Source organism: Nipponia nippon, unplaced genomic scaffold (assembly GCF_047370975.1).
Source record: "Nipponia nippon isolate SJK-2023a ecotype South Korea unplaced genomic scaffold, ASM4737097v1 scaffold_6, whole genome shotgun sequence".
NCBI classification, from domain to species: domain Eukaryota; kingdom Metazoa; phylum Chordata; class Aves; order Pelecaniformes; family Threskiornithidae; genus Nipponia; species Nipponia nippon.
The window spans coordinates 71,264,431-71,336,519 of NW_028262380.1; the positions used below are offsets into that span (position 1 = coordinate 71,264,431).

Below are 72,089 nucleotides of genomic sequence, written 5' to 3' on the forward strand. Positions count from 1 at the left end.
TAAGAAAAGTGGGATGAAGTTAAATACCATAAATCTGGATTGCATTTGTATTACAGGCAAGTATCATTCATTCTGCCGTGAGAGTGTCTAACTTAATTTGATTGGAAGAAATAAAACGTGATAAGTCTAAAATTCCAAACTTATAGCATAGGGTGCATGTCTAACATTAAGTCTCTTTCCAGGCACCCACTTTCTTGGAATTCCTTGCAATTGCTTTTCACACATCCTAAGAAAGGGCTTCCTAAGGGTAAAGAGTTGTCTGTCTGGTGTTTGCTGGGTGGCTGTGGAGTTATTTGAGGCTTTTAAAGACTAATGGTGGTGGATAAAATTATAATTCCTTCTGCCTACCCAAAACAAACCTATTTTTGCATTATTGTATGTCATCCTGTCACCCCACCCCATCTATTCAGTGTTTTCCAATAGTTATCCAGAAGTATTTAGCAGTCAGTCACAGGGGGACTAAAACTCTATGTCTGCTAGCAAGCTTAAAAACCAGAGAATTAGTTCTTTCCATTTGTTTGTAAAGGTGCCTAGGCCTTAGGATCACAGCTAGATCTGAATGAACAACCTCTGTGCACCCCTCCACAGTCCAGATGACTTCTAGCAGATCCAGTGTAGGTTAATTAATTGAACTGGAGACTAATTAATTGAACTGGAGAAAACACTGATAAGCATGTCAATTATAAGATGCTAAGGAACAAGATGATCTTTTCTAAAGAAAACTTTAACAAAAAGGCTCCAAAATTAACTTGAAAACCTCTATCCCCGCCCCCCCCCCCTCCCCCCGGAAAGAAGCTTTCATCAAAATTAAGGGTACAACAAAACATTTTTTCTTATTTTATAATTGAATTATGTATTTTACCTTAAAGAACTTTCATTCCTTATTATGAATATACATAAAATAAAGTGTTTCCATATAGAAACATAAAGATAGTAGAATCAAAGTTCTCAAAACATGGAAGTAGAACATTTTAGAAATTATATAGAAAATATATCTCGAAAAGAAACAGTTCATGTTATTTCTTGCTAGAAATTTCTTTCTCCCCTTCTCCATTTTACAATCATTCCAAATAACAGCTTACAATTAAGTGAAGGGTGTTGGAATGATATTTCACTTCATTACATCATACATTTACATGGAATGTGAAGTACAGAGTAGGGGATTGCTGAATGGCTTAATTTAAACATCGCAAATATTCCTGAAGTGTTGCATTTTGTATTGTGGGTAAAAACCAGAATGAGAAATATCTACTGCTAAGGCTTGATGAGGATTTTTAAAGGAGAGAGACATTTATAGCACTGTAAATATGTTGAAATAGTACTACAGAGTACAAAGTGTAATAATCCTGTTTACTAAAAAGGAACGCAGAATGTGTAGTAAAGAGACAGATGCCAGCAGTATAGGAATCATGGGCATTAAGAATAAACATGTCTTTTTCTGGTGCAAAACATTTTAGTTTCATTCTTCAGAACCTGTTACTATAAGTGTTCCATGAATACCAAAACACTATCTCCAGTCACTTTTGTTTCCCACTTTTCAATTTATATACCTCAGAGGAATTTATTTCCTTCTTAATGAGTCAATTGTAATCAATACTTGCAATGAACTATAGCCATGTTCTTCAACGTTGCTCTGCAGGGAGATCTACAGCACACAGAACAGTCTGTGGAGCACCCAAATTGTTTGCAATAGATTACTGAGCACTGTGAACTTTTTCCTGTGGCCTTAAGGTCAAACAGTTAAAATCACAAGCTTCAGTCTGAATAAGGATTAGAAAGTGACTTTTAGGCAACCACTTATTGCACAAACCCACTATCATAAGTGACATAATGGCAGTCATTTAAAGGTTGGAGAATTAACTGTAAACTTGTAATCCCCTCAGCTAGCAAGTTTCGAGCGTCTCTGTCCATTAGCAGGACTTCAGTGCAGCAGCAAAAAAACCTTCCACCACCAACTAAAACCAGAACTGTACTGATATTAAGGTCCTTCAATACTTCTTTAATACTCTTAGAACATGTTTTTAATTACTGTAAAATAAAGTAGTAATAAGATATACAAGTATCTGTGGAAAGCCTAGCATTTCTGGTGTATTTTCTATTGTTTATTTACCTGTTTTGTCAGAGTTCTATTGGAATGGAAATAATGAGACCTTTTCTTTACTTGCTAATGAGAATCATCTTTTCATATGAACTCAATCGCTTTCAGCATCCTTATCAACAATTACCTCTGCATAAGGGCATCTTTCCAATATGGCCTTTCCTTATTTGTCATCCTAATTAGACTTTTCTGTTCGGAAGGCTTCTGAGACATGAAAGAATGACATCGACATAGTTATCAGCCTATCTCTTTTTAAGTAGCTGCCTACCCACCAGGTAAATTCAGGATACCATACCTATTAGCTATCGCATGTGGAAGCACTAAGACTCCAGGTTTATTTCAGCAAATTGATACAGAAATAATTAGTATTGCACAATTAAATCTCATAATTAAGTTTTCCTAAGACTGTTTCTGGCAAGTGGAAAATATAGGCTAGTTCCTTGCTGATTGTTTCCAAAATTGTCAGAGAGAGTATACTCCAGAGAGTATACAGCATTTTAGAAGTAGGGTATCCCAAGCTTTTCCTGTATAAAAACCCTACTGTGAGTTAGCAAAGCAATCTCAAAATTTAAAGACATGTTTTGTTCAGGGAGAAGCATACAGGATGAAAATAGATGAGGACAGAAAACAGAACGAAAATCACATGCTGAGATTTTGTTTTCTCCAAACTAAGTTTGATGTTTGATGTCCAGGCCTGTGGAACTCAGGGGAGAATGGAAATGTCGGTGAATCCAGTCACTAGCTGAAGGCCTGGGTTGGTATTTCTTTTTGTGAAATAAGGAATCTAGAGGCTTTCAGTGACTTGTCTGGGATTGCCATCAAGCATTCTGTTTTTCTTCATTTCCTGTTCCATTGGAAAGAAACATTCAGGTTGATTTCCCTCTCTGAGACAAGACGCTTAAAAAGACTCTCAAGAATTTAGTAATATTTTATTCTTGACAGTGTTGGTTTTACTCCCCAAACCTCACAGATGAAATTCTTCTAACTGCTAGACATATTATTGTAGCAATAACTTAACATACCTGTTGCATAATCTGTAAAATGTCACAGACCTGTAAAATGCAAACAATGCTCCTGTTTTGAAAAAGAGTAAGAGTACAGTTGGCTTTTTGGAGAATGCCAAACATACTTATCTCCAAAAGATTTCCTTCTCCTTAAATATCTAGTATTCTTATCTTTCCAGTGTCCCATGGTGTACTACCTGTCTTTTCTTCCACACAGTTTCTAAAACTCAAAGCACCTCAGCAGCCAGAGTTGTCAATATCCATGGACTTTTTGTGTTTCTCTGGGTACCTTCAGTTGCCATGTGGTTCTGTTTCATTTTTGAAATTTCTTGATAACAGACATACAAATGTAAGCAAACATACAAGTAAAAAAATTCCAGTGAATCATATATTATTCATGTAGTTGTAATAAGCTTTCATTAGAAACAGATTTCTTATTTTCTTAGTCTTTTAATTATTAATGAGACTACTTACAGAAATAACTGGAAAAATTATCTAATATTGATTTGTTTCCATAGTCTACAGGATGTGAATCTGAACTCTGATGCTTTAGGAATCGAGATTTAGTTAGTAATTTTCCTAATTTTCTTCATAGCCAACATTAATATTGAAATAATCCATAACACTATTTTTTCATACTTGAACAACTGTAAATATTCTTGTATTGTAGTGTGCCAATGTCCTGTGAAGTCACATAGGAGATCCATACCAAGAGACATATGTATGTATGTCTCTAATCATACTCAGTATATAATATTTTCCACCATCATCAGATAATTAGAAGCAAACGTGGTCATTCAAAGTGTTTAGAGCGTATGTAATTTTGGCATGGAAACTTGGGGCATGTAGATGCTTATTAGCAGACCATCCTCCATTCTTCATTGTCTCCACAAATTATTTTATTCTTTCTCACAGACAAAAAGTATTTTGCATGTACCCCATTAAACTCCATGCTATCCTCTTCCTTTCCATGAAACGTGGACAAAATTTAAACCAGCTTGAAGCTGAGCCTAGCTCTTGATTGAATCCAAGACAATTTAACTTTACACAGTAATTCCACATTTTTCACTGCCAGAGTGTAGCTAGCTGTTAAGTCAAAAGGGGGATCAGAAATCATACTTTCCAGCTTACCTTTCCTAAGTTAAGCATCCTCAAGGAAGTTGTATATATTCCAAACTGTAAGTCCAGGAAGAGGTGTCTAGATTGTATATGAAACAGTTCTGCCTCCTCTGAAGATTAACAATTACACCAGGTTTCTAAGTGTTGGGAAGAGCTATTCACAGCTTTTGGTGAATTTATAGGTATTGAATAGAAATGGTAGGTAGTTCAAGATTAAGAACACACAGATCATGTTTAACTTGTCTTTCTGTCTGGGGAACAAGGTTTATTATAACAACCATTAAAAAAAAAAATCAAGTTATTCTGTAGTGTCTCGGGTTACTTTGATTAGCTCTGCTGACAATTTTTCAACAGCAAAATTACCCACTTCATAATATTTCCTATCTAAATTATAAAGTAACATACATAGAATATGAGGTACAATTTATGCTGTATGGAGGATGAAGCTATAAAAGTTTAATATTTAATCATAGTTTGATAAATCAAAGTAACATCATATGTTCATTATATATGTTTATACACGGTCATAAAATACTTTATACTTAATGTTGTCTGACTGCTCATAACTTACATGCAACTCTTAAATGACTAAGAAATGGGAAAGTATACTATGAAACTAATCAGCAGATAAAAAGTGCGGCTGCTGTAACGTTCTGTTCTGCTACCATAACAGTTCTACAAAGGTAACTTACCATCTTCTTAAGGAAAATGAGCCCACACAATGAGGCTTATATCTATGCATCATGTGCTTTTATCAGCACTTAGCTTGCCTGGGCACAACACTCCAACTGTGTTGGCAGAGCCATAAGCCAATTTAAGGTAGACCAAGATATTTCCAGTAAAACATTCAAAGCATATAGGGCTGTCACATGCTAAAGTTTTTTTTATCCATATTTTTATATGTTCATGTCAGCTATTCATCATAAGCCCAGCTGTACAAACATGAGTACTAGAAAATTTAAGGACAAGAAAGCAAATACTGCAGTAGTAGCAGACAATTTCAAAGTCCTCTTTTTATTTCATGTGGGTGACAGATAGATGAGATATTAACCATTGCTAGTGAAGGACAGAAGTTTTTCTGTGCATTACCTGGGTAAATTTTAAAAGGAAGCATACACACTGAGGATATATTTAAGTAAAGGTTTATGAGAATTATGAGTTGGAGCCAGTCTCAGGTGTGATAGAGTAGAAAGCAGATGTTGACTGATGCAACCGAAGCACATGGAAAAATAGTGATTCTCACAAAAAGAGCAATTTGACAATCACATATGTTTATCAATATATGTATGGTTTTGTTAAAAAAAAAAAAAATCTACAAAAAGTTACCTGTATAACTGTTCCAAATTTCCACCTCCAAATCTCATCACCAAAGATCCATTTTATTATCTGTTATTAATGATATTGTATTTAAGTCAATTCTTTTGTTCAAATTACTTTTAAAACTCTGGAAAGAGTGCTGAGAGATGTCTGTTTTCCACTGACACAGGTTGATATAAAAAAATTATCATTTGGGGGAAGATGCATATAATATCAGCATCCAGTACAGCTTGGAACATAGATAAATCTTAACTCATAGAATCATAAAATCGCCCAGGTTGGAAGGGACCTTGAAAGATCATCTGGTTGAACCTTTCATGGGAAAGGAAGTCTAGATGAGATTATCTAGCACCCTGTCCAGTCACATCTTGAAAACCTCCAGTGATGGGGACTCTATCATGTCCCTGGAGAGGTTGTTCCAGTAAATGACTGCTGTCACTGTAAAAAATTTCTTTCTTATATCAAGATGAAACCTCTCCCAGTGCAACTTGTACCTGTTGCCCCTTGTGTTCTCCATGTGGCTCTTTGTGAAGAGACAATCTCCATCCTCTCTGTAGCCGCCCTTTAAGTACTGGAATTGTGTGATGACGTCTCCCCTGAGACTTCTTTTCTCCAGGGAGAAAAGACCTCGCTCCTTCAGTCTTTTCTCGTAGGCCAGGTTCATAGGCCAGCATTTCTGTGGCTGATACATAGAAGCATATTTGACTAGTAAGAGAGAAGGAAGAACATTTGGTCAGCTGATATTAACAGTGTATCTTACACTCACAATGCTGCATAGCTTACTGCAAATGAAATAATTCCCATCATAGTTTTGCATGGCTCTTGTACCAAAAGGCCTGTCTTACTGCTCAATATGCAGAGGTAACTGGGATGAGCAGATGGGTCAGGTAGACATGAGCCTATTCGTGTTGTTCCCCAATATATTCTTCCTCTCATTTATGTGTTATTGTCTCCTACTGCCCCTACCTAATAGAGGGGGAAATTGTGCACAGCAGGAACTCAGAAACCCTGCACTTTGACAGTCAGTATTTCCTTTTTGTTTGGGAGCATAAGAGTAAAAGGCGAATTTCACTGATTTATGATTCATATGATAACGATAGATAGTTCCGGCTGAAAAGTGAACTATTTATTTGATAACAATGTGCCATCTAATAATAACTCAGCAGGGAAGTGAACTAAGCAGCATATTCATCAGCAAAGGGGATTCCCAACCAAGTGATTATCTGCTTTCCAAATTTTATATTGAAAGCAGCCTGCTGTGAATCACTGCAGTAGCTATCATTACTTGCAGTCTATGTAGACGGCAATCCCTATGCACTGTGAATATTTATTGTCATAATGAGAGACTGAGTCATCTGATAATCTCAGTTCTAGTCCTAGATATCCAGCATGAAAAAATAACCTGTAGAATCGTTATCTTTTCTCTCCCTTGCTGTTTTTTTTGTTGTTGTTGAGGTTTTGGTAGTTTTGTTTTTGTTTTTAATTCATAGAACTGATCTGAATTATTCAAAGGCAGCAATACAATCCATTTTATGTGGCTGAGCCAAGTCCCATTTGATCATGTTCTCTTCTATTTGTATTCTGTTTAAGTAGAACTCATGCCATGCAGCTAAATATGAACCGCATGACAGACAGTGCATCCTTGTAAAGTATTGCATGCTCTTGGGAAAGTGGAAATTCTTATTTCTCTGAAAAATATTTTTCTGTATTTTAATTTGGCAACAGACAACAAATTCAAAGCATGATTGTGTTACTGAACTTGATAAAATTATTATGGAATTATATCAGGCATAATCAATCTTCCCCATAAAGCTTGAACTGTAAACTATAGCCCTGATCCTGCAAAGGCCACCATCTAAGGGTGACATTTACACAGATCTCTCCAGCAGCATCACTGCTGATGAAATCTACAGAATTGCTGGAAGTCACAACTACAGACAATAAAACAAAATAAACTGCTTTAAAAACATGGAAGTATTCAAAACTGTAGAAAAAAAATGCAGATGTGAAGAATAATTCAAGGATAGCTAGGGTCACAAATGCTCAGCTTATAGCTGAAACACAGGACATACACAGGCCACCAAGAACACATGAGAAATGGTTATGAATCTCTGAAGTAAAATCTTTATCCCAGAAAAAAATGAACAAGATTTTCCCCTTTACTCATTTGTTTCCCCCAGCTTTTATTCTTGATAGATAGCAATTGAAGTGGACAGAAGTTAGTTACTTTCTGACGTGTACAGACATCCACAGAATGGCTGAACTAGAAGCTACACCAATTTGCTTTCTCCTTTTTTGACTTAATATTAAATGGTAGTTAATACATTTTTCAGTTACTGAATTAATCTGCAGATAATTTGGCTGTTTTTCCTCCCAAACAAGAGGGTCAGGTTGTTTCAAGATACTTCCATATGACTGATTTGGTTTACTGCAAAAACACATCCATGATTTAAAATAGTTAAAATCAATTGAAGTTGAAATAAAACTCTTTCCATGTAGCAGTAAGTTAATGTTAACTTCAGAAAAATACAGCTTCATTTCTTGAGACTATTTTCTTCTGAATTTCAAAATGTGACCGCATATATTTTCTGTTTACCGTAATACTTATCTATTAATACAGTAGGACAGGCAGGAGGATATGGTGATGATCTGTTTTTTAATAATGAAGTAGCTTGTCTCTCATTGTCATGAGAAAAGCCTTCCTTAGAACCAATACTGCGCGTGGCAGCGCTTCTTTGTGTGCTGCGTTACAGAATGGTAGGATTTGTCTGCGCTTACACTAGGCTTGGATTCGACAAAGTTATACGTTCAATTAACTTAAGTAAACTTGTCACTCAAAAGTTTGAAACTGATTGATTAAGTGAATAAATAATCTGTGTTGTTTTCATTAGTATCACATTTTCCTTGCATACTAAATTAGAAAAGATAAACTCAGGAGCACTCTAATGAATTGCTAGGAATATGCGGCAGTTATCTAATGGTACCTTTCTTTTGGAATGTAATTTATCTTCTTCAGTTTAATTGACTTGTTTAGTCAAATATCACACTGCCAAGCAGAGCTTTTGAAAAAGATATTTCAACAGTTTGCTAAACTATGAACTCATACATATCTAATGAGACTTCAAAGCAAAGTATAGTACATGCGTGTGGTGTAGTAGAAACTGTTCCAAACAGAAGAAACTGTTAGACAAGGGTAAAAGAGACTATTCTGTTTTGAAGTTTTCTTGTTAGTCAACAAGGTATATCCTTAGCAGGCTTTGAAAAGAAGACAAAACAAAAAAAGCTGAAAACAAAGTTAATTCCTTACCATCAGGAAAGTCAGACACCACCTTCTGGCCCCCAAATATTTTTTTAATAAAATAAGAATTCTTTTTTTTTTATTTTGTGAAAGTTAAAAGAGGAATGTATCCATTAATTATTGTTTTTTCATAAATATGGCAGTCTAATGAAGATTTTTGGCTGACATTAACAAATACTTTAATTGTTGTTTCTACATATAAAAAGATATGTCTTGATTATCAAGAAAGACTTCATGTTAATGAGACAGCTAATGATTATTTGTTATCAGAAGAGATAAAACACTTCAAAATGAAAAGCTGAAGGAATTATTATTTAGACTATACAATATTCATCAGGTTTTGTTTGTTTTGATTAACTCTATGAACTTTATTTCCTGAGTGCTTTTTAAAAAAAAAAGTTTATCTTTCATAAATATAGTGACAAAAAGCTTAAGTCTCAAGATGATAGAGTGCTTATTTTCAAGCAAAACTAAGAAATAGTTCATTTGACTTTCCTGGGATAGATATTACTAGACAAGTAGTTGACTGAGCAATGAAATTTTTAGAAGGTGGGCTTTGCTTTGTGCCTCATGGTTGGGTTACCCCATATCTAATAAGAGATGAACTCTGTTCAGTGAGGTATTCCTAATCTCTCCCTTCCATGTATAGTTTTAATAATATACTTGACCTCACACTGCAGACATACAGGAAAATGTGTGGGTAAGACGCTGCAAATTTTCCTTGGTGGAAGTACTAATCTGTTTCCACCTCTCAAGTTAAGAGGAAATTGTCCAACAGATTGAAAAGTTATTGGGCATAGAAAAGACAGAGCATTTGTATAAACCTTGTTTCCCTAAGAAACCAGATGTAAAGTCTCCATACAGATGTGATGGCTCTTATAAGGATTCAGTCAGATAAAATATTTGGTGAGGCAATATTACCATCTGCAACACAGGTTTACATCACTATCAGGACTTTGGTTCTTCACATACTTCCTACAGGCTTTTTGTTGCCCAGGTTAAAACGTTCTCCTGTATTCTACACCCAGATCTCAAGCTTTTGCATCACACTTCTCTTCACAGCAACAGGCACAAGATATTACTTGTAACATTTTTCTGTATTGATAAATCCCTTTCAGTTATAGAATAATCTTATGGCCTCTTGCTGTCCAATTTAGTTTTATATATTTACTTCTAATATTCAGATTCTCCAGTGATGATCTCCATGGATGCAGTTCTTCCCACAGATGTGGAAAAGATCCTGAAGATCTAGAGAAATAAGAAAGCTCTATGAATCTGAATTGTGATAATGTACGACTTGCTACATTTTCATGTGGAGAGCCTGGCCTTTTCCATTGCACATCCAACAACAAAATTTAGACAAGATAAGAAAGGTCTTTGATTAAAAGATTCCCTTGTTTTGACTCTTGAACTCCCTCCTAAGAAAAGGAGGCATTATAATGACAGTCGCCTTTGAATTGCCATGATATTTAATGCAATATATGTAAGGGCAGTGTGACTGAATTTTCAGTCTGAGATCCGTACAAATCCTACAAGTAGCTGTTCAGATAAATATGCATATTTTATCATTACTAATATCCATTTCATTTCCTAAGTGAGGGAAAAGTGAGTGTCAGTGTTGATTCTGATCTGAGCTTTCACTGAAGTCAAGTGTACTCGGACGGATTTACAATTCAGATGTGTAGCAGACAAAACCTCATCAAAAATAAAACACTTTTTCTAATCAGGGAAAAAACCCCATAATTTACTGTGTATGTTACATTATGCTGCTAAAAGCAAAGGTCTTGCAACAAAGTTGCAACAGTAAAAACAGGTTTTCTATTCTCTTCTCCTTGTGCTGATTAAAATGTTTGTCATACCTCCTAACCTAAGAAAGGAAGGAAAATGTAATGATGCAATTTGGTGGAAGTCAAATCAAGTGGAAATAGTGATGAAAAAATTGCCAGAATTCTTTTTTTATTCTTTTGCGCCTAATAGGCAAAACTCCGAGTGTCAAAAAAGCTGTATCTCTAGCAACCAGCAGTATTCATACTCTGGTCCTGATATCCTCCTGTAATTCTTTTTTATTTTATTATAAAATTAGGAATTGTTTTGAGTGAGGTTATGAAGAGCATTAAGGTAATCACCAGAACAGGATAGAACAGTTAGCTGGACAAATTTGTGTTTCCATTAATACCTCAGTAACAACCTTTGACTACTAAATACAACATAAATACTTGGCCCTATTGAAGTTAATGGAAGTTTTGCCATTAATCCCTTTGTGCTCCAAGGTCTCCCGGCACAGATCCTATTATAGATGTATCTGAAAAGTTATTTCATAGATATCTTGATGTAAAGTTTACTGTTACACAGGCAAATGGCATTGTGATAGCTGACCTGAATTTATTCTATAAAGTTCTGTTCTCCTTTGAAGTCTGTTAATGATTCATTTTCTGTCACTCCTGAATCTACCTTAATGTACTATTATGCATGGCTGATGTTTCAGATTATTACATCACTCTTTGCAAGACTTAAGCTTTATGTCGGCATCAAGTATTGTCTGGCACAATCCATTTAGCTACTGTATTTCGGTCCCTAAGCTTTTGATGAATCTGGAATCACGACTTAAATATTTACAATTTTCTGTTGAAGTGTGTTACAAGAAAGAGATTATGCATGCAGGAAGCGTATAGGGAGTTTGAAGATAACAAATGATACATCAAGCACAGCCTAATGTGGTTTTACTGGAGTAGAAACAGTGGTAATAAATCACCTGCCAATGTTGATAATAAAATACTGCATTGGCCTCCATCAGCCACAAGAGAAAGGTTAAATGTTATTTCTCACAATAACCATGTGGTCTTCATTCCTGACATCTTTGATACTAAATTCTGTCATTATTTTCTGTAGAAACTGTGATCTTTATAAAAAAATATTCCATTAAGAATAAAATCTGATGCTTGCTGACCTCCAATATCCCTGAAAAACCTTCATCCATTTTATGGTTATTGTACCATATAAATTGCCTTCCATTTTGGGGTAAATACAGCCTGCTCTGCAAAAGTCAGAAGGTAAAGCTTGGAATTCACCATGGCCAGCTTTGGTTGACCTCTGATGATTTGTTTCATAGCCACTAGAGTTGTTCTGTGTAGTTTAGTTAAGAACAGCATCATTAACCTTTATGATGTCATTTATTTATTTATTTTGTTGTTTATTTGTGAGATGACTTGTTAGATGGTGTTCTGCACTGAGGTGGGGGGGGGGGAGAGAGAGAGAGAGAGATGGTGCAAGGTTCTTTCTGGATCTCAATAGGAAAGGCCCCAAAACAAACGGCTTAATAAGATAACTGATTTGATATGACAGAATAAGAAGAGGAATATAGACAGTGAGTAAATCTTATGTCCCTTCAAATGCTGGGCACCCTGCGTTCGTGCAGCCTCAGACGGAGCCTGGATGGATTTTCCCGTGGCATGCTGTGCAGACCAGAGCAGATCCTGTTTGTGCAGAGAAGCTCCCCCATTTTGGTTCTTCAAGCTAATACATAATTTCCTTACAAGAAAACAACCCTATGCCTTAAGGATGTTCTCGTGAGAACTTATTGCTGTGCTTTTAGGTAAAGGCAAGGCCAGGCAGGTGGTGTACTGGCTGGTACCCATTGGGAGCTGCCCGCAGGCTCCTCTGGTACAAGGAGCTGGTTGACGTTATCCTGAGGCCAAAGGGTTTGTGCAACACAACACAGGTCTGCGCTTACTCAGGTTAACCACTATGTGGATCCCTGACTCCTAAACGTGCAATGGTCTCTCGGACAGGATCAATACAGATGGTTCCTACACAACTTCAATATTACAACAAAAATAATAATAATAATAATAATAATAAAAGACTAACATATTACACCCTCTCTCGGTTAAAAGCAAGCTTACTGTGGATGTTGCAGAAATAATCCTTAAATTAGCAGACATATGCTGAGTACTATGTAGCTGGTATGATATGCAGTAAAGCGTCAAGTCCATTTTAGAACAAGTGGCAGTTTTTGGGTATAACAGCCTTACAAGACCCGGGACAAATTACTTATCTGGTTCATATTCCCACTGTTTTTCCTTTCTATTTTGGCAGTCTATGATTTTATCAGTATAGAGCTTCTATTGACTGTTTTAAATGCTTCTGTTCTAATTATATATGTATTAGGTTTTCAGGATGTTTTCCATATATTCTCCCCTCCTGGTTCCAGGGACCATGGCAGGGACAAACCTGAAAACTTATTAAGAGCAGGATATATGCAAAAGAAGGTCATCAATCTGTGCTTTGCAGTAGCGTTGTCTCCCAGGTGTGTGTCTACTGGGCTTATTCAACCCACCTTCTCAAGGCACAACACACAAGTATTATCCAGCAACAGCATTAACCTTTTCTCATTGCAAGAAATTTTACTGAATGCTCAACGACATTTCCACTTAATGTTGAAATACCATTTATGATCTTGGAACAGTATTTCCTATAGAGAATGTTTTTATCTCTTTTTCTTATTTTCATAACTATGACGTAAGACTCAGTTTGCTATTTCATCTTACGATGCTATGAGCTGCATCAGTAAACTGAATGAAACATCAAATTTTCAATCTTATCTCTAGCAAAGTTACTGGAATTGGCATCTGCAGAAACCTGGCCCTCTTCTTCCAAACCAGACCAGTGGAGTCAAACCCCCTTTATACATTTCCCAGTTTGCACTACATTGATCAGTCTAGCTATCTCTCTATTCATTAATTAGCTAACAAGATAATTTAAGATAACTTTATATCCTGATCAGTGTATGAATGAATAACTGTGTATAAGAGAGGGCATGTTCATGTCAGATGCAGCTGGGAACAAAGATTAACAGGAGAAAAGGAGAAAGATGAGAAGAAGGAGATAGAAAAAGAGCCAGAAATCTTTTTTGCAGAGTGAAAGAAATGAGAGTAGAAAAGACAGGAGAAGGAATTTAAAACATAACGCAGGCTAGTTGTTTAGCATTCACCAGAAATTAAATGGAAGACATTGGGTTTACGGAGCTGTAGTAAATTAGCGCAGTAAATGGACCAAGTCTATATATGCTGTTAGAAATATTATAATGCAATTCTCCTGTAAGATTCTCAGAGTACCTGAAAAGGAAACAACATTGCTAGTTTCCCTCTTCCTTTATGTTTATATTCGGTATTATATTAGAATTTTCCTTCTAAAATATATGAAAAGAGACTGTATCTCTCTAATACCACTCCTTGCATCCTCCTTCAAAATCCTCCTCTGAGCTCAGAATTCTCATTAGGATTATAAATGAGAGCAAATACGTCGGTTTTTTATTCACAATATGTTAGTGTCTATATTGCCTATGATACTGAAAGTGTCTGGCTTTGCAATGTTAAGTTTAATTTTGTCAGATCTAGTTTCAGTTGTTTAAATACCAGTTTATTTGCAAAAAAGACAGATAATAAAAAGCAGTTAGAAAACAACAAGCTATAGAGTGAAGCAGAAATTAACAAGAGAGATTTGTGCTATAAATGAAATAAATAAAACATTTAATTCTCTCTATTACATGAGGGAAAGAAAACCATGCACCCAGTTGTATATGTTAAAATCTGAGTCAAAATATTTTAGTGTCTATTACTTTCATAGAACCCTCTGCTCCAGTTTTACTGAAAAGAGGTGAATTTCATATGTACATGCTGCATAATGGGTACAGTTTCTTTGTTGAGATTTCTGGGTGTATGTAGAGAGGATGCTTAAGATCATTAAAAACACAGCTTTGATCTTTAGTAGCTTCTCTTTAAACAACTAGCTATCTAGGGTACTCCTATATTCAAATTAGTTTACAAGTCTTCATGGTTTCCTAATTATGCTTCTCCATCGTGTTCCTAATCTCAAAGGCAGGAAAATCTTAATTAAAGGAATAGCTTTTTTTTTTTTTTTTTTTTTTTTACAAAATGGAGAAAGTTTACATTCTTCCCTCAAAAAACTCCCAGCCTAACAGGTTGCTCACTTAGAAAACTAGGCTTTTATTTCACCTGCCAAAGGCATAAACTTCACAACATTTATCAAAAAAATTGGTCTGCATGTTACCTATGAAATTTAAATGTAAGAATGCACATTGCCAGAAATTATGGAGAAGGGAAACAGGAAGTTCTGCTTATAGTTCTTATTAATAAAAAATTCAAAGGCTAAGCTATTTTTCTGTTACAAAGTTGCTTAAAGCACTCTGTCATTGGTCATTCCAAATGCAAGTGCGCTAATGATGCTATATATTCATTTCTGCATGAGGGCAAAAAATGATCATTTTAATTTGATGGTACTGAAGTCTTTGAATATTCAGTTTGTAGGATTTTTTTCTTTCCAATTCATCATACAGGAGAGGAATACAAGACTCCATAGCTGAGAACCATACTGAAAGGGTTATTTTTTTTCAAGTGATTATTTCTGCTTCACTTTCTATGATCATTTTTCACCATTAGGATAGATCTCATCTGACTCCTTTTACTTGGTAATTTTATTATAGTTATGGTCCTTTGACATCAGGACAGTCCTACCCTGATTTTTAATCTTCGCATCTTTATTGTGTGACAAGAGCTCAAATAGCTTCTCCAACCTGAAATCTCACTGGAAGAGAAACAGTCTGTCATAAAAGATCATTTGTACAAGTATGCTGCAGGGACTGGATGATGGTACCATGATCATAGAATCACAGAATGGTTTGGGTTGGACCTTTAAAGACCAACTAGTCCAACCCCCCTGCCATGGGCTGGGACATCTTTCAGCAGATCAGGTTGGTCAAAGCCCTGTCCAACCTGACTTTCAAGAATTCCAGGGATGGAGCATCCACACGTTCTCTGGGCAATGCATTTAACTGCCATGCTGAGAAGTGCCATGTTCAAATCTCGTTGGTCAGAAAATATTCCCTGGTTATTTTAGTGAAAATAATACCTGAAAAATGCAAAATAGTGGTATTATTCACTGAAGGAGAAATTCTCAGTTTGCTCTGTTATGGTGTTTTTTTCTCCAGCCTGGGATATTACTTTATGAATTCTACTTTCCCCCTCTCTTCTTCTCCTGCCTTGGGAACTTAAGTGCATAACTGTTCAATATCAGCAATTTTACCCAGGGAGGAAAACTTTGCTCTATTTATTTAATTATATGTCGCTTGTAGGAATTGGTTCACTAGTCCATTGTTTGGTTTTATTTCCTACTTTTCCAACTTGTGATGTTTATGACCACCTTCCCATCATCACTGTCATTGCTTTTCAAAGTTCTGATACTGTTTGAATCTGATACGGAGGATGATATACAAATGTGTTGATGTAGAATAGAAGATAAATGCAGTGAAGTGTAAATTGGAACGGAGGTCTCAAAATCTTACGTTATATCCTGAGACAGCAGGTTACAACATAAGATGGCAGAAGTTTCATTAGAAGTGAACTGGAGGTGAGGAATGGGAGAGCTAGAAGAGGGAAAAAAGAAAAAGCAGGAAAGGGGTGTAGATGCGGTGGCTTCTTCACAAGATCCTGTTGTATCATTTAATTATTTTCAGCTTGTTAGACAAAATATGTTTTACTTATGTTATGCAGATGACATTTGTGCCAGACTTAATTAGTCTATCGGAGTCTGTCGCCAGTTTTAATCAGGTTGTCAGAATCTAAATTCTCTAGAGCCATAATGTAAACAATTTACAACAAGCTAGCAAGTACTGTATGAAACATTGAAACATCTCCAGACATCTGTGAAGCCTTCAGTTGCAAAGCCTCCTGATTTTTAGTTGTTTTGTTTTTTTTTTAATTTGGAACTCAATTGCTTCTGCAAAATTTGATTGAAGGCTCAAACATTTTGTATGAATATCAGTCTGTTTCCAGGACCAACCCGTACTTTACAAGTTCCTGGAAAGAGCTTATGCTTCACATTGAATCCATGCAAAATGTGACATTTTCAGATAAGATTTATTCACAGTTTTAGGTTATGTCAAACTCTAAGAGGAGAGACTTTTAATGTAGACTTTTAAAGAAATGTGAGATTTATTTTGCAGTTACTGAGTGCAGTGTCCAAGATTCAATATTAAAACAATATTTCTCAATCCACAAACTTGCACCAAACTCTTTGCAGTTGACATTATTTGTATTCTGAAGAAAAGAACAGATATATTAGGTTTTGGTTTTGTTTCAGAATATTGGCCAGTCTTGTTTCACTTATTGCCACCATTTGTTAATGGAGTCTGCAGCACCACTGACTGTGGTGGGTTAAACACTTTACATTTAGACTTCAGTTCAGAATGTTGGAGATTCTGCTAAACATGTAATGATGGTTTTATATTCCTCACAGAAGCAAGTTTATGCAATTTTCTACAAGGCATACTTCTCTTCTAAGAAAATCCACTAAACTTTTCACTAAAGAATTTTCCCTTAAAATAGTACTTGACCTTTTTTTTGCTTTAAAACTTATGCACAGCTACATTTTGGATCAATAATTTATCTGTGGACATCTTCAGCTTATTTTCAGTCAATTCACAAATGGAAAAATAGATGTAGTTTATTAGATAGGCAATTTGCTGCTAGATCCAGAGAATATCAATGACCCTATGCAATAAAGCTATACCAGGTTTTTTATCTCTGAATCAAGAAACATTGGAGACTTGCCATTGGCATATAGAGCTGTATGAGTTAGGGCTGCTTCCAACTGAGATACAAGGGGCCAGAATCAGTGTTGGAATAAGTTGGCATGATTTCATTAAATACAAGTGGAGTTGTGCCCACTTATATCAGCAGCAAATTTGAGAACATATCCATATGGCTTCTACATTTATAATGGAGAGTCTCCAAAAGCAGTAGACCAGAGATGGCAAGGATTCATTGAAGCACATAATTTTTATTTCACCTATCTGAATAAAGTAGATCTTCTTCCACAAATGTGCATGAAAAATATTCATACATCTTTAACAACTGTAATCCAAGTTGCTTGTTGAGTTGTTAGCTGGATGAATTCTCTCTGCATTTTGCAGGGAAAGAGCTTTGTTTCTTACCTCACTGAAATGTAAATGAATGGAATGTGTATAAACTTTAATGAAAAAGTGTCTATAATTCACAATTGGCTTATAATTGCTTTTATTTGTTATATGTCTTGAAAACATGGCTACATGGCTTGTTTTTTTTCACCAGCTTACATGACTTTCTTCGAAACTTTTCTATTTAAACTTTCTCTCAGAAGTTTGGTTTTTTTGTTTTTTTTTTTTTCTATTCAATCAAATTTTAAATGCTCTAAAAATAATCGATACATGCGGAGGTGCTCACCATTCTATGGATTCTGAAACAACGTATAGCCATGTAGCTTTTATCCGAGTCCATATGCACTTAATGTCTCCTTCCTACCTCTTCCCATTACACGCTTTGCCTGTAACTGTGTCACATATTATATCTAAAGACAGGCATTACAATTCAGACTTCACTCATCATCAGGTTGCAGTGCTTAACTTCCAGTGTGTTTGCATATAAGAGAAAATAAAAATGATGAATTTCTTCTTAAAGGATCTTGAACAAATCAGAGTACTATAGACAGTGATGACTCTCAATTATCCATATTTCATCTAATTTCTAAGGTGATACTGTTTCCTAATTGTATTATGCTTCCTAAATATTATGGATTTAGCTGAGTTTATCATTCTTTGCTGTGTCAACTGAGCAAAGATGGGACCTTGCTTATGAACCTATTAATGTTAAAGGATTGCTGGATGCTTACTTGAAACGGACCCAGTCCTGTTACTCCAGGGTTGGTATCTGGATTGCAAGAACTAGCATTACAGTTGACACGGGTTGACAGTTACTTGTTTTCTCAAGAAGAAGGGCAACTGACAAAGTGTGTGCAGACTGAACTATCTTTTTCCCCCAGAGTTTTTCTGACAGGTAAGGCTGAGACTTGCAGAAATGTCAGGAAGATGCTGATGGCCAGAGGATACATTTCCTATGGCTAAAAAGGCTCCTGTGTGTCAATCCCATTCTTTTCACAAATATAACATTATTTTCAAGACTTTTTTGTTTATGCTTTGTTTCTAGTAAGGGACAAAAATACCAGTGGAGATACATGAAGAAATATTGGTAGTTTCTGTGAACTTCCTTTTGAGTAAAAAACCCACTTGTTAATCTCTGCAAATGCTGTATCTCAAGAGCTGAATTTTGTTTTACTCTTTCTGAACCATGATGCCACGTAAGTGAATTCTTACTCCATTCTATATTTAATTAAATAATAGGGTTTAAATTATGTAATCCTCTTTTTCCAGACTGAATAATTTGTATTAATTCCTTTTCAGTCTTTTTCCCCACAAATCTATGCCCTTTCTTACTGATGTTAAGTATAAGGCTTTAATTCAAACTTGATTGCGAAAAGCCCACATTAGTTAACACCAAACTCACTTTCCTACTATGCTGTAGAGAAGCTGCTACGGAGATAACCATATTTAAAAGCACCTTCCAAATAACCACATCTACTAGGATTAACAAAGCCACATGCGACTTCTTCCCAGTGATATTTTTATGTCCACTGGAAATAATTTCCAAAGTAGAAATTCTTTGTTACTTTTTTTATTTTCCCTTCATTTTGCCCTGTGAACACCTCCAAATTTAAATAACCTTGTATAGTAACCTCTATTAAACTATTTTTGATCAACTGGAGCTAGTTGTTTTGAATTCTTTCTGGACATACTTTTGCATACTTTTTCATAAGCCACAGTGAAAGAAACAGTAACTGTGAGTTTATAAATATCCTGAAGGTTATCTACTTGATAGTATTTTCTACTTGTTTGAGAGCTGTGATGATGTTTCCTTGAGCTCACTGGGGTTTTGTGAGGGAAGTTCATGTAAATACAGCTCCTGCCTGTAACAATGGGATGCATGAATAGGGCATTGTTTTTGACTTCAGTTGATATGGCAACAGGGGCTTGTGTCATCAAAAAATAACCAGTGTCCCCCAGGGGGAAGGAAAAAAAAAAAGGAAGCATTTTGAACAAATCAGAAGACAAGGACAATGGAAAGAAGCATAAAAGGATAAGGACTGTACTTGGTAAAGCCCTCTGTCAGACAGATCTTGTTGCAGACACAGAAATTGTATAAGTTGTTCAAGGACTTCCAGAGATACTCGCAGCTAGAGACTCAAATCTTGTAAAGAGTCAGGCAATATCGTTGCCAAGGTAGAAAAAACTCTCTGGTCCCTGTCTGTTTGGAAATATCTGGTCTCTGGTGATTTCAAAATTATTTTATTTACCAATTCCAATACTTAGAGCTTGGGAGAGATAGTTTCAAATCTTCCTTCTGTTTTATTGGAAAAGAAAATAGAACCAAGATTTTTACCCTTCCATAATACTCTTATTTATTTGGGTATACAGAATATTAGTGTGTTGTTCTGTCCCTCCTGTAGAAACTGTTTTACTTGAATTAATATTCATTGAGACAGCAAATAACTTGGTAGCCATTTTTTTAGGGTGCCTACGTGAGAGGTGAAACCCTGGGCTCTTTTTTACATTTATTTAATAATAAAACACTTTATGCAATACAGAGCTTATGCAGAATACCTTATAGCCCATTAACACTCAGCAGTAAAGTGGCAGACCTCAATTTCTGTTGTGAAGCAAGTAAGCAGACAAACATGAACTTAGGTCTCCTTTTGCAAGTTAACTGTCCTGTCCTCTTCTCTGGGAGTGTGTTATTTCACATCTCTCTCTGCTGCTGTTTGAAGATTTTTAAACCCTGCTGCTCATTTTCAATTAAAAATCTGCAAATCAAGTGTTTAACTCCCATTCCTTTTAGGTGAGAAATTCTGAAAGATGCTACTTCCATATTAAGTCAAAATTAATTTTTTAGATTTTTTTAGTCAAAGACCAAATAGGGAAAGATCAAGCTGTTGTGTAATCTGTTGCTCCCACCAGAAGGAAGAATAAGAGTCATCTTGTGAACCAAAGAGGTTTTTTTGCATAAGGAGACTAAGCAGGTTGTATGGAACCCAGCAGTATCACAGCGTAGAGGTCAGCTGCCATTTCAGCTGGATGTACTGGTTTAAAAGCTGTCCAACATCTTGACATTAAGGATCAGAATTTGATAACTGTACTTGATTAGTTAATACACAGATATTTTAGGTAATAAATGGCAGGACTATTATGATTACGAATATATGATTACAAGTCTAAAGGAGTGAAGGTTTTGGGCAAAAGATAAAGCAAATGAAAATGAATGTGCTTTCAAATCTTATATAACATGGTTGAAAACAATTAGTATCATTCAGAAGACAATTAGTGTATTTCAGTAGTATTCCAAGTACTATATAATATTTAATTAAAATGCTTTTTATTTTAGAAAGAGCTTAAAAAAAAAAAAGTTTGTTTTTTTTCTAAACAGAAATCCAGGTAGGATATCCTCTAAAAGTAAAAGTAACTTTTTTTTTCTTTTCTCTCCAGAAATAAGGCCTTCTCACTGAAAAAAATGTCTTTATAGAAGTAAACATTAAGAAAAAGTAGCAATTCTTTCAAGTGTGTTCTTTTGAGCAGAAAAAATGTCATCATATATGTTCAGTTATGTTTTAACACTAGTTCAAGAAAATTATGCATTTACGTGCCGCCTTCTAACATCAGAAACATTTGTTAACATTTTAGAATTAAGTGGAGCCCTACTATACCTGCAGGATTGAAGTCTGCATAGTCTGCTCAAACACCTGAACCATCTGAGAAATTAGGTTTAGCTCAGATGCAGCTGGTTCTTCATCAGCCTGCTGCAATGCCAGGGCACAGCGGGTGGAGGGCTGTTTCATGTGGGGAAGGATCCAGGGTGCAGCCCCTGGGGTCTGAGCTTGGTAGGCAGAGCCAGGGTGCTGAAAAAGAGTATCTGCCCTCCGTGTAGGGCTGGAGCACCAATTCTTAGTTGCTCTATTGTGAGATGCACTTCAAGATTTCTCTGGTGTGATGCATTATTTGTCAATAAGATTTATTCTGTCTGTCTGTGCAACGTATTGCCAATCTTCATACTTCCCTACTAGTTCAGTTAGAGCTATTCTGGGTAAATTACCGAACTTCTGGGACCTCAAAAAATTATCTACGCAGTCTCTTTCATCTGTAGAATGCTGTTCAGTTACTGCTTGTTCAAGCTCAATTTCTGCCTGTAGAGCAACCACCCGAAGTTTCTCTCTGCCCGTTCTCCATATAGAGTTTAAACTATTGTTACCTATTTTCTCAAAACAGGAAAAAGGAATCTTGATGGAGAAAAATGCAGGGAAAATTGAATAAGAGCAAGAAATATAAATAAAGTATGTCAAATCTCTCTTGAGTGAAAAGGGACCACACTGGAACAGAAAGCTAGTGGAGGTGAAGGTAGAGACAGATGTTCCTAATATGTTATTAGAAAGGACTGTGAATACATACAACCCCCAGGAGGGTGAATGAGGGGTCAAATGAGGGATTAGATGCTGTAACCCTTCTGGCATGAGAGGAATGAAGTCTGTGAGCGACAAAACCAAAAAGGACCAGCAGTTGCCCTGCTCATTTTGTCTGTAGAGTATCAAATGAATTTTTTTTTTTATTAACAGAAGGAAACATGGCATGGAAAAATTTAGCATTCGAAAGATTGTATTACAGTGTAGGGACTAAGGCAGGAAATATCCCTAAAGCCAATCTGTTGTTTCCACCCTCCCCTCAGTGTATCTAACACAGGTGCTTTGAGTTGGGCCACCTGGACATGATAATGAGCAGATAAGGCAGCTAATTTAAATAGACCCTCAAAAGCCTTTGTAGAAGATATGTTGGTAAGAAACAAGGTTCTTGTATTTTTCTGTCAGCAGCCAGTTAAGAACAACAAAGAAGTTCTAAGTTTATTGAAAAGCATCCTATAAGGTGGGTCTGATAGCTCAAAAGAGTCAGTATTAATAAAAATAATGAATTAAGCTGAATTCTGAAGAATAAATAGTTAAAAAAAACTGTGATGTTTATAGAACATTAAAAAAATTGGGGTGAAGCTAGAAAAAATGGTTTATCTATGGATTGGGGTTTTTTACTTTGATAGTTTACTTTTCAGCTTTTATGCTGACTTGTTTGTGTGTGTACGTATATGTATTTATATATTTGTGTCTTTCTAGCTTATAAATAGAATATGAGGCAGAACTTGAGTGAAAAATTGTGTCATTTTAAAGGTGCATTTTGAGGTGTATGCAGCTGCAATGTCTCAATGAGTATGAGGACTTGTGGTTGTTACCTAATACTAATAAGCAATGAACATAAGTATTTAAAAGCTTTGAATTGGTTTTGCACACAGATTAATGGTTCCAGTAACCCAGCACTCTAGGAAGAATGAGTGCTTCTATGGGTTTTTCAGACTTGTTGTATTATTATTGTTATTCATTTGAGGCTTTTTCAAGCCTTGGAAGATGAAGCTTTAGCTGAGGTAGAGGTTTTCAGAAGATAAAGAGAAAGGCAGAAACCAGAACTTCACAGAAAGCTCCTTTTCTTTAGCCAAGGAGCTGATGCAGAACTCCCTCAGAGATGTCTCCACACTTATTTTTATGATAGTAGCTCACTAACTGAGGGTACTCATTTCTAGGAGACCTGCTTGGAAACTGGTGCTGTGTTGCATTTTTGGTGATGTGTACACACCAGAATAATATTTTTGGCTAAATAGACGAACATTTCTTGAATCACTTAGGATCAATGAGGTACTCCAGTATCTGAATTTGAGATCCTCAAAAATCCAAGGGCTGGCATTGAAGTGGCAAGAACTTAAAAGCTGGTTGAATATTCAAATGGTGCTTTTGCAATTTTTTTGTAATATAGATGTGTTTCTGAGGTAGTAACAATACTGTTTTCTAATGTAATACATAAATATAATGTACTGAACAGTATAAATAGGGGAAAAAAATATTCCTCTATTCTTCCACTTAAAAGAATAGGAATGCTGTGTTTTTTCAACTTTTTTTTAAAAATTATTTTTGTCTGTTGCTCTGTCTAATTTGAAGTTTTCTAGCTGATGTATTGTGTCTGGGATCACTGAAGGAGACAGGATAATTGAGTTACTTTCTTGAGGGAGAGTTTTGCTTGTACTAGGAATTAAATTTATGCCTTAGCTGAATTTGGTAGCTTTTGATGTACCTTTATGGTATTCATATAGAGATGTAACTGTGTAATTTCCTTTAATCCCACATAAAAATATTAATTTTGTGCACATCTTTCATCTTTACAGTGTACTGGATTTATGATGAAAATTCAAGTGAAGAATTCGAATACTGCGTTTGTTGCAGTACTACTTGGATCCAAGGTAAATCTGTTTCTGTTGCAGTTCAATATGGCATCATTAATTGATTGTGTCTAATTAACTGTAAACCTGTATTTTCATAATACTGACAAAACGTGAAAGAATTAACTGAAGCAGAGAAGCGTTGCAAAAGAAAGAAAAAAAACTCTTATGAATGACAAACACAAAAGTTATAAGCTCAGATGCTTAGTTTACTGTAATAACTATAGCATGCGATTTTTTTTTTTTGTGGTGGAAAACTGTCTGTAGAGAGATATGTTCTAAAATGTATCTGATAGAAGAATGCATTTAGAAACAAACTAGTAAATTAATATTGAGTTTGTGAAGCTGTCTTCTCGCTCCTTAACACATACAGGGTTACTAAGTTTTAATGTACAACTCAAGGTTAAAATTGTGACATTATTTACAGCTGGAGGGATGTCAATATTCCCAAAAGAGTTCTGAAAGTATGCTCTGCACTGTGTTGATGTCACTTAACATGCATTTAAAAGAAAAATAATCTTTCTAGTCTCCTCAGGAGGGACTATAACTTTTTCTTTATCCCTTAATAAGACTTTTTGAATGTTAGTTTCATTAAAACAGATTACTTAAACAGTGACTTTCACAATTATTTCAATTAAAAATAAACTGAGATCATGGTTTATTTTAATATTTTGATTGTCATTGGTCATCACTGCATTTTTCTTATGACAGTCAAATATTAGTAGCAATCTTCTCTTGACACTGAAGATGATGTATAAAATCCCTGGAGTATTTAAAACAAGAGAGAGTTCCCAGCACGTACTGGTGCCATGGAAACCAATGTTTACTCTGATATTTCAAGAATAACCTGACATCTGGATTTGTCAGTGGTTTTGCATTTTATATAGGGAAACATGCACTCATCATAGCGTGACACTGCAATGAGAAAAAAAAAAAAACAACAGAATAAATTCAAAGAAAACCTCACATCATTAGATAGAAGCAGTGAAGAGTTGTTGCTAAACTTGCAGTACATGATATTTAGTAGTATGGCATTTAGTACAGCTGTGAATGTGGTACTGCTGGATGAATCCTACAGTTAACATCTTGGTAGTGTGTGCTGCTTCAGGGACCACCAAATGAACCCTCTTCTATGTTACTTTCTTCTAAAAACACTATGGGGAGTGACCAGTTCTCAGTGAGCTGCGTAGAGGAGAAGAGTTTGGGTTTTATTGCACACCTGAGGAGAAATGTGCTATTTAACCCATGAAACTACTTGGTGTTATTGAAGGTTTACCCCTGTGGCTAACCAACTGCCATTCTGACTAATGTATTTCTACGAAGATGGAACGCACAGCTAAAGGTGACACTGAAGTAGTTGTAATTTACCAAGGAAAGGGGAATTTACACCTGTCCCCCTGGAAAAGTCTTGCTATAGATTATTTTTACTGGGTTTTTAATTCAGCTGTAGCTGGTGTAAATATTACTCAGAAATGTAGCTACACTTCAGGCACCTACTTAAAAGAACAGGAATACAGTTTTCTTTCATGCTGCATGTGATGACAATGAAACCCAAATTTTGAAAACTGTCTTTCTTTGAGTAGATTCATAAAGTATTCACTGGACAACCATACTGAGTAAGAACAGGTGAAATCACAACTACTTTGGCATCATTGCCTAATTTATTGTAGGTGTGCTACAACAAATGGTGTGTGCAGGTGGTAATAAATATTTGAATAATAGTTGCAATTATGCATGTTACTTTTTATTCAAAACAAGAAAACTATAAATGGTTTTGGGGTTTGTGTGCATTTGTTTCTTTTCCATTACTTGCATGTATATGGTTAGTTTAAGATGGCGGCTGAAGGACAAAATAGGTCAATGGTTGTAGCGCTTTCCTGTTTGTTAATGGAATAGGATATAACCTACTTAAGTATTCAAAAAAACTTAGCACAACACAAAAGAGAAAACAATTGCTCTCAATATGTCCAATATAGTTTCAAACCAGAAAGAGCGAGTCAAGTAAGTTGAATTGTTCTCAGCCCCAGGTGCTGGTTAAGTGAGAAGAAAGGTCTTGCTTTTCTATGCAAGATGTGCACAGTATAACTCATTCATGGAGAAGAGCTGAAAACCTTACCTTAAATGTTTTTCTCTATGGAATATTCTGGCAATTAGATCACTTCTTATCAAAATGAAGAAGAGCATCCTGGTAGCTGCTTTTTGATAGCTAACTGTATCACAGCTATGCCTATTTAAAACTTAAGGTAATGGGAATACAATTTGGATGTTAAGCTCTGTTGGCATTGACCAGTGCTATAAAGCATAGTCCCTCTCTTGTCTGACTGTATAAGGAAAGAAAGTTCCAGTACAAACAGGAAATTTTAATGTTTTCTGAAATTTTAAGCAAAGTTTTGCTCCATGTGGTAACTTACAACATTGTCTGCAATATTATTAAATGCCTACTGAAGTCATTGTACAGGGATGTAATTTAGATGATGATTAACTGGAGGGGCCTCTGAAATTAGACACTGAATCAATGACTTTCACTCAAATGATCAACTTTGTTATAAAACTAGTGGTCGGTTTTCTGAATGATTAACGTTTTGGAGACTCGTGGTTGTGAGTGGAACTTCTGTCATGATATGAAGTTTTGCCTCTTGTTTTTTCTCTTTGAACTAAATGCATGTTTTTACATTGCAAAGCTTTCATGTTTCTTGAGTCTATGTGTGTAAGATCAAATAAAAATTACGTTGAAGCTATGTGTTGAATTAGCAGTGAAAAATCAAGTGGCTTGATTTCAATGGTCCATGAAACATATACAGGTTTAGTAAAAAACTGTGTTTAAAAGTGACTAAAGTAGAAATATTGGCTTTGGCCTAATATGAAAACCATGGATAGTGATTCTTCTATGTTCAGACTGGATAATCACTCTCAGGGCATATCTTTATCAGTTTCCTGTATTTAAGAGGGGGAAAAAAAAAAAGGGGGGGGGGGGGGTGGAGGAGGAAAGAACTGTCAGGTAGATCGTGGCACCATAAGTTTAGGATAGTAAAACAGAATTACTTCTTTGAATTTGGCTGTTTGCAAATTCTTTAAAACAGTCCTTAGCTTTCTCTAAAACAATTTTTCATAACTAAGAAGATAATTATATATCTTTTGTAAATTTCCTCCAGACTTTGATAATTTTAAGCTTCTCAGCAACTAAGTATTTGAATATATTATCTAAATGATGAAATGGTTCCAACAAATTAAAATTATATTTGCTGTCTGACTTCATTGTATTAAAACTAAAAGATAAGTAGCATAAAACTGCATACAAATGCATTGATGTCACTGTTGACAAGCTTTCTTTCTTGTGCATTGTATGAAATGTCATAGCTTTAACATATCCTGCACCTTGAACTCATTAACTCCTGCATCTAATAAATTATGCATTTATCAGAATGATGACCCACCTGCTGTCTTTTGACATTGCTTAAATGCATAGGTAGAGCTGGCTGTCTTTTTTTTTTTTTAATGTCTCTTTGTAAATCATGAAATGTGGAAAAAAAAAAAATTACGAGGTCTTAAATTTAGTGAGTCAATGACAGCTGTTCTTGCTAAAATAAAGTTCTTGCTGCTTCATGTGTACAGTCTGGGATTAGGTGCAGGTTCCAAGCCTTCAGGGCTGCTGAGGTAGAGCTCTATGGAATAAATAGAGGGCATAACAAAGTAAGCATCAGGATGATAGCTCAACAAAATGGTTAATGAAAGCCTTTTTCACAGAAGGCTAACAAGTGAAACACCTGCATGTGATGACACTAAGGAAAATGCCTTGGAGTCAAGTCTGTTGGCTTTGAGTTTTCCTAGGTCTGCTCAGTCATGCGCTCTAAGCCTTTTTCCAAGAGAAGTGTGTGTGACTGTAAGAATTCACCTGCTGTGCTGCTCTGAGTAATAGGAGTTCTTCCCTTACAAATGAGTGGAAGAACTGATTTTTGTTTCTTCCATAAAATACAGAATATTATGCCATCCCAAGTGGTTTGTTTTTTTCTTTTTTTTTTGGCTGTATTTATTATCAGAAAGGTATTCTTTGAAAAAGTAGATATATCGGAATTTCTCAGTGATGTAACAAACTATCTATTCTGAGTGGAATAAAATACAGAAGAAATATTGTCATGTGAGGATAGGTTAGTTATTCTGTAGGCTTCTTGGTATGTCCGTCAACAGAGTTGCTAGTGTTGGCTATGGCGATTTTGCCCAAAATCAGATTGGGGGTGCCAGTTCAGTCTGTGAGTTCCCAGCTTTAGTCATCCTGACTTTTTGAAAAACAACACAAACCTCTTCGTTTCTAAACATCAGTGCAAATTTATCCTTTACCTATCTTGTTTGCTAATCTATTTTTTTCAAGTTATACTGCCAAAGCATTGAGAGGGGGATTTTTCAGGACTGTATGCAAGTGACACAGTAATGCAATCACCTATAAGTATTTACTGCTGGGAATGTTTGTGTCCTAATTTGATTTGAGAATAGTTGAGAAATATTTTGAAGCTTATCTGACCAACTGCAATAAACTGCATAGTCTGAATTTCTAATATGATTGGTTATTCATGCTTTTTAATACTAAAACATTGAAATAATGTTATCAATGAATGATAATGTATTACAAAACAATTGCTTTTATGGGCACTTAAAATGTGCCTGAATCAGATGCATAAATTGTTTGTTAAGCTTCAATCACCACTTCAGTTCTCTCTACCCCCTCTTGATTCTTTATCTGTGTTTTTCATAGCCTGCAGGTTTGCCCTTAGACTAGAGTAAGGGAAATGTCTCATTCAGGACAAAAGAATGGTACTTGTGGCTATAAAGGTTTCTTGGCACGTTCTCCACGTAGTTAGAATTGCTCGTAGTGACTTTAACTCTGTGGCAACCATTTAAATTAACTGAATAGTTGTTGGCCAAAGGGAATGACATTTTTGGCAGAGAAAGCTTTTTCTGTATGTGCTGCATATATGAGTGTGTGCCTATATGTGTCTGTCTCAAGAAGAATAGTTTTGATGAACAAAGGGGAAAAGAAAATGGAGTGTAAGTGATGGTCTGTGTGCAGTCAAAAACATCTGCTCTGGGTTCTGATTTCACTACTTCAGAGACAGTAAAGTAGAGGAAGGAATAAATATGATGCGTAGTGTCCTATCCTGTCATACAGAACAATTTCTGTCCAGATATTTAGTTATTTTAGACCCCAGCTCTGCAAAATACTAAAATACACTAAAATCAATAGTACTGCACTACTGAAATAGGCCTGGATAGGTGGGATAAAAGGGTTGTAGTAGTGGTGGGAGGAGACAATTTGAATTAGCGGGGGGTACCAAACTTAAAAAAAAAAACAAACAAACAAAAAAAACCAAAAAACAAAACAACCAAACCACAAACTTTTGGATGCTCGAAGATGCTTGTTAAAGTTTAAGTCACAAAATAATACTATTTCCAGTCAGGTAAGCTTATTTATTCCTTTTGCTGCTATCTTCAATATTTAGTCATAGAAAAAATAAATAGCTTATAAAAAAATAGAGTGGATTCATTTGATTTTTGCAACAGGTATTTTAAAGAAAATTTCAGCAAATGAGTATATTGGTATGGTAGTACTACTTCTGTCCTTCCTGTAACTCAGTTGAAAGTAGCAAGTTAAAGTAATGAGTAATGCCAACACTGAGTTCTGGGTCTTGGCAGACTGGTATTTCAGCAGGATCTAGAAACCCAATAGGAAAAAACATTCTTTCCTAGCTGAAGAGGATTCTATTTTAAACTGAGAACTTATTTTCACTTTCTAGACTCAGTCACCTAAGCTTTTTTAGCTAATTTCCTGTGCTTGATGAGCTGAGCAGGTTTGAGAAGCTGGCTTTTGCAATACTAGTAACTGAAAATAACTTGTTTAGACTCTGCAGATGTACTGGAAGTATTTAGTAAGCTGTTTAGGTTTGAAAGTTGACAGAGGACAATTTCTGTTCATGTGAGGCTTATAACATAGGGATATAGGTACTGTAATATCATTGGGGGGAGAAAGAAAAATGGTGCCATATTACTGTTGTAGACATTTTGTGTTACATATTTGCACTGGTATTGCACAGGTAATCTGTTTTTGAAGAACAGTAAACTTATTTTGAATTTTCCTTTTGGATGAGAGACTTGCAATATAGCCACATTTACACAACCCGTTCTTTTTTAGCTGTGTGGTTTTATTACTCCGGGCAAGGGAAAAAATCAAGATGGCTTTGAAACACTTTTTTATTGTAAGTGTCATAATGCTCAATGAAAATTGTCACCAAGACTTTAAAGTGGAAGGGAAAAGGTAACAAGTAATAACTTTTGATAGGTGAGAATTAAAGTGACTCAACAAACTCCTAGTTAAGGTTATTAATTTAAAAGTCAAATTTCCTGACACACTTAGTGAATCAAATGCCTCTGACTTGCACGGAGTAATTTCTCAGACCTCCAGGTTGTGGTCTATCAGGTAAGGCTGGTGTCTCTAACATCAGGGTTTCTACTTAGCAACTCAATTCTTGCAAGTAGGTATTGAATGGAAGTTGTCAAAGAATTCTGTTTCTCTAGGAGCAGTGACTACCGCAATGGAAATACTTTTTACAAACAGTAGTTTGTTTTAGGATAAACAAAAGACATAAAGAGGCATAGCTGGATATGCAGATGTGTGGATAAGAAGCAAGTCCAGTTTCTTAGCCCTGTTACTTTTCCACCGGTAGCGTATTTCTTGATCAAAAGAATGACCCCACTCCTGAGTCTATCTTTTACTGCCATTTTTACAGTCTAATGGTCTTTTAAAGTTTTGGTTCAAATAACTGTAATTTAAATTGTCCATCTTTCACTACTTTTTCCCTTTCCTTCCCATTCTCCTTGCAGAGTGCATTGAGACTTGTCTATAGAAATTCTCTCAAAATCTATACTAACAGTCACTTATTTCAAGAAACTCTGTTATGGTGCCTAGTGCAATGAAGCAATCCCTCTAAATGTTCATTCATATATGATGTCCAACATTTTTCATCACTTTTAAAGCCTCCATGACTTTCATATCTATTACAGGATAAAGTCAGTTTTGTAGGGACAAACTCTGCAAGTGCAGAGAATCTTGTGACTTAGATTATGTTTTACAGTGGTCAATAATGCAGTCTGTAGAGTTTCATATTTCTTGGGTAGAGCAATGTATATATTTCCAGATACCTCCTTGCTGATGATTAGGTTTTGTACTCCAGATTTTTTTTTTCAAACCAACAAATACTAATTGCATTTCCATTTGATTTGATTATATCAGGTTAGCATTTTATGGGGAACTGGAAACGTGGAAAGGAAAGCCTCTCTGATTACAGGCATTGCATGATAATTAGCTTTGCTTTGTAACGAAGTCAATGGGTGCAGTGAAATTTAAACACTTCAGGTATTTTTGGAGAAGTGTGTTTAGGTACTGGGATCAGCAGATTAGGCTATTAAGCAGCTTTTCTTGGTCTAATCTACTTTTTGATTAGAGCTAACACCGATACTGTAGTTTTGCAGTGGAGAATCAACTTTCTCTTAAAAGAAAATTTTTTAATGCTCTATGACCAATGAGAATTCCTTGTTCTAATTTTCTTATCTAATTCCCATTTATACTAATTAATGGCTTCATATTTAGCTTGATCAAGATTTTTCCATGGATAAGAGGGACAAAGTCTCCCAAGAAGCTCTAGGGCCTGGGAAGTGCCAGACGCACATACAAGTATTGCTAATGCCTCAAATTTGTACCTGTCAGTGGCAAGCAGGTGAGCAACTGTCCCTATAATCCAGTTCCCATCACTTCTGGCAATAGCACTTCACTTGAATTCTTTAACAGCTCCTTGCCAAAGTCAGACAGTTGTGAGTTTGCTACTGTTGTGGAAACCTGTAGCATGGGATCTGGTTGCTTGCTTTTTCCTTTGAGTTGCTACAAATTATTCTATGTCCCAGTATGGAATTATAAGAGACTTATCCATTTTGAAGAAAACAGTAGCAGGTTAATGTTTCTGTCGCCACTTTTTTAGCATGCTTGTTTCTTGGATAATGAATCATAAAAATAAAACCGACAAGAATGCCAACCAAGAAAACCAACCAAATATGTCTTGTTTCCAGAGATGCATCAAAATCATACGAGATGTACTCAAGATTCTCAATTCCTATTGCACTTTTAATCTAATTATGGTATTCTATTTTGAACCTAGACATGCTCTTACACAGAAGACCTTATCTTTTCTCCATAAATGTGTGTTTTAGCTGTGTGGTAGTTTTTTTGTATAGAAGACCACTCCACCACTTTGAGCTTTTTATTTTTACAAGCATTGAAGGTGTGCAGACTGCACTCTTTTGTTTTCATATACAAAGGACAATCAGTCTGTGAGCTTTACTAGATACCTACAGAAGAGAAAATAAAGAAAAACTGGGAGGTGTAATGTCTCCTTTGAATAGGCTGCAGCTGAATAAAAATATTTTCAATCTTTGTGGATGGAAGGTATTCTTTATAAGCAAAACTTTTCAACAGGGAAGGTGTAACACAAAATCATGACTAAACTAAATTTGAATCCAGGTGTCTGAATTCTTGCTGGGCCTAACTTCTCCCATTCTATTAATAGGAATATAACAAAACTCTAACTTCTGAAGCAATAACCTCTATATTTCAGAGAAATCTTCCCTAATGTTATTGTTTAATGTTTCCTGTTATTGCCTTTTTTTCATGAACTGTTTGGTAGAGTGAGATGTGTTAAGAACCAAAAGAGAAGAAAAAAATTGAAAAAGTTGCCCTAAGAATCCTTAACAGAAGTGTAAGATGAAGTTAAAATATTTGTCTATTTAGAAATGCAAGACAACTGGTATTTGAAAGATGTCACTGTATCTATTGACTTTTTTGCATGTTCTTGTTTATTTTGATGTAATTTTAAGAACAATGTCTTCATGCATAAGAAAGGCATACATAAATTGATCTCTCCCATTAGCATGATGTATAACTGTATTAAGAATGGAGCGTTGGAATGTGATGGTTTATAACGCACGGGGTTGTAAGCTGTGGTTAAGACTACTGTAGGAAATAAGTTGTGAACGTTAACCTTTGATGTCAACAGGGGACAGAAAAAGGCAAGGAAAAGGCAGCAAGGGCAATGCCCTCACTCCCACAGCCAGTACATGGCACCATCAATACACCAATGTTGCATCTGAAATTCGTAGGTCTTGTTTTGGATTTTAAAATGAGCTTTACTTGTGGCGGTTAGATTTTTACAGCACAAGTGTAACTCTAAAATCTGTCTAGCATCTTTTTTTTTTTTCTTTTTCCTTCAGAAAACACTTAATCACCAAAGCACTGTCAGATTTATTCCAAACAAATAAGAGATTGTAGAGAGAGTGGATCCTTATTCACAAATTTTCTTCCCTTCCCCTCTACCCCAGCTTTCTCCATCAACTCTAATCAGCAATTCTCTTTAGCTATCTTTGTTACTTTTGAGATCTCTTACTTTTCTCCGAGACATTTTGATGAATAATCAGTCTAAAGTTCAATGTCTCTATCGTAACTCTGATTTATCCATATTGCAGGGCTTATGGTTTTGGGAATAGCAGTAGATGAATAGTGCTTTCCCAGACAGCTTAAACGCGTTCAGTGTGTTCACTCTTCCCCCACCACAAGAATGTTTTTGAAAGCTTTATTTACCCTTGTGAATAATAAAAAACTAAACAAAAAAAACCCCCACAACTTCCAGTGAGTTTCTAGCACTTTCTCTTAGAAAAAGCCGGAAAGCCAAAGTGAGTTTCCCTCACCATAGTCAAGTGCTGCTACAGAAGTATCTAGCTTTGCCAAAACTCATCAAGAAGCACTTGCTATTCTGGTCGCTGTTCTCAAGCTGAACATTTAGCTTTGTGTTTCCACAAAGCTTTGACTTTATCAGTAGGTCATTTCTGACTTGACTTGCTGTCTTCAGTGCTCTTAATTACCTACCTGGCTAATGAGGTGTGGCGGTAAATGCCATGTCATTGTTTCAAGGGTATGGTGGTACTTGTGTTGTCCAGAAATCTTGGGTTTCTGAAGCATTCACAGCTTTTAGCATGATAAAGCAACCTCTATGGAACATGTCAAACATAGAAAATGACAAGTGTATATTTAGTTTCCACAAGACTAGAACTCTTTATGGTGTTTATTTCTTGATTCATACTCTGAGGAACAATGTGTGGCTGAATTATAGAAAAAAATTTTTAAATCTTAGTACCTATAGACGATCTTATTCTCTCCCTGCCTCCAAAAAACCCCAAGATAAAAAGAGTCCATAAAGTCTTCACTTCCCTTCTTTCCTGAGAGAGCTAGGTTTGCTCTCACAGGACACTTAAACCCATTCTTTGGTTTGGAGAGAGAGAGGGAAAAAAATAAAAAATTGTGATTCATAAAAAGTAAAACTTCTGAGTTTTGTCACAGAAAGTATCCAAAATGATTACAAGAATGCTATGAAGACCTTTCAACAAAATATACTTCAGGCCTGGTGACTGAGTTTTAATTTCAGGTTAAATATGAGTAAAAAATATTTTTTTCTGCACAGAATTCCTTAGTGCTTTTTTTTCAGTGAAGATGTTATGGTAAGGCTGTCTTGTTATTAGCAAAAAGTTTTATATTAATGCCCCCCACCCACCACCAAAAAACCCCACAAACCTCCAAGCCAAAAAAACCCACAACAACCAAAAACCCTAGAAAACAGAAAGCATTTAGTATTTGGTCACTTGTAAAAATACCAGAGTTTGGCAATCCTGTTCAATGATGCAGAAGGGAGAAAAAGAAACTACTATTGGTGCAAAGGTGTATTTGTGCTAGTATTGAATGTTATGGTGGGGGGAAAGAGTATAACGGCTGTTTATAGTGTATCAACTGTAGTTTTTATGAAACCCATCATAGTCCTTTTAAGAATAATATACACCATGAGGGAAGTCAAGAGCAGATATTATGCAGAGCAATTGACCTGAATTGCTAATTCTGCTGTCAAGATAGATTCCGTTTCACACCCTACATTAACATGGGTATTCACTAGCTTTCAGTAAACTCTTGGACTATAAGCCTATGTAGAGTGGCATTTAAAAGCAGTTCCTGTAAACACAGTTGATTTCTCAAGTTGAATGTACCCTTCTTGAACATTTAAGTTTCCAAATTTTAGATTCTACCTAAAGATTTGCAGCAAAGAAATTGATGGGACTTTTATACTCTAGGGCATAAAGATCAGTCCCTTTCATTCTGGTGTCTACCTAGCTTCACCCAAAGGAATGTGTAGTTTGGATGGTGTTTTAGTTCCTTTTGACTAATCCATTTCTTCCCACATGGTAGAGAACCTGCCCTTTATTCACCACACCTATATAGGGTGAAACCCAAAGCATGTAAGTATTAATCTAATCTTAGGGTGGAATATTACAGATCAGTATCAAGGCCCAGATAGAAATAAACCATAAAAGCTGATGGATTTCTCATTTTCCTGTACATCAGATTCTAGGAACTGACTGGTGTGACCTGAACACTTTCTTATGCGTATACGTAGCATGTAGTGTGTAATTCTGGGAAGCAGAAGATATGAGACAGGTATGTTACTACTGAGCTCAAACAATGGGACTTTCTGTAATGCATAGGCAAAGATTGTGTCAGAGGTGTCTGATGTGGTACTCTTTCTGCATCTCAATTTTTCTACAGAAGCTTTCTTCCTGGTGTATTTAGAACTATGTTTCTTAAAACAATGCTGAAATGTATTTGGTTTGTTTCCATATTTATTATTTGCTTTTAAAGAAATTTATATATCATTCCAAATTACCACACTCTTTTAAATGTTATTGACTGCATGAAAAAATAAAGACAAGTATTTCTTTGCCTTGAACTTGATTATCAAAATGCATTAATAAGATTTAACTAGGGAATTTGAGTACAGTGTCACTGCTGACACTAGTCAAGACCTCTTCAGAGGGAACTTAAGATAGCAGCTTTAATGTTAAATGCTGACATAAGCATTTACTAGTCTTTGGAAGATTCTTTTAAAATTGTATATTAACATTAACAATTATCAGTTAAGAAATCAGCTTTACTGGCATCTCTTTTACCTGGATACTGATAAAATACTATCCAGATGGCCATGTGTCTGTCTGTAGCTCGATGATTCTGTAATAAACTTTCATTTCTGCTGAATCCCAACACGAAATATCAATTTAACATCATTTTTGAACCAGAAAGGGACTTTATTTTGTCTGTTGATCATAGGTCAGGAGTTGTACTCCACAGAAAGTATGTTGAAGATCTGATTTCCTAACTGACAGTGTGACTGCCCATGGGTTCTGCTTGTTCCCACAGCCAAAATTGAATGAAACAAGTCCTGCAGAAATGAGTAGAGTAGGTGTGACTTCTGCAGACTTCCTTCTGGGGAGGAAGAAAGTTCTCTAAAGAGTCAGGAAGGGATTGTAATAAACTAAACTTTTCCTTTGCTGAAGTTGGTGGCAACATTGCTTTTTTTTGGCTTACTGTAGAATGGAATTAGTTTGCCAGTCTCGGGTAAATTACCTTGTTGAGTCATAATGGGTAATGCTCTTATACCCCAGGAAAAGGCAGCTCAGCTTTTTGTTCTGCTATGCACAAGGTGCTCAGAGATTGTCTCACGGGGCTACTGGCTGACAGAGTGATTATAGATGCTACAACTCGCTATTTGCTTTCTCATGTTATGTGCAATATAAATTAGAATAAAAAATAAAGAATTATTTTCCTGAGTGCTCATTATGCTGTTACAAAAGCATGAAAAACACATTGATTTCTATGTCCTGAATATAAGAATGACTTAATATCTTAAATATTAATAAATAGTGCAGTATTTTAGGTACTTAATCAGCAAAATAACAAATGGAAAGCTATTCTATGACTAAATAGAAAGTTATGTCTCTGAAATATATGAAGTTATATGCATCTATTTCAGTATATGGTTATTAAAAACATAAGCATTTCCCTACAGTTTTAATATCTAGATTAAAAAATAAGCTTCCTTTGCTGTGTGCAGTACATTCAAACATATTTGTTGTTAATTCTTTATAGTAGGTCGTTAAAAGCATATTTTACAGAAGCTTTGTAGCTCTTCTCAGGAATAACACCCTGTAGGTGGTACTTTTACTAAAAGGAATTACTGGGTTAGGGAGTCCCTGGATGTACTTTGTATTTCATATGCTAGAAATCTAGGTAAAAACTGTTTCAAGAGGCATCCATAAAAGAAATGTGTTTGTTTATTATTACTTTCTGGTTCTGTCTGTACTACTTACATTATTTTTCGTTGATTTTTGCACGTTTAAGGAAAGCTCCAAACTTTGCTATAAAGCCTTTTCTCTGCTCTCTTCTAACTATGTGTGGGCCAGAGCACAATAAGTAATTTTGAGTGAGAACAAATACTTAGAATATCTATCTACTTATATGCACTGTGCTAACCTGCTAACCAGCCAATTGGTGTGGGTTTGGCTCCCTTGTTTGCATTTGTGTTCATATGGGCTATAAGAATTCATTGTGCTCTTCCTTTAAGAGCCATTTTTCAGGGTACTGGATTTTTTTTCGGTCATTATATGTGTTTATGCTATGAAAGAATGATCTCATTGTAGGCATACGCAAACAAGACTAGATATAACTCAAAAGTACTTGTTGACACAGATTTCTACTATAATAAAACTGAATGCTCTTCAACATTAAAGCTATAAGTATTTCAGCTAATTTTTGAATGACTTGTAAACTATTCTTTTGAACTGTAATCATGAAGACGCTTGTCTGACCAAAACCATTCAGCCAGGAAAAAACCCAAGCAAACCAAACACAATGCAATTTTATTTCTAGCATTCATTTTCAAAGCTGGCAAGAATTAGGTTTATGTTTATATTTGCCTGTTGACCTTATATGGAAATTATGCATTGACTTTTTGGATGAAACTAATCTCAGCAGTTGTCCATATGTTTGCTATCCTTGTCTGTATTGTTAAGAGGCTGAATCTTCCTATTTCCAAAAATGAATTAAACCAGCACATTCTGCTTGGTAACAGAATTTGTGTGAAACTTGAGTGTCCTTCAAGAGCATTGAGGTAATAAAGTCAGTGTTCTCTAGAAAACTGTTATAAAATTATGACTCTATTTCATACTGATTTGTAATTTTTGTTGCAAAAAGCTTGTACGCTTATTATAGAACACTTGAGTTAAATGTGTTCAGTGCTTTCTGTTGAAAGTAACGCAATGTGGTGAAATGAAAAATTAAGAATTTTCTAATACTCAAGTAATGGCTTGAAAGATAGTTACCTTTTTGGTTTTGTGTAAAATAAATACTATTCTTCAGACGATACTTGGTGTTTTCCACTTTGATCATTAGTGTTCTACAGTTTTTTGTTTGGGTAATCTGTTGTAAGCAGATCTAAGTTTTTCTGTGAAAACGATCTCATTGCTTAAAGCTAGCTTTTTTTATTCACAGAAAAGCAATCAAGTGTTTTGCTCAGCATACTGTTGTGGAGCTGGTGACCCCTTCCCCTTCCCTTGAATGCTCAGGTCTATGAATAATATGTTCCACATCAGCACGCCTATGAATCAACCTCAATGTGCCTTGCTTTGAGCTCACTCTTGGAGAGAATATAAAGTCAGTTTAACAGGGGTTGTCATCACCCAATGGAGTTGCATCAGGTCATGATATAGGATAAAATACAAACCCCTTTCTGGGGGAGGGATCAAAGAGAAACAAATTTGTGGGCATTTTAAAGCAATGAATGGAGCCAACCTGCTTAGTACTATTTCCAACACTACAAACGGACCATATCTTCCCATGGTGGGTGTGAAAAAGGTCTTTTTCTAAAAGATATGGAGAACAAGTATTTTAATCCTACCTTTTTTTTTTGCTCATGTGTATTTCCAATGTCCAAACCTACTAGTATAGAAAGTAATAAATTGTATGTATCATCTACTGATACTTGAAATTCAGCTCATGGTGGGGTGAATTTATGTATCTTTTTGAATTGCTGGTAAACTTGGATTTATGTCTAAACCAATGTTTAGAAAGAGGATTTTTTTAACATAGCAGTTCTAGGATTGCCCAGTTTTGTTGTTTTTATTTACTCACTGGTGTAAGTAAAGGTTGCAGTAATTCTTTGTTTAAAGCATTGTTTCAGGTTAGAAAATGTTGTGCTTTGGTATAATATGTTGGCAGATAAATGTAAGCTCTAGACTGCCTGGAGTGCTTGGTTTCTTTTTTGCAAGTGTTTTTTTTGAAGCAAACGATTTTGTTTTCCGCCATTTTAGGCAAGCTTATTTTGTTTTATAGGAAATTCTTAGAAATGATGAACGTGATAACCAAAAATTATAACTTTATAATAAATTTTCTTGGGTTCTAGGCATTGTGCTTTCTTCAATTTTGCTGTAGCTTTCCAACTGTATATGAAATATGTAATCTATGGAACAGTTTATAGGAAGGATGCTTAATCTTTGTCCTGACTCAGCTGGTGTTAAATAGATCTGAAATATACATTTGAACCGTTCCCCAGTTCATGCTTCTGATGGGATTTGGTGGTGGGGAGTGGGATTGAGATTAATAGTAATTTTATTTCAGAAGAAAAAAAAATTTTTTTTTATTCTTATCCCTTTGCTGTAAAAGTAAATGGAAAATCTGGATATATTCTTTGTGTATCAGTCTTGTTTCACTATGTGAATAGGTAGGACTATGTGATACCAGAAGAATGTTTCCATAAGGCTGAGACTGAATTCCAGCAAGTTTTTGAGTGTCTGCATGTGAAATGCTCAGTCTTCCTTCGTTCCAATTTCCATTGATGCTACTCGGTACAGGCCTTGAAATGCATTAGTATAACCTGGGAAGCTGATAAATCTGTAACAAGCTTGTTTTGGGACTATATTTCCATGGTAGGAACTCTTTTAAAGTTATATCTTAGAGCAATGTGAAGAATACACTTTGCTGACAATTAGCGAGTATTTGGCGCTTATCTACTTTGAAAGTGTATGGTAAATATATTTTTTAAGTTAGCTGACAGAGTAGTTTTTGTGGCAAGAGCAGGCAACTAAGAGTACTTTTTTCTCTTTAAGAAATCTGGAATAGTACCTGAAACAAATACGGTTTGGATCACATCTGTAGTTTTATGAGGGTTACATATTACTATAGGAATATTGGCAAACACTACTAACCTATAAGCAAGATCCATGTTTATGTGTACAAATATTAATGGATGTACCTAGCACTTGCTCAAGCATGCTGGAAATACTGCCTCTCAAAATCTGATTTGGAGGTGTATGTAGAGTTTGCAAGTTAGAAATAAGCAACAGAACTTTAAAGGGCTACTAATTAAACATAATTATACCTTAGAATAAGGACTGAAGTATATGACAGGAAATATATTTGGAGAAGGGGAACACATCTGATATGTAGGAGTACTAAATCTGGGCTTTCTTATAATCTTGAATGCATTGCAGTAAAGTTCTTCACTGAATGAGTAGTATTTTTTTTTCTTTTTTTTTTTTCCCTAAGGTCACCTCTGCTCTGTTTTTAAGATCACACGTTTTTATAGTGTGTACTATTAGGAGGTTGTGGGTTTTTTTGTTGAACTTTAGTCCTAGACCTTGGTCTAGGTTAGTTTCTACCCCTTGAATGTTCTGGTTTTTCTGGTACCTTTTAATGCACCCCTATTTGGAGAAGTAATAATGTATGAATATACACTTCTATAAAATACTAAATTGTCTTTATAAAAGACATGTTTGCTTACTGTACTGTTTTCCTTCATCTTAAATGCCCTGTGTCTAGCTCGGTTTCTTCAAAAATGGAAGAAGGCAATGATGTTTGAGAGAACCTTGTTGTTCTTTGTTCTTGCCGTGACAGTTAATAATGGTCACAAATTTGGGTTTTCCATGTTGTCAGTCTAGATGGTGGGTTGTTCAGGATGCAGTTTGTTATTTACTTGCTCTTTGCGTATTTTTTTCATGCATGTTTGGGATCCTTTTTTTGTCTGGATGTCATTAAGATCATTGCAATCTGCTGTAATGTAGTTTTACAGTATCTTAGAAAACTAATATGTGCATACATATATACAAGGAATGATTAGTTTCCTAACTCAGTAGTTGTATAATCAATACACTTCTGTAGGTCAATCAAGTGACTACACAAGCCTATACACATGATAACTAACTGTGCATGTATGTAAATAAGGCATGTGGCTATGCTAGTGTTTCACTGCAACTAACAATTATAACTGACTCCAGTGTCTAAGAAAATAAATTAATATGTGCATCATTATTAATTTTAATCTTGACCTTGCTGCTGCTACTGCAGCTGCTATTTCAGGCATTCAATATGAATGGCTAAGAGCACTGGCCACTAGCAAAATCTGTTTAAATTGTTCATTGTAATTCTGATGTGCCCTTCTAAAGGCTTATTACTGACTGCTTGAAGATGGTGCCAGGAATTTTAAAACAGCTTATTCTAACTTTGTCTTTCTCTGAAATGTTTCAGTTGTCTTCCTTTTTCTTCCACTTCTTCATGAGATAAGTACAGTTTGGTACAGTACCCTCTGAATGTGGACTAAGGGCCAGATTTTTCTCATGGAGATTTATAAATGGAATGACAGTTCTAGCACTAGATGTAGACCTCTGAGACCATGGCATAATGGACAAATGTATGGTATCTCAATCTATGAGAAGTATCGGGGGGGGGGGGGGGGGGGATAAAAAAAAAGTATACGTGTAGTCAAGATTAAATAAAACTCTTGAAGAGGTAGGGGGAAACAGTGAAAAGAATACATCCTTAGAAAGAAGAGGAAGTAACACAGATAACATGCTTGACGTTTTTCCTAGCAAAATTCCACTAAGCTACTTTTATGTAGTATGCATTAAATGTCCAGTCTAGGTTCCAAGGATGAAGGAGTACTATATTTTATTCTCAGAATAAAAAACTAGTAACATCAAACACTGAACATCTTCAAACTGCTCATTTGAGAATACATCATCCTTGTGTTTGACTGGTACACCTAGGAATATAGTAAGAGTTCACTCTTTGAATTTATCTGGCTGAATGAGAGTAAAAGTATGTATTTTTACAGGACCAATTCTCACTACTAGTTATGGTGATCTACCATTCCTTATTGTCTATTTTAAGACCACTTCTCTTGTACTTGCCTGCCGTTTACTAGCTGGCTGCTTGGCTGTCAGAACTGTAAAATCTTGAAAGGATCTTATGCATAACAACTATTATGTAAATTGATTAAGACTTGTAGGTTTCTGTGGAAATTCTAGGAATTCTTTTAATTGTTTTCAAACATTGTTCTCTAATAATAATAAAGCTGTTTCCTCTTTTTGTTTCTGGTATGTTTCTACTTCTGAACTGGGATGGAATCCCACAGAGCAAGTTGCCAAAACCTAAGGGCCAGATAACTCTTGTGAAGCGAGATTTTTTTTTTTTTTTTTTAATCCAAGTGGTTAAAGTATTTAGATAAACTTGTATCTTTGGTGTCTTCCCTGCCCTTACCCCCATTGTAACTTCGTACCTTTTGGAGTTTCAGTTAGTACAGCCCACAAATTTCTTAGGTTTCTGGTTTAAGTTCAAGTCAAGAAGTTTTGAAAGGTTGTTTTGGAAACAAGTAAGTAAACCATCTGAATTGGATGGTGAAAAAGCTGGAATTTCTCTTGTAACAGAGAGACAGAATTAAAAGAACTGCTAATAACTTCTAAAGAGCCTGTACAAGAAGGAAGAAAGATAACAAAATTTCAATATGGAGAACTATGAAGTATGTTTCAGTTCTGAGCATGTTCTAGTTTTGACTTAGAAGGCTATATAAATGTAAAGGTAATACTTTTTGAAATTAATTTAGAAGATAGGTGTGCTTTTTGTAGCTTTTTGATAAATAACTAAATTTAGTAGTCAAAAAAGCAAGAAATTAGTAGCTAGCTTCTGTAGATAGCTCTATTATATTTTAGTGCTGACCTGGAATAACCCACTTCTCTATTGCTGGTCTTTTGTGACTGGAAAGTGCCAATGAGACAGAACCATGCCAAATTACTAGGTTTTGGGTTGGTATTTTCTTTTTTTCTTGCTGAAAAATATCCACAGAGTACTGCTTTATAATAAGCTCTAGCGTTTATTGCCACAGGTGGCAAAATGTGCACCCGTTCCTTGTTAGTCAGCCAGTGTTCCGCCTTGTGTTCTGCGCTACCTGAATTAATTACTACTGCTAAGGTGCACACTTCCTCATTTCATCTTATGATTATTCCTTCATAAGTCTGGTGTCTAATTCAGCTTTTGACATAAATATGATGGCAGAGGTCCAATGTTCAATTAAGATGCATCTCCTGTTAACTAATGGTTGAATTCTGTGTTTTGTAGTCAGGTCTTTAAAGGTTTGAGATGCTCTAGCTGCTCTGGCTAAATTCCAGTCACCACAGCTGTTCTCTCCTTTGTCTTTAAGCCTTTGCTAAGCCTTTCTTAATTTCAAGTACGGTTTTGCCCTTGGGGTTGAAGAGGGGCAGAACATACTCCTGGCATTGTACATCCTCGTGTCTCTTTCAGTGTCTGTGTCACTGTCTCTGACAGTATCTTAATACCAGTTTTTCTCAGAGGTTTTTGTGCCAACAAAGTAACTGTTTTTTCAACAATTCGTCTCTTTTGTAAAGAATATCATATCTCTGATGTCACAGGAAGTATTGTCCACTGAACAGGGCAGTCAGGTGATTTTGGGTTACAGGACTTATAAAGACTGGAGTGCATTTTACAGATGTAACTTATTAGTAACTTCACATAGAGGAAGGAGATAAGCCTAAAAGAGGGGGCAATAAGTTGGCAACTTCGGTTACTGTCTCAAGTTCCTCAATATGATTATCATTATCAGATCTTATTGGTAAAGTAACCTGAGATTCTTTTGCTGTTCTGATGCTATGTTGTTGCTACGATTGTCTTACTGAACTTCAAACTAATGGGAAGATGAGACTCTGAATTTTTTTTTTTAAAACTTTTTTCTTTTTTTCCTGGTTTGTTTGAACATTCTGTCGAGACTGTTCCTGCTGATTTTAATTTTCAGTAAGACTGAACTTCAGTTTCCTAAGTGTCCTATATGGGAACACTTCACTAGTAGGAAAACTAAGCCTTAAGCGTATAGAAGTCAAATATTTAACACTATAGATGTACTGAAGTTCGAGTTCTGATTTAAAATGAATCAATGCGGTGGTGTAAGGTATTACATATGCAGCACTGCCACTTGGACAGATCCTTGTACTTTATCATAGATTGTAGTTAAAGTTCATTAAGTATCATTCATAACTTTTTAAATGAAGCACACTCTTTCAGAAGGTTATGTGTACTAATTATTTGGATTTTTTTGTCTTTTACCATTTAACTTGTATTTTAACGCAGTGGTGCAAGATCTCGGCTTAAGATATCGTAACTAGTCAAAGGAATCCAAATTGTATGTGGGCATATATGCAATGGTGAAGTCAATATTCCTTAGGATTGGCAACTATAGGTTCTGCTGAAAAGATTTTTTTTTTTTTTTTTTTTTGTGATGGTGTTAGACTTAATTGGGGGGGGTGGGAGAACCAAACCAACAAAACACCACACCTGTTCTAGGCTTTTTATATAAACGATGGCTTCCCAAATAAATTTCAGGACTACTTAATTGAACAAAGAATAATTGGATCAAACTTAAGCAAACTACTGAGATGGTTTTTAAATGTTTATGCTATCCATAACTACTCATGTAAAAACAATTATAGTTTAAGTATGCATACTTTCCTGTCTGAAATGCAGAAAACAATAGAGGAAAATGAGTTTTCAACTGAATAAAGAATAATATATTTAAAATATATAGACAAGTCTTCTGGATGGTTTTTAAATTCCAAATTTTGTGAGGATTATTTTCAGTGGAATAAAAGTCAGATGTGATATGTTCCTTATTTCCTTCAAACTGCCTCAATCAACGCAACTCTTAACATGGGAAATACATGCCTTTGAAACCGATGCAAATCATGTATCAACACACTTATAAATTCAAGCTGTTCCACTGCTCCCTGAAACATCCAGGTACATTAGCTGTTTGGCTGGGTTAGAGAACTATATTACTTTCTCTTTTAAAACCTTTCAATGCAGAACTCCATATTTACTGTTAAATCTTTTAATGAGGGATGAACGGATCACTTTAACTCTGCTGAGTTTTTGTTGTATGTTTTGGGTTCAAGCTTCTTTTCATCATTCTTTAAAATATTCTTTCTTCATCTGTGGGACTTCCTGCTATGGAGTACTTTATGTATGAAGTTGAGATAATATATGTGTTTAGACCTACGCGAAGGCCTGAAACTCTAGTTCTTCGTTATTTGTCTAACAGTACTTGTTATTTCTTTTCCAGCGATGAGTCAGCACTGGGTAAATGGAAGGAAAGGGTTTTTCTTTCCCTCCCTTCCTTCCTTCGTTCTTTGGATCTTGAAGAGACATGTTGTATGGCCGCAGCATTTGTCTTCATGTCTTCACATAACTTCCAGTACTGTGCTCAACTATGTGTAACTAAAACCAGCTTACAAAGCACTTTTTCTTTCCATAAGTGCTCACAACATCACAATGCACATGCCAAAAAGGCTCTGTGTGACTGCACTAGCACTGAGCCAGTTCTAAGTAAATCTTCTTCCTAGAAGTATTCTGACTGTGCTATTTTTCCAGTGGATTATTATTTCCAATCAGGTCAACCACAGACCTTCTTCCACAGAAAATGCAGGGTTCTGCTATTACACTTTAATGATTGGATACTATTGGGTAGAATTATCTAATAAAATGCATTTGTTTCTATTGTGGTTTAACAGCTATCAAAAATGCTTCTTTGTTTTATGCTTGTATGTAATTTATACCCATTATGTGTTTTTTTTTTTTTGCCTAAAAGTTGCTATGAAACTTCTGAGAAAAAATTTACTTTGATTTTTTTTTTCCTTTTTTTCTTTAACTTAATTGCTTAGACATAGGTCTGAAACTTCAAAAGCTGCCTAAGCATTCTGAATGCCTGATTTCCATTAATTTTAAATTTCTTAAGTGGCTTTGAAAAACTTGGCATAAAGGCTAAGTCACCCTAGGGTGACATTCCAACTCTGCTGAAGTTGATGGTAAAATCTACATTGACTTGAGTGGGACTAGGAAGCTTCCCTTACATGGTGGTGGGGATGAGGTTTTAAACTAGTCAAAAGTCCATTAATTTGACAAAAACAGTGAAGCACATTCTTAATATTAAGGAAGAGAGTATCTGCTCCTTTTAATGAGGCTAATCTCATGCTTAAATGTAAATACTTTACTACTTTCACAGAATGAAAGACTGAGATAAAGTAATTTTTGGTCTCATTATAGGGGGGAAAATTTGCCTAGATTGTCAAGAGGTACAGTGCTGAAATTGCATGAAGCAAAGACGACTTGAAATTCCTCTTCTTTAGTTCTGTGGTGGTTGTTTGGGTTTTTTTTTCCTTCTCTGAACATAATTTTTAAAAGGAAAGGTCAAATCATCTCAGAAGTAGGCATCTGTCTTAAGTTAGGTAGCATACCCATGGTTTAGCATGCCATGGGTTAGCATACCCACTTACAATGCAAATTTTCATAGAGAAAACCCCATGAAAATTCAAGCGTAATTTAATAGGGAATATATTTTGGAAGTATTTTGGTTTATGCAAATATAATCCCTTTCAAAAATTTTAAGAGACATAACTGAAGTCAGTTTTGGAGGGAAGTAAACTGTTCACATAAACTCAAATAAATGCCACTTTTTATAAGCTCCACTATGGCCAGTATTGTTGAGTAGCAATTTCCGACAAGTATGCATATGCTTTCTTAACATGCCTTTGCTAGACCTAGGGGGCCACTGAATTTCATTATCTTCTGAAGGATTAAATAGCAAGATCCTTTATTGGATTTCTCCTCTTATTAAGGGACATCTATTTATTTGGAATGCATCTATGTAATGATAGAGTTCTTTTTTTTTTTTTTTTTATATTAAATATTTTCTGTGTGACTTACGTGGCTCAAGATCATTGAAAAGCTGAATAGAAATAATGTTAACCTGTCCCTCAACTTTTATGAGCTTTTCTGGACCTGTTTTCAATGTCTTAATATTTTTAAGAAATAATAATGAGACAAGCTCCCCACACACACACTCCCCCAAGCTAACACAAAACAAAACCAAAAGGACCACACATACAAAATGAAACCTTCAGTCATTAGGCTTATTGAAGCATAATTCTGCGTCTGTAAAATGAAAGAAAAGAATGGTAACAGTTAAACTATCCATTCCTAATCTGAGGGAAAAATCCTAGAATGACAATGTGACTAAAGAAAGTGCTAGTTTAAAAAGATCACAGCCTCAATTAGGCTATTTCATTTACACTCTGTTTTGCTTACTCTGCAGATATTACAAAATCCTTTAAAAATCAACCCCACCAAATTCCTAATTTCTGTGATATATCTCTATATATTAGGATATAATATTGACACCTACCTCTTTACATTTGTAACTTTTAGATCCTGATTTCTCTGCCACACTGCCTCTACAATTTGTAACTGTTCTGCATCAAACAGCGATCCCATTACTAAACAAAAGCATTTCTCTACCCATTTTCTTGTTTTTAATCTTCCTGTAATTAATAGTATTGATCAGTGAATATTTTTTTTTTTTCTGTTTTAGTATATTGGCCTGGTTAGAAATTTAGAAGGTGCATTGGGAGAAATAGTTCAGTTTCATTCAGAAGTAAATTAAAAGCACTGTATAAAAAAAAAAAAATCCAATTATCTATCTTAGATATCTTCAAAACTTGTTTTTATTGAATTAGAAGGCTGATTAAAATGAGGAAATGCTTCAAGTGCTACAATCTTTGCTGTTTTTTAAAATGAAATCAATGAAATCTGACTGTGTTTTCATGCTTACATGCTTTCATGATTTAGAGCCATAAATGATATAAGAAAACTCTAGAACAACTTTTTTTGTAAGCACCCGCTAGGAAAGTTTTGGCTCAAATCTTCTGGTTAAAGCTGTCAATATCTATTTTATTTCAGCTTGCAGCTCAAAGATGAAATTGTTGCTTGAAACTTTTTCCAGATAAATGGGAGACATTAAGACTAGATGAGGACTACTGAATTTGTGAGGAACAATGTCTAAACCAAGTTTGGGGAGTTTTCTCCCTTTCTGAGGTTTTTCTTCCATCCTTTTTATTTTAGTTTCTTTTTATGAACTATCAGTAAAATACATGGAAATGCCCAGTTTTTAAGTGATTGAGATGTGGGAAGGAGTGCTCTAGCTTACAGATTTTGGTTTCATCTGCATCAGTTCTAAGGCTGTCAAATTTATTCCTTTTTCTACCACAAAACAGAGACCAGATGGTTTAGAGCTTTGTGTAATTATACCCAGCGTATCAATCCTGCATAAAATCTTGGCTCCGCAAGCATGAAGTCCATACACCTCTGACTTCTAGGAGTGTAGATTTCATTCTGGTACCTGATTGTAAACTAGAATATTAGAGATTTTTTTTTTAGGGGGGTCCCTAATTCTACTCTAATAACAAAATGGTGCCCCAAGTTTTAAGTCTTCAATTTATCACAGAATTTTTCCCTTTACCTTTGACCTTCTTTCTCAGTTTAGCTTATGAATGAGGATGCTATGGATGAATATAAAAACTAAAAGCTTTTCTTAAAAATGATGGCTACATAATTTTGTATTGAACAGTTTTAGAATTGAATGCAGCCTGAAAACAGTTGAAGTTTAGATGGTTATTTGAAATTTGATGGATTAAGACTGCTAGTGTCATGAAGGAATACATTCTCCTTCAATGTCGTTAGTCTGTGTGCCAAATATTACTTACATTTCTTACTAATTGTTTCAATAATTAAAGTTGAAATGTAATATAATAATTACAAATAAGTGTGTGTGGTGACTTTATCATCTTTGTATTTTAGGATTCAACAGACCACTTCATCTTATTGGATTTCTTGCAAATCTGTTATTACTTCTGAATGCAATACTGAATCTTTGAACATGTTCCCTGCTGTGGAATTAAAGTTCAGTCAATGCCTTATAATGAATCTACTGTCTAACAAATAATACTTTAAAAATGCAATAACATTTTGAATTTCTTTATTAGAAAATTGTAAGTGTGCATTTAATTCTTAGTGAAGTTAAATGTATGACCAAAAGGAATGTTTACATGTTGCATACTAATTTAATTCCCATGGTTCTGCATGTGTGTTGCACTGAATTTTAAATATTTCAAAATTATGTTGGTGGTGAATTTTGAACACTGAGGATACTTAGACCTGATCTCAAATTACTATATCAGAGACCTAAACCCAGGTCCCGACTGCACTGTACAATAACTTTATCTTTCTTTGTCAAACTGAGTTTTAACTATGTCTTTAGATTAAGCAATGCTTACCTCTGCCCTCTTTCTGACACATGCTTTTGGTTTACCTGAAGCTTTGTGACAGAAAACTGAAAAGGCAAAGAACTTCTTGCATGAGAAGGCACACGTTAATTTCTGTTAATAGGAGAAAACACAGTGCATACTGGATGCAATTATCGCATTTCAAGAGTACAGTGACAAACATGCAGAAATTAGAGTAATGGGCTACTCTTCCAGCTTATGGAATATATCGTGTATCCCTATGATGGGAAGGAACTGCCTTTAAGTGTTAAACCCTTTAGAGAGGAACTGTGGTCTTGAGGTAAAGACACAGTGATTCACATCTCGTGAGTAGCTTTCATTCTAAATGTAACTTCTACTTAAAAATGAGCAATATTTACAGCTATTTGCTTCTTAAGACCATAAGGTCTCTGGAAAGAAGATCTTACTTCTCCAAACACTTGTCAGTGCTTAAAAGGCTGAGGTTGTAACTTGGCATTGTAGCATCCCCCTAATTGGAGTAAGTGAGCTTACAGGGAAAGACTTGCTGGGTAACAAGTCTAGATCTCTTCTGCCGTAGAAATTGATGTTGTGTTAACAAAACTTACCTTCCTACTTAATGTAAACCAGCATGTTTTGATACAGTTTCTCTTGCTGTTTTAGATCTTCCCTCCTAGGACAGGTAGAAGTCACCTTCAGGTTTCCATCTCAATTTACTACTTTCTGCTTCCTACATGCTTTTCTCACTTAAAAGACTTTCCACTTCTTAAATTTTACTTTTTTGAAGGAATTTAGAGTGGCCAAATCTTTCAGTCTTTAGTTTATTGTTTTAAAATCTTCTAAGCTTCTGTTGTAAAATATCTGTATTTCTTTTATTGTCTAATAACCTTTTTGGATAAGTTTCAAATATGACAAACAGCCTTTTTTCAGAGCTCTTGCTACTTTCTGTTTAATGATTCTTCTTCATGATATGTATACTTGGCCTTGTTCCAAGAATTTTGTTAACAAAATTTAGTTTTCCATGGTAATTCTCTAGAAAGATAACCTGTCAAGCTAGTTAAAAACAAAACCCCAAAGCTTATCCCTTTAGATCTGAGACCAAACTTTGAACAGCATTTCCCGCCCCCCCCCCCCCCGGTTCATGATTAGTATAGGTAACCTGGATTCCTTTTGCACTCCTCTCATGATGATTTCATTCTTATCATGGTAAATATTTTATAGTATGTGATTTTCTGAAATTTGACTATGCAAATACTTCGTTAGCCTTGCATTTGCATATCAGATATTGACTGCCTCACTGTCCCCTCTGAGAAGTGCTTCCTGCTCATTTCTAGTTCCTGCTATATGTTTTTATTTTTAGTTTTAGTTTTTCTTTATGGTGATTTACATACTAGATTATTCTGTATGTGATGAGTACCTGATGTGCCAAATACCAGCTGATGAAAGAATTTGCTATCCTAAATATCTTTGTGTCCTGCTGAGAATCTGTTCAGATAGGGTGTTCATAAGAATAGACTTATGTTCTTTTGGAAATCTGTAACTAAGTATTTTTGGACAGAGCCCAGCAGGGTTTTGGGGTGTTTGAATGTGAATAGAGATAAGGAGATGCAAGAGAGAAAGAAGGAACAGGGGCAGTAAGTTACACATAAGCTGTTGGAAGGCTGATGGAAGATGATAACGATGGAGGAGAGGAAGTAGACAATGGAATTTAAGAAATGGGAAGAAAGCAGAATAAATACCATGGGGAAAATGTCTAGAAGTGCTTAACATGAAGACAGAGTCCGGTACTGTTTTTCTGCTTAAACTTTAAATTCTTTAGGACTACTATTCCTGGTGTAGCATCTAAAAATATTTTTGTACTTCCTATTTTTTTTCTTTTGCACCAGCTTATCTGGGAGAAATGTGTAACACCGCTTTTCAGTGCCATTTCTGTATTTTTGGCCTGGGAAAAAATGCTTGTAAGTGGCCTCAAATGTTACTTAAAAAGTACAAGGATTGAAAATAGACCAAAAAAACCAGAGGTGCAAAACCTCACTTCTGTGGTCTGCAAGCCATTCAGAATCCACCCACAAACCCCAAACTTTTTTACCAAATAGAGAAGTATAGTTCAATGTAATCAAAGCTTGCTATGTAGTTTGCAATTAAGCTTTTTGCAGTACATAACTGGAAGTGTATGCTCTTTATAAAGTAGTCATGGTAGCTTAGAGAATTTAAAATTCATATTTGCTGGTTTGTTTTTATACTTTATCTGGAAGTTAGAAAATATTTTTGTTAAAGTCTGTATTATTTCCCTTTTTGTGCTGGTTTGTCTTCTGCAGAAGAAATACATTGTCAAGGGACAGCAATATCGGAAACAGGAAAAATTATTGGAGGGATTTGTCTCTTTCATTGCTGCTGCTTTGTGGTATGGAAATACTTGTGCAGGTTCCTTTCCAGTTTGTCCACTTTTTTTCAGAGCAGTAAAGGATAGCTACTTTGACAACTAAGTCCTTCATGTCTCTGCAGAAAGCTTAGCAACAGATGTTTTGAAATTCCACGGTGCTGCATTAGGCTGCTAAGTTACAATATGTCTGCAGAAAGGCAGCAATCTACTACAATGAGCAACTAGCATCATAGCCTCATTGCTGCACAAAATTGCTGCATCTAAAAATGTGCATATGCATTTTGGTGAATCGTATAAACTATCAAGCAGGGAATCCTTCAGAATTAACCTGTAAATGCACTTTCCTTGTAACTTAGTGTGACAAATTAATTGATAACGCGTGGTAAATGAAGAACCTCTTTGAGCTCACTGAAATAAGACAGACGAGTTAAAATAATTTTGTCTGCTTAATACAATACAATCAGAGTATATTTTCTTGTATTGAAGGTTTAACGATATCTTCTGTTAAGTGTATCTTGCTCTTTCTGTGTAGTACAACTCGAGCCACGTTTGGGCAGAGCAGCGGCTGCCGCTGTTTCTCCAGAAGGTGGTAGCATCGCTCTGTGCTTGTTCAGAGCAGCTGGGTCCTCCGGCTGCAGCCGGCTGATACCCATCTCCTGTGTTACTTAACAGGCCTTGATTCATATACACCTTATTCATACTCTGGAGCCATACCTCTGTAGTATATTTTACATTTAAATATATAAAAGATTTTTTTTGTAAGTTCAGGGTTTGTTTGGTTTTTTTTAAAGCTTTAGAAGTGCATTTTTTTTCTTCATTTTTGTTGGTCTGTAAGCCAATCTGCAGGGACTTCACTCTTGATTCAGTACTGGAACAATGAATGCAACGTGCACACAAAATAAATTTAGAAAATGCAAAGCCACTGTTCAACAGTAGAAGTAGTCCTGGAGGACTTTCTGTTTGGATTTAGGCTCCAAAGAGGTGTTACCCTATTGTGCAAGTAAAGAAGCCAAGTGAATTACTTGTAAGAACATGTCTCATGCATGTGCTGCACGGTACTGCTTTCAGCCCTGGGAACTGTGTGTAGGGGACTCCAGGGCTGCGTAAAGCCTGGCAAGGCTGGCAGGAAGGGCCTTGCTCGGGGAGGAAGGGAAAACCAGTGAGATGTCCCGAAAGCTGAGCCTGTTCCTCAGCCCCCTAATTTTAAGGTGGTGAGGCTGCTTTCTGGTTTGATTCCTACCACCGGATTCATCAGTGGTAGTGGTTGCACCTGACTGTCAGTCCTGACAGCATATTTTTGAGTAGTAGAAGGCCTTCCCAGTGGGACAAGCTGCAGCAGAGAAAATGTTTGTTTTTCTTGTGTGTTTACTTAAACCTCACAAACCTCATAATAGGCCTGATATTTTTTTATGTGGAAGGCTTAAAAGGAAAATTATTTATTTTTGTTATGAAGAAGTCATACTAAGGTGACAGTATGCATGAAGCCTGTCAACTGATGCTTCAAGAGAAGAAAAAAATAAGGTATAGAACAGGCAAATCAACACCAGCTCAATAAAATCAACACCTATTATAGTATGAGGTAATCCCTATACCTAAGAATAAGAGAGAAGCAAATTCAAAGCCAGTTACCTTGATTGATGAGGATTATCTAAGGAAGAAGAGCTCCAAGTGGCCTTTTGAAATGCTGAATTTAGAAATGAAACAGTAAGGAAGGTTCTCGTTTGTTCTTATGAGAGCAGTTTATAGATGAAAAAACAGTCTGTTTCAGATTCTTGTGCACTATGTACTTGGGTAATATTAATGTGAATGATCCTTTAAAGGGCTTTAAGCAATAAGGTTTCTTCAGATTTGGCTGGGAAGTTATCCTCAGGATGGTGAGGAGTGACGAAGTGTAGGCATGGGTGAGGAAGGAGTTGGCTTCCAGCCTGGAGCTGAACCAGCATACCTTGGCTTTGGATGTGGTGTAGTTCAGCTGTGTGGAAGCTGTTGTGGGCCATTGCAATGATGATGGAAGACTTTTTGACTTTTTAAAAGCGGTAGTACTGCCATGACAGTGGGCATCAGGCCACTGGGTTTCTGTCAAGAGGAAGTTATAGACTCCGGCTTCCGCTACCCTGCCAGAAAACCAGCACTACTAGCATTTCATCATAGCACTTTATAGCAAAGAACTGACTTCCTATACCTGCACAGCCAGAGGGCAATTGTAGCGCAGCGCTGCACACAAGAACGTGTGATGTCAGTTCAGTTGCCAGACCGGACTATATAATGTATTAAACAAAAGTCTCTTGACAGCCTGATTTGCAAGGATTTTTTTTTTTTTTATATTACAAGTCTTCATATGTCTTGAAATTTAGGCTAGGTGCTTAGTATATATGGGATTGTGTCTGCAAGCACACCTTACCACCCAGAAATAATAAATTAAATAATTGATCAGTCTGTAAAAACTGTCTTCCACAGTGTGCAACCGCAATAGCTGTAAATGTCACTTTTTCACCTGTCTCTGTAGCTAAAATTGAAAAATATGCCTATTTTCTAACTTTTAAATACAGTAAGAGTAAGAGCCATGAGGACATGCACACCTGGGACCTCTTTAAAATATAAAACAACTTTTTTTTTTTTCCCTGGAGACTTTATTCTCTTAAACTATTAACTGATCTATTACGCTGAAACAATAAATGGTCCAGCAGTTGTTGAAGCATACCTCACATTTTCTTAGTTTTTCCTCTCTTCTTCCCATTTTACTGTTCGCTTGTAGCATGAGTTCAATGGAACCAGAGTCTCAGGTCTTCTACCTAATGGGGCAGTCCACAAAAACAGTTGAAGAGCAAAGCAGAGCTAGGCTGGATTGCATTACATTTCTGCATCATGTTTTTCCAAGAAAGTTTCAAGTCTCCATTGCTTGCTGAATCAGTCTTGCCTACTCAGCACCCCCTACTACTTTCCAGAATTTAAAGATTAAATGATTTCTATCTAAATCTCCTTTGTGTGTAAATAGATGTAATACATTGTAAACGCAGGAGGCAGGTGATGTGGAAACCTATTTGACAACAGTAATTGTAGCTGTTTTCTTTTATTACTAATGGCTTTAAGACAGACTCTTTTTCTTTAATTTTCTGTCATCTGTCAAAGTTGGAATGGGAAGTCAGACCAAGGCAAATTCTTGATACCTATTGATTCTTATGCATTAATTAAACTTTAAAATTTCCATGAAAAAGTGTCTTCAAAGGAACTCGGGCTTTTCTTATTCCTCTCCCTCCCCAGTGCTGCTGAATATGCTCCTCTGAATGCCTCTAGGCTTCGTAGTAGTAACTGAGTTATGGCTGGCCCCTGGTCCCCAAGGTTGTACTGCCAATTTAGTCACTGGGAGAACTTTATAAGGTGAATAACTGGGGAAGGTGTAGGTGAGAAGTGGCTTATAAGCTGTTTGTATGGAGTACTTACTGAGTGGTATATCTGCTACTCTGACGTTTTCCTGTATCTCTAAACTACTCTTAAGAGATGTTGTTTACCATGGAAGAATATACTGAAAATATATATCTCTCTATATATATCTTCAGCTTCTCCCTTACATGTTCACAGAGCATGAAAGGCAAATTTAATGTGAAATAGAAATTAAATCTCTACTATAATCTTTGTGTGTTACTTAGTTTCAAGAAGAACAGCCTACATCAAGGTATTCTAGCAATCAGTGCGTGCATTTCTCACATGAGTGAAAGCAGCAATGGTTGCATGTTGTTGGCATATCAAGTCATCTCCCTGCTGTTTGCTTATTTTGTCATACAGTAACAACTCCACACAAGCAGGATCAGTACCGCTGCACTGACACTACCCCTTTCTTTTTTACTGTAATAACCACTTTCTTTTATCTTGTGTAGAGAGAATTAACCTGCTGAGATAACCCAGGGATTCTGTTGTGAAAGTGGAATTTAAACCTTTTGACATTCAACACTAGTTAAAGAATTCAACCAAGAAACTAGTCTTGTTTATTTTCCTTTTATGTGGGGTTATTCTCTCTATATAAAATAGTGACAAACAGTATTTTCTTCTTTGAGATGCTCTCCAAGTTACCAAAAATGAAGGAAACTATTTACTCAATACAGTAAATTGGGAGGCTTGGTTCAGGGTGATAAGTACAGTAGCATCCCCATTTTATAACTATAGGTGTCTTGGTTACCATTGAACGAGGCTTTTTTTAAAACTTTTGGAATGATTTGAAGTAGTAACACTATTTGTAATAGTATTACTGCAGGCTGTACCTAAAATGATTACTGTTACAGTCTGTTTTGAAAAACAAAACAGATGAAATTAAGAAATTCAGTAAAGCAATCTGTGAAAGTGACACAGTAATACCAAAGTGATTTTGCTAATGTGCTATTAATAGGCATGAAAACCTCTGAGATGATTCAAACGTTATCCAGGAATTTGAACTCTGCTTTGATTACACTCATGTATTTGTATGATATTTGGACCAAATTACTAACTGATTTGTAGCTGGTACTTTATTGTCCTTACTAGGATTAAGTTAATGTTAACTCTCCTCATGACTGGGCCAGGAATAATGTTCTGCTTGCTTCTATTTAGCATGAGTTTAGAAGGGGTGGTGGTGGTGGTAGAAATTTATAAACTTTTTCCTCAGAGATAAATAGTTGAAAAATTCAGTTTTCCCTTTCCTGACATGGAGAAGTCTATAAAGCATAGTAATACTTAGGTCTGCATAATTTATAGCTCAGTATATTCCTAAAAGCTTTCCTGAAGCTCAAATTTATAGATATTTCCTGACAATACAAATTGAAAACTATACTTCCAGTTTCCATCTAAACCCCGTCCTGGTATCTTAAACAACAAAATCATGGCTCTATGAAGCCAATTTTCTATGCCAATGCAGAAAGAAATATCTGTTGCTTCTGTAATTTAACAGTGGTAGAAGCACTGTTTCTGAAGTTTTGTTGCAGTGGCTTGCAAGTGTGATCTAGTTTACTAGTAAAAAATATGATTGAAGAATTGCATTAATACTCCTTGATTTTAGTGAACTGATTAATGCAAGGATGATGATGAAGATAAGCTTAAGTAAAGAAGAAACTTTCAGAACTTTCACATCCATTGTTCAGATAACATTCTCAGTATTTACTCTTCGCTACTTACCAACTAAATTAATGTTTAGGTTGTTTGAAAATGGTTTATTTTTTTTCCATGAGGTCCTGAATAAAATCTGAAAGTAATCTGAAAGCAATAGAAAACAATTGTAAAAAAACAAACAAACAAAAAAAACCCACAACAACAAACTTGCTAAGACCTCAAAGGTGGATGTACATGGAGCACTACCTTTGGTAAGTCCATGGAAACTAAGCCCTCTAGTATTTTTTTTCCCCTCTTTGTAATAAATATTTCATAGTCGACTTGTGTTATGAAAAGCCTTTCTGAAATTACTATTCTTTAAACTCTTAGTGAAATGTCATAGAAATTGGTAGCTGTGAAATGTTTCTTATCAAATTCTCTTGTATACTTTTAAATGCTTACAAATAATGTCTCCGAGACCCTTATTTAAATGGTACCATATAATACAGTATATTTTTTTTAGTCTTATGCATTTTATTTATCTTAAGAAGTCAGTAAAAATGCTTTGTTAGGCATCTAGAAATCTTGACTCAAACTCTAAATTAATTGGAGAAAGAGGAATATGCAGTCTTTCCTTGAAAGAACTGATGTATTTGGGCTTAGAAAGGTAATTACATTGAAAAATTTGGTTTAAATAAGTTCTTATTTTACACAATTTCAATTTTTGTTATTCAAAATGAGTTATCTCTGAAAATGTACTGAGTACAGGAGTTAAATACCTAAAGACACTTTAAGCATTCCATATGTAAATACTAGGGCAGTGAAATCCCGGTTGCCTGTGGACTGCTATGTTGGATACTCATGAACTGACTATGGTACTATAATGGCTGTGCAAGGATAACAGATGAATAAGCCAAGGTAACTAATATGTCATCCACTTACGCTCAGAAAGAGGTGTATTGTGTAACTTAGTGGAGCTGTAGAAGACTGCAATGTTCCTGAGTCTTTCAGTTGCATAATACAGCTTAAAAGTAGAACCAAGACTAGAAAAGCAGCAATGTCAGTATTTCCATTTACCTATGAAATAAAAATTAGGAGGGTGGAAAAAATTAATGGCATACTGAAACCATTGAAATTGTGCTAATGCTTACATGGAAAGCTGCTGTTGTAACAAAACAAACAAAATATGGTTTAGATTACAGTCAAGTCACTAAAGCTTGCAATGTTGTTTTGCTAAAATGTAATTCAAGAATGACTCTGGAGTGGTTCTATTGCTTTCCAGAAATGAAAGAAAGCTTACACGGTCTGCCGAAGAGAGCTGTATCAAACCAAAGTTCATATTCAGTGCAGCTGAAGGAGTGGGTAAATAGGGGAGAAACTTCACTAGGTTTTAACTCCTCTGTCTGAACAGGTGTGTAGTGAAAGGACATGAGAAGAAAAGGAAAGATGACATGTGCTCATGTTAATATAAGGATAAAATGAGTTAGGGGAATTGCTTTCAGGTAGAAGTGTTTTAGAGGGGTCCTTCTGGTTCCATTCATTGTGCCCCCTGAGTATGCAGTGCATCTTAGAAAACTAAGAAAACAGAACAAAAAAAGAAGGGGAGAGGACTCAAGGATTTAAAGTGGTGTTAATGAAAAAAATTACAAGTTGTTTGGGCTGTGAATTTTAATAATTTAAAGGACAAAATAGCTTCATATATCTTTCAAGTAACTGTCTATTCTTGTCTTAGACAATGGTTAATAAATCAACTTTCACATGAACATGTAGACTACTAGCAGAGTTTTCAGTTTGAACAGCATTGTCAGGCTTCACTTCCAACTGATCTATTTAGAAATGACTCATTGTAGACAGAGTACCATACCGATGTTGTAGGCTATGAACATGCAAAAAACCTTGCAAGTGTACAGCAGTGACAACGTCTTTGGAAGTCACAAGTTTACTTTATAAAATATGTTGTAATTTTATTTCTTCAGTTGACTACTATGTAAAGGCAAAGAGGTTCCCAGCTGGGTCTGAAAACTGTATATCCAGCCTTCTTTGCAGCTTGCAAAAGAGGTAGTATTAGGAATGACAGAAAAATAGTTCCCAAAGTTTTCGGGAGCCCAGTACTTATCCAGAACACCTTGAGACTATCCTTTCTTGCTTTGCTTATCACATTAGTAGCTCAGGACTAGTCTGGAGGTGACGTGGAGGAGCTCTGTCCTGCTGACACTTGCATTCACTGTACTTATGTCTCTGTTAAATGCCAGCTGAATGTCACTGCTGCTCACCAGCCAAGCCAGCAGAATAAGGGAAAACCTCTGTCCCCAAGGTGTAGCAGGAAGGGCAGACAGCTCCTTGGTGAGCTGCAAGGCTTTAAAGCACATGATTGACACCTTGTCACTGGTCGTGCTGTGTGTGCCTTTAGCACCAACAGTTGCAGGATGTGCTGAGTTTACTCGCTGCTGATACGCAAAACCGCAGTTCAGTGAGATTGACCAGACCTTGTGTGGCTTTTTGCACACCTATGTTTTATGATTTTGTTCAGACAGGACTTTCCTTCCTGTTTTCTCCTCCACCCTGACCCTTGTCTGTCAGACTCTTTAAAGGCTTCAAGCTGCTATGTAGATTCAATTTCTTACATGGAGGTAGAGGCTTCATCACATACTAGGGATGGTCCATGCTTGTTGTGTTCTTCCAAGCTGAAGTTGTTTTACTGCCCTAATTCCGTTCAACTTGTCACTGAGCTAGGTTATATACAGGTTACACCATCTTCTTTGTTCCAAGGTGCTTTTTTCTCAATTCCTTGCTTGGCAAATATTTTGTTTTTGTTTTACTCTGAAGTTCTGATACTCAGGTAATGATTTCAATGTATGGGATGTACTAAAATCTAAGTATTAATTGCATTTATATACTGGTTGCAAGGGAAAATAGCTTAATTGATGCTGCAAAAAATATGCTACTGTAGTCATATTGAAAGCAATGACTAGGGAAAAAATCTTCCATGTAATATTTTAGCTCACCTGCATTAGGTGCTTTAAACAGTTCTCTAAAGCTTCTGAAAATTACTTCTAAGGACTAAAGTGTGCACTTATAATGAGTGATGCCTTGCCTAACAATCTTACTGAAACAAAATCTGGTTCTTGCATTTCTACGACCTTCAGTGTCCTGTTGGTTTTGGTGTCAGTTGAAGGTATTGATGTTGATCTGTGGGAGTTGTTTATTGTTAGACTCTCGCAGGCCTGCTTCTTTGTAAACCATGTTGGCAATTTTGGGAAAAACAGAAATGTTCAATTTTACTGTTTCTATTGAAAAGATGAAGGTAAAACATTTTCAGTAAAGTATTAATGTAAATTATAATCCATTCAAAAGGCTTATGATCTTCTGAAGCTTTTGGGAAAGTCTTTCCTTGAAGGCAAGGTGGGAATTACGTATTTTGAGAGCAATCAATTTCAATGTTAATTCTTAAGTTTGTCTTTACATCCTGAAAGCCTATGGCTGAATGCATTTTGTATGTTACAATTAAGAATATCAGATAAATTATTCAATATAACCCTGGATTTAAGCCTCCAATTATTAAAATAAGAGGTTTTAAAGTACTTTAGATGCCATAACGTAAGTTAAGAGCACAGTAGTTTTTAGTTATTATAAAATGGTCTGGTGACAAATGGTCACCCATTTCAGTAAGCTGAGTAAAATTTTACTATGTTATATCAGGCATGCTAGAAAGAAGTTAAATATGTGACCGCTAAAATGTATGAAATCCTCTAATAAACAAACACATGTGGGGCTCTAGTAGTTGCCAAGTTCTTCCTGTCAGTACTGACTGGATGCCAAAGCATGCCAGAGGTGTGCAATGAAAATCAAACAAACTGAACTTTTAATTTGCACTTCAATCGCAGGGGAACTTGGAGGCAGTATTACTGAAAATTATCAGTGTGCATATGTGTAATATTATGGTGAAGAATATTGTCGATAGTATGAAGTACGGCATCAAAAGCAAGTAATTTGACTTCGTAATTACCTGCTAAAAGTCTTGTTAAAAATGCTTCATAACAGGAAGCTAACAATAACTTTGAGTGTATGTGAAAGCTCTTTAGAAAAACTTCAAAAATCTTTAAAGTTTTTTTGCACTCTCTATGTACTAGTCTGTTCTTTTTAATAGCTTCCTATTACACTTTTAGTTTTTCTTAATGTTTTTTTTGTGGTTTTCTACATTTTTAGTGTTTTTCTTTATATCTTCATTCCCCCCCACTCCCCCATTTTGTTTGTCTTCTCTCATCTGTTTTTAAAATCCTGTGTTTACATATGTATATATGGCTAGCACTGAGCTTTTTAGAGAGCATGAGCTTATTTCTTCAGAGAACTCAGGTAATATTTTAAGCTTCTTATTGATCTTATCCACTTAAACTTGTTGCTCTGAACAGTTCTAATGAAATGCCTCAAAGACATTTTTTTAGGAAGCTTTTGTTTTATGAATCCCTCAATTTTGTGTCTATATTCCATTTAAATAAAATAATGCATCTGTTATCAGACACCATGTTATTGACTTTTCTGAATCACTGGCAGTTGAAAAAAAAAAAACATTTTTTTAATGCTATTGTGAATCCCTTTCATGGTGTGAAATTTGATTTAAACTGAAGTCTTATACTGCAGATCTCTTAACAAATATTATTTCTAGGTGTCACATGAATTTTTTTCCTCCTTTCACAAAAACAAGCCTTTGACAGAATGGATCAAAATGAAGTCATGTCTTCTGTAAATTACATTTTGTGAACATAATACAACTTTCTCTTCAGTGTCTTATGGAATAAATGTTTTACTAAAACTAACATGAAAAAATCACATGTGATGAAACTTTATGGGAATGCTAGTTATATCAGGGCTGAATTTTAGTATTCATAGAATGCCAGATCCTTTCATTTGAGTGTGACCACCTTTATCTTAAGTACTTTGTTGTATACAGTATTACATTCAAATAGAAAAGCAAACAGATTTTAATAAAAGAGTTGTTGAAAGTGTTTTCTCTGAAAATGTTGAATTTATGAATATTGTTATATAATCTAGTACGAATATAATGGCAAATATTTGTGAAGTGATACTTTGTTTTGACAGTCAGGAACTGTTTGTGGAAGTGGGTATCTATATTGACCAAAGATTCATATTTTGTGAGAAGCTTGGGGTGGGCAAAACCTCTATGTATCATACTGAGCTCTAAATGATGGCCTTTGAAACTGTTAAAGTGCAAATATGAACTTCATTGTAATGAACATGTGATTAAATAACGGCCTAGGAACTAAACAGAAAGCTTAGCCTTTATTCTAAAAAAAACGTTGGTTTAATTTTCAACGATTTTTTTGTTTAAGGGTCACATCACAAGATGGTTAAAATGCCAAATTGAGAGTTACCTTTTAAGTGTAACTCAAGGTGCAAAATGACTAATGACTATGTGCATTAGAATAGTAATCTGTTTTTCTTGAGCCATTTTTTTTCTCATCCATTAGTATTACTGTGATTAGCTAATACACAAAGAATAAATTATAACAAAAAGTAAAATACTTAAGAGATTAAACAGTGTAAGAGTTATGGAATAATTGTATTAATATTTAAATATCTGATCATACTATGGCATTCTTGCTGATGAAATTGTGCATTCTTAGACCCTCAGCCAGTTTGATTTAAGAGATAAGCTATGGTCAGTTGTTCAGATTTTTCCAGAAATCTACTCTAGATCTTGACCAGTAATAACAGTTTCAGGAAGACCAGAGGCAACACGAGTGAATATAACTTGATTACTAAATTGTAGAGCCTTTGAGAAGAAAGTGCATAGCCAGGGTCAGCATGCTAAGAGTGGAACTGAAAATCACATTTTAGTGAAGATGATCATTTAGCAAGAATATCTTTGGTGTTAGGATAAAATACTGAAAAAACTGTGATGGGAGATTGGATGTGCTTCTTACCTATTGTACTGCTTTAGAGGTGAAGCATCTTAGTGGTAGATGTGTGGTCAGTGTATATTGAGCACGGTAATATAGAGGTAGACCATACAGATTCCATTGGATTGTTCTTTGGTTGATACGTACATCTGCTTCAGGCTAACTGCAGTGCAGGGGTTATATTCCAGGTAGTAAGGACAACAACTGAATATTGCTTATTAAACCTGGATTATTATTAGGTAGGTCTGGCAAGCTTATCAAATGGAGTGAATGTGAGTTCTCAGGTGGCAGCAGTGGAAAGACTCTTAGCTACTGAGAGCTTCACCATTTCACTAACTCAGCTTGAAGTGTGTTGTAAGTGGAAGTCAATATTACACAAGTCATTTCAAATACAACTCTACAAAAACTCACTTGCTTTGTCACTAGGAGCCTCATTACTGATAAAATATGTTGAAGAGGACAGAATACTTAATAAAAAAAAAAACCAGCAATTGATGACACAGGCCTACAAGAAAGTCTTTATCTGGTTTTAGCAGGATGATCTTCAGTTGTGGCAATGAGTTACAGTATATTCATTAACAGAAATTGTTCCATTGAACAGGGCTCCTCTGTTTGAGGAAAGGACCAGGAAGGTTAAGGGACTTAACTCCTATTTCTTGGCAGGGTACAACTGTTTAGCAGTTTATCAAGTTTGCCTTGTTGAAAGGCTCTGGAACAATTTTAGAACTAGTGGCAATTCAGTGAATACCTTATACCTTATCTCATCCAAGTAGAAATTCTCACTATGAGAAGCTGCTAGCGTGGCATGCCTGCATGGTGGTGACTTTGAGCTGGAGATGTCTGGGTGGTTTTAGGTTTATGGACAAGTCCTAATGTCCAAAATGGGCTTTACTACTTCTTATAGCCTGTATCAGGTGAATAGGGATGTAAAGGCTTCTAGGTCTGATGTATTTGTAGGCAGCACTGTAAATGCTGTGTCCAAATGTTACATATTATCTTGTATGCTGTCATCTCTGTTGTACTTTGGAAATACCAAAACTGTTTTTGACAGTAACTTCTGCCGAAAACATGGTATCTGATGCAGCCTGGTTTTGTAAGAGCAGTTTATAAATGGGCTATAAAATGCAAGAAGCAGTCTGGAGTGTCTCTCATTACAACTTTAAACAGGTATTGTATGAACACTTTTGTATTTTCTGGGGGTCTGTATAGTTAAAACCACCTGCCTTCTGAAAAATCCAAGTGGTCTTTAAGGCAACTTTGATCAGCTGAAACAGAACATCAGTTCTGATTCCCTCTATAGACATGTGCAATAACATGTCTTAAGTTTCAGAGACAACAAGGATTTCTGTGCTGAGAACTGATGTATTTGCTGACCTGCTGAACAGATCTCGGATGTGATCTATTGCTGTCTATTGAAACATGTTTATAAATTCTGAGTGTATACTGAGCAACAGATATCACCACTTTTTGCTTGCATAAGTTGAATGGGATAAGCATGGAATGGAGTTGGAAGTGGTGAAAATAAATACTCAAATTGATAATCTTCATTAAATAAAAAGAGTGTGTGTGTAGAAACAAAGTTATGTTGTTACTTCAATGTAGCTGATAGAATGAATATTTGCACATCTTTATGATCTCCTTTATGGAAAATTCTGGTTTAGTAATTTCTAGTAGTTTTCCTGGTATAACTGTGCAAACAGCTTCCAGTATGAAGTTGTCCACAAGCCTATTGCTTTTCTTTAGTTTTACTCATTTACATTGTAATTGATTAAAAATTGAAGTGGGGCCAGTGCATTGAAAAATGAAGGTTAAACCTTAGGCTGATAGGAATATAGACAAAATTTATTGCTTGTCTTTTTCCAACTTTGAGTGTAGTTTGACTAGTCTAATATATTCTGATATTATAACTTGATATGTTGATAGGTGTTTTCTTCATAGAGTAAGAAGTTACTTGAGTCCATTTCATATCTTTTACTTGTAATCACTTAAGATGGATTTTTTGTTTAAATTGTTCCTGTTTATATTTGCATTTATAGGAGAATAACTGTTGAAAATACCACGCCCCCCCAAAAAAAACACCAAACAAACTTGAAATTTAACAAAAAGAGCACTTTCTTTGATACATAATGCAGTTTACTTTGTTTTTTCACATCAAAGAGAACACAAAATTAATTTAAGTTAGCTTAACTCTCTTCCAATTGCCTAGAGATTAGGAAATCAACACTATCTATATAAGAGAATACAGGAATAGGGTGAAGCGTATATGATGCTTTCTCTCCAGTATCCTTCCAGTTTCTAGCTATTTGCTGCTCAGGGTGGTCTTGACAGATTTCTGTGTTTTCAATAACCTCAGCTGCATTTTATTTCCCTCAAACATGTTTACATAAGGTTAAAGACAGACTGGCCTTGTGGCAGCAAAAAGGCAAATTTCTCCTTGGTTTAATTATGTGTTGCATGAACTTTTTTTTTGGTGTTTCTGGTACAGTTTCCTGATGGTTTGTTTTGGTGCCTTACTTATATTGGAAAAGAGAGTGAATTACTCATGCTTGGTGAGTCTCTGTGCTGCTTGTGATTTTACAGACATATGCGATTGAGTCTTCCTCTGTTTGAATATAATACTCTACCTATCTTTAACAAAGTAATAACAGTCCTTTTTTTTCATTCCAAGAGGCAAATGGTGACAGACAAAGGTAGACACCTTTGCAGATATAGGAGGAGGAGAAGGAAAGAAAAAAAAAAAAAAATCCCTTTAGGCTGCATATGTGCATGTGTATAACTACGGGGGGGGGTGTGTGTGGGAATACATAACCTACATTGTGACTGTTTTTGTGAAAGCATAACAGGGAATTCATGAATATTCAACTTCTAGTTGTAATTTCATGTATTTTTAGACTAACGTTAATAGTTTTCTATAATTAAGTAAAGAAGCATACATGTTTGTGTGACAGTAATTCTAGGAATAAAATGAGAAGGATTTGAAATCAAGGACACTTCAGGAGCTTAAAGGGCAATATATATATATTTAAAGAAAGTTTCATTGAAATAGTTGTCACCATCTTTTCAGCATGATCCGTAATTCTGTTTAAGACTAATAACCCTAATGTCCTAAAATATGCTTAGCAGCAGCAATTCAGTTCCTGATGTTTCTCCTCCTCCTGTTTTTCTTGCTTTATGAGCAATGTGTAATAGTAGAGCAGTATTACACTTGACCTGAACTTGTGTTCATTTTGTGCATACATCCACACAGCAGCAAAGTAAACTTGACAGCTTAATTCTATGTTAGGGGAATGTTTGCAGGGATAATCCTATTCACACTGCAGGATAAGGATGCCCTGCCTAGTGGCTTTGGCCTATAAGACCATTAGCTTTAAATTGTGTGCTAGCATTGTGATCTTCTTAGCTTGTAAACCAGCTTTTTATTAGCAATTTATTGGTGAGAGTGGGTAATTTTATGATAAATTTTCATAGCCCATGCCCCCTTTTTTAAGTATAGTTGACAAACACATCAAAAGCTACAAAATCTTTACTTCGTATGGATTATCTGATAGAAGGCACATGATATTATGTTTTGAAGCTGTGAATTATTTGGATTAAGCTATATTTAATGACAAAAAGATCAGCTTGATGTGGAAATATTAAAGATAATGTTTCACAGGTCTCTGAGTGAAGGCAGAGAGAAATAAGGAGACAGAATATATTTTAAGATTTCTATTCTACCTCTTTCTGGTTAACTACCTTACAGTAAGCCAGTATAACTCCTGTATACTTACAAAATTTGCTGCTGTTTAGTTTTTGGTTTGACTTCTGGTTTTCATTATGCTTTCCTGGGGGTTCTGGTTGGAGATGGATCTAGTAAGTAGCTTGATTTTTGTATGCTAACCTTAACACAAACAAATTTCGTCCTAAGAATCAACATGAGTCTGTATTTTATAGCTAGAGGTACAGAAAAAGAACAGCATGACTCTTTCAAATATATTGATACTGTATGTTCAAATAGATCTATTTCTGTTTTTCTTCAGTATTTATAGACCTTGATTTGGAAGACCAAATGGTAATAGGCTTGTCTACTTTATATAATCAATGGCTGAAATATATTGCTTCATAAATACCAACAGCGTAACTGAAATTTTATAGTAGTATGTACCTTCGTAATATCTTGCATGCAATATGGCTGCATTTAATCTTACCTAGAGGTAGTTGCTCTAGTTTCTCAGATGTGGAAATAACAATAAGAAAGGTTGGCAGACTTTTCAGAGTGAAGCAGTAGATGGGGAATCATCCTTGTTTCCATTTTCAGTGTTAAACACTGAGCAAAGTAGATGCTTGCTAAAGGGTAGATGCTACTTCACCTGGTCTCCAAACGATGCAGGTTAAAATGTTGCACCCATGATGACTACATTCAGCCAGAACACCCAGTCTGGCCCCATTTGCACATGTGTGCAATACTGGACAGTAGAGGGAAGATACTAATACAGCTTGAGGCTTTTGTGGCCACTGCTCATGGTATGCTGCATATTTTATTGTATTTATTAACTAATCTATTTTGTACAGCTACAATCTTTGTACATAGACCCACCATAGTTCCTGTCTTTCTAGTGCAGCTGCAGATTATAATACTGAATTCAATCCAATTTAGGCATCCCAGTCAATCTGAATTCCATTTAGGTGTTCAGTGGAAAGTGCAAATTAAACCTTTGGCTTCTACCCTGCAGAGACAGTCTAAAGTCCAGGCTTCAGTGCTCTGAATCTCACAAGCTCAACAGGAGATTTAATGCAAAGTGTGTATGTAAGTTCTACTGAGTTTAAAGTGAAGACTCGTGTGTCTACTGCATTTCCAAATGCTTTCTGCATGCTAAGACTGAAGTCTTTTTAACTAGACCTATACTCAAGAGTTAGTCATGTTTATTGGAACTGAAGTTCTGTCGTGGCTTTGTGATTTTACAAGGTAAAAGCCTCTCTGGCATAATGGAAGCTTGAAGAATTGGTAATAAACACAAGAACCAGTAAGAAATTATATTTCTTTAACAATTGGTAGAAAGCCATTGAACTGTGATCGGAGTTAAGTTTTGCCTTAGGATTAACAATTGCTTCATGTCTAGGAAACTTTGGGAAGTGGAGTGCGTTCTAAGAATGTTTTTAGATATCCTGTACCAGATAATTCTTTATTTTTTTGTCTATTCACAGAACAGCTACTGTTTTGGAAATCGGAACTTTCTGCATTGCCAATCCAGTAGTATATGAGAGAAGAAACAGTTATTTCATTAGCAGTGCAGTAAAAGTTAGATAAAGGAAACAGAATTGAGAAATGAGGAGGGGAGAAAGGTATGGCTGCAGTGCATGAAATTAAAAACCTAAACCAAAAACTGCCGTTTTAAGAAAAGGATTATGCTTTTTAAGGTCCCTAACTAGTTGGTGATATGTTGCAGGCTAACACTTTGTATATTCCTTTTTCATGTGTGCAGTGTCTTTTTATTGTAGTAGCATTGGGATACTTCCTTGGTTTGTGTGCAACAAATGTAACCTTTTTCACATTTGTTAAATTTATCAAAATATCATTCAAGATCATGAGTGGAGACTCCTTTCTTGTTTGAGTTAGCACAGTATTTTTAAACCTCATGGATTTATGTGGGATTATCACTATTTTGGATAGTTTTGTCAAAGGGCTAATGACAAAATTGGTTTCTGCTTGTTTTCCAGAAAAAGAATAGTACCTGCCTCTTTATGATGCATATACTGAAGTCGTTAAGCTTTAGTAGTGTAGTTAAAACTGAAAATAACTGGGGTTTGCCATGTGACCTGTTTCAAAATAAACATTAGTGGACAGGTTTCTGTGATTTACCATGGTTTACAGTGCATAGTAATGCTCATTATGGTAGATGGCAAACTATAAGCATGGTACACAAACTTATTTTTATCCAAATATTTCAGAAGGTTAACTTGCCTCCCTCGGTGCAAATTTGTTTTTATAAGGCCACATAAAATTAATGGTAATCGGCAAGCATTGCCAAATAATACTATAAGAATAAAAAATGGAAACGTTTAAAGTTACATATCAAAATAACATCACTTCTATTATAAGAGGATAGCTGGAATAATACTGATCTAATGGGGTGGTGTCCCTTCTATGTGTATGAGAATATGTTTGTGAAAAAGGGAGGAACAATGAGGCATGCTTAAACTAAGGAAGCAAGTTTTCGAAATATGAAAATAAGACAAAGACTTTGTTAATATGAAGTTAGAAGTAGCTGAGAGGAAATATAACCTTTCATGCTAAGGACCCAGACTTTCTTTGGGCCTCGTGAACATGAAGACGACCCTAAGGAGTCATCTTCCTGTATTCAAGATCCACATGTGAATGAGATAGTATAAGAGAAAGGAGAGTAGCAAAGATGGTGCAATTTTTTCCTCTTGTACAAATTCTCATATTTGATGCATGTAAGAAATTATTTTCCTTGAATAACTTACCAAAGAGTTGCAGAATCCTTTAAAATACATTTCTAGCCCTCATTGTTTCAAAGTCAAAACGAAATGTCAATTAAGTGCTAACTGAGTGTAAATCAATACTGTGATGAGTGGTTTGCTGATAGGTGCTCTGTGCAATATGCTAGCCCTAATAGAGTCAGTAGAAGACCCAGATAATCTAGTTAAGTGTGTCTGAAGTCAGTGCAGAGCCCGTAATGTCCCTTTCCCTTAATTATTTGTTTGACAGAACGGCAGTGCCTAAGAAGTCACCAGTGTCTAGGAATAAAGAACACACTTTCTCTGAATGAAAGTCAACTTGTACTTGAGCCAGCCATAGCAAAAAGAATCAGGAAGAGGGTAGGTTTTCAGAACCTGGGGTGAATGACAAATATATTTGAAAACCTTGTAAGCTACAGAAAAATCTTGAACACGAATATGACTCTCAGTGTTGCACAAACTCACTACCTGACATAAAAATGAAGGTATACAGTGCGTGCTGGATAAAATGGATATACTCATCTCGCACTCCCCTGTTCTCTTTCTATAGAAACAGTTTTGTCAGTGATCAGGAATAACTACAATAGCTTCTGCGGGCTGACCTCAATTTAGTGACTTTAGAGGTATAATTCTTTTGCTGATGAGGTTGTATAGTCAGCAAACCAGTTTTGTAATCCCATCTCTGATAAATCAGTCACACTTCTATGGATTTTAGAGTACTTGTGTCCAATTTGTTTTATATGGGAGGAAGATCTGCAAAAATCTCAATGATATAAAGGTAAACTATCAAAGTATTTTCAAGAAATTTGAATTTTCTCTGGACAACTGATTTTCCTTGTCTAGTATTATGAGCCCCAAAGTGAGACTTATCATACTGCTGATGATCTCCTGTAGATGTATAAGCTCCACCTTTTTTTTTTTTTTCTTGTTTTGAAAACAAAATAATCTATGTCCACAGCTGTGCTGTTTCTGATTGCAATCCCTGAGGATGAATTAGGCTTGTGTTGATATGCTGGCTTGCTTTCTGCTTTGTCTGGGTACTCTCACTGTTTACCCAGCATCAGGCCTGGCATTCACCAAAGTTTTGTGAGCTGATTCAGCATACTAACCTGGGAGTGCGAGGAAAGGTAAAAATGAGATGTACTGCTCTTTGGCAGAAGTGACCTGAGTCGTTTGAGCGGTAAGTGTCACAATGCTCTCAAGGGAGAAAGCAAAACAGGGCAGTTGGGAGCGAAGAAGAGAGAGCAAGAGTGAGATGTCCTGTGGCCATGATCTGTTGATTATCTCAATGATCCTGGAGGACGTTGTCTCAGAGATGCTATTTTGTTTGGCAGAGACTGCTGAATGTCTATCTGTCAGTACCCCACTGCAGCTCTCCTCCTCTTATCAGTATGGGTTACTTACCTTGCCTTACAGAGAGCAAGTGCAATGAGAGAGAAAATTAGACGAGTATTAAGTGCTTAATGTTATATTCACTTTTGACTTTCGATGTTGTTGTGCATACGTAGTAATTTGACAACAGAATTAAGTAGTAACAGCCAAAGAAATGAACAGTTTGGGGGGAGAGTAGTGCCTCTGTGGTTCAGAAGTGTGCAAGAGATGCCTTAGCATGAAACAGCTAAAAGGGGAAGAGACTCTCTGTATTACTCCTGTATATAAATCATACTGCTGGATGAAAGGGTTTTTTTCACATGTGCTTTAGCTTTGGTTAAACTATGGGCCATATGGGCAAAAACAGTTACTTGACTGAAATCTCTCTGAATCAAGGGCCTTCTTTTTATTCTGTGAGTAATGCTAATTGTACATGCCTACTATTTTCTTTGATCTCTGGCATTTGAGGCAGCGTGTATACAAGATGAAGGTGAAAAGTATTTGCTGATCAGAAGGCTTATGGTGGAGTAGTCTGACAAAGGTGATCTTCCCTGTTGCACTAATCTGTTGGTGACAATAAAACTAATCTCCAGATGCTGACTAGATACTTATTACTTAAAGTAGTAACACACCCTGAAAAAGTGAGAGTTCAGCGTGAATGTGTGTTTGATTTTTACTGTCTAGCTCCTGAAAGGGGCTATTAAGACCATTTAGTGTGTTACCTCTCGCTCCTTCATGAAGGATTCTGACTTCTCTTATCATAGTACATTAAAATGCTACAGCATGCCACTGGCAACCAGGAATCAGCAGCTGTTTGTGGCAATGTATTGTGTAGATTAGAGTTTAAAGCTTTTTTTTAAAGTTATGAAGTAGTATGATTGCATCATTTTTTTTCTGTCAGAGCTAATTAGAATATAGGAGTGGGTCAGCAGTCAGATTTGCTTGTTAATCCCTAACTCACTGAAAATAGCCTAAGGGGTACAAACATCACTTATTGTAATGTGGATTTGAGGGAAAACTGTAGGCAAAATTTTCACAGCTGCAGATCTAAAAACATATTTGTTACTGAAGTAATCTTGACCACGCTATCAACCTAGTAGCTCCTAATTCCAGGATACCTGGCTGCCATGAAGAAAACATTACATGACATATACCACAGAGTTGTTCATGATTGAAAGAAATACTGATTTTTATTTTGCCATGTTCTTCCCACACACACTGAGGGGGAAAGATGCCTTGTACTGCAGTGCTCCATTTGGGATTGAAATGAAACAATGTCGGGGAAGTACGAGATCATATCAATTCAGGAAGTTTCAGTTTGACTTGATAGCCAAACCCTCTCCTGTTCAGGTCTGCAGGTGAGTTTGTCATTAACCTGGTGCTGGTCAGGTCACAGCACTGTTTCCTCCTGACCTGATCTGTGACGTCGGGTATCGTGGCTGCTT

General features: G+C 35.7%; 1 long non-coding RNA gene across 1 annotated transcript; it reads left to right on the plus strand.

The window, feature by feature from the left end:
* The first annotated feature begins 22,534 nt into the window (after positions 1-22,534).
* Positions 22,535-45,748, plus strand: LOC148051556 (uncharacterized). The gene is made up of 3 exons (XR_015700171.1): positions 22,535-22,688; positions 24,028-24,102; positions 45,447-45,748. It is a non-coding gene; the product is annotated as an uncharacterized LOC148051556 (long non-coding RNA).
* The last annotated feature ends 26,341 nt before the right edge of the window (positions 45,749-72,089 follow it).